This window comes from Rhagoletis zephyria, unplaced genomic scaffold, assembly GCF_001687245.7.
Source record: "Rhagoletis zephyria isolate East Lansing unplaced genomic scaffold, Rhagoletis_zephyria_1.1 Rzeph_scaffold_01945, whole genome shotgun sequence".
Classification (NCBI taxonomy): Eukaryota; Metazoa; Arthropoda; class Insecta; order Diptera; family Tephritidae; genus Rhagoletis; species Rhagoletis zephyria.
In genome coordinates this window covers 6,625-66,946 of record NW_016159029.1, presented here as the reverse complement: position 1 = coordinate 66,946, position 60,322 = coordinate 6,625, and the positions used below count along the sequence as shown (strand labels likewise).

The following is a 60,322-nucleotide window of genomic DNA, read 5'->3' as shown; positions in this document are numbered from 1 at the left end:
CTTTGCTAACATGAGTAGCACACACTGACGGAATTGGGTCGCACAGCAAGCAAAGTGCTTCTACACCATTCTCAACGATTTCGGTTACTCACGCGGCAGAGCTGTTGCGCAGCAGTTGCCCCCCAAACTTAAACAATAACTTCAGCTAGTGAACTAACTATTAGAAATCAACTTAACTCCTACAGCATTGCTGACAAGGAAAATTACCATTCCTTTTTTTGGTAGCATAATAATTTGACTTTATAGATTCTGATGACACAGAGGAAAGTACTAATTTCATGGCCTGAGAATAGCAAACTTTGTATAGGGGTATGATATAAATATACTGCTTGTAGGTAGTCTTGCAAAACAACGGTAAGCACTTATTATATGTATGTATGTATGTATTGTAAGTAAACAAATAGACATATTCACATGCCCCTGAACATAACATTTACAACATAAACCTACAGTGCTAACACAATAACAAACCTATGTATGTATATATGTGAACTGTAGTTTAACGCACTGCTAAATAACATTAAATGGAGCTTTTGTGGCTAGCGCCAAAAAGCGAAGAGCTTCTAGACAAAAGAGAAAGAGTTCTCTTATCCAAGCAAAGGAGCGAGTTTTCTCTTTTGTATTAAAATGACATCGCAATCTCATAAATAAAAATGTATATGTATATACATTAGGGTGGTCAAAAAAAAAACTACCCTTGTTTTTTATTTAAAAATATTTAGAGGTCGCTTAAAGCGTTCAAAAACAATTTTTCGTAGAAACGGTATAGAATCATTGAAAATATATATTCTTCAATAGGCAGGAGACTTTAAGGAATAATACCCAACACTTAATGCGCGCTACCACTGTGAAGGCCCTGGGTTCAAGCCCAGTTTCCGAACATCAAAAATAAAAAATATTTTTTTTTCTAATAGCGGTCGCCACTCAGCGGGCAATTACAAACCTCTGAGGGTATATCTGCCATGGGAATAGCTGCTCACAAAAATACAATCGCCGTTCGGAGTCGGCGTAAAACTGTAGGTCCCTCCGCTTTGTGTGACAACATAAAGACGCACGCCACAAGTCAGAGGAAATCTCGGCCAAACGCTAACATATGTGTAAGCACCAATCTATTATTATTATTAATATTAAATATTTTTTTCAATATTAATCTTTTTTATGGGTCCCACAAAAACCCCAAAAATTAAATGGGAATTATTCTAGAAGTCTTCGGAAGAGACATAGAGTTTGCCGATTGAAACATATTTAGGGGATTTACAAGACGTGTTAACCATCGTAAAATCTTAAGCTTAAAATTTCTTTATGTAAAATAATGAGTAAACTTTCAGACCACCCTAATATAATATGCCAGCTTTGGTAATTTATTTTATTGGACAGTTTAATGGAAATTGCTTTCGAAGCTTTACTTATTGCCACTGTTAAGCTTTTATTTATGACATACATACATACAATATATACATATATGGATGTGTATAAAGCCTACATGTAATTTTGTATATTTGTACATATATAAGTATTTACGTATGAACGCATATACTTCATAGTTGTATAGGCGCCTGGCATTAAACGGATGAAAACTAAAATTCTATTAACACAACAAAAAATACAAAAGAGCAGAAAGAAGTGCGATGGAAGGCCGCTGTTTCTACAAACATCATACAAATATTTTTGCCAATTATAGTATTTTGTTTACCGCTGCTTTCCACTTTTTGCTTATACAATTGCGCAATGGAGTTGGAATAAGAAATTTAAATTAAAAAAAAAACAGACACCCTTCGCTTGCATATTTGTTTATGAACTCAACAGTGAAACAGCAGTTGCCAGAATTTGCCAATAAATTAAACTGAAGTGCTGTTTTTGTATTTAATTAGTTACGTCATTCTTTAAAAATAAAAATACATATATTCCCAGCGCAATAACAAGCGCGCAGCTATAAAGGGGGCAAGTGCATATCGTCGTTTAAAGTACAAAACCGCGTATCAAGATAATGCAAAACCTCGTTGTAAAGTTGCTACATAAACTATTTTGTAGAGAGTAAAAACACTTCGGTGAGTAAATCCAATTTTTAGCAAGCTAATGTCAGTTACGCGGTTTTGCAGAACGACGTACGCGGTTTTGTACTTTAAACGATGACATGTAATATATTGTTGATAGCATAATTTAAGACAATTTAAGTTCTTACTATACTTTTTTCCTTTATCTTAAACAAATTTGCACCTTTTTGCATTTTACACCACAAATTACAAAATATATCCCCTTTATTCAATGCGCACACAATCACCACCCGTTCTGGCAACGGACTCTTTTGAGGCCAAACCGATGGCGCAGCGCAGTGTAAACAATTGATATTGATGAGTCGTTGTATTCTTTGAACTGATAAAAATGTTGATTACTCACTCGAGGAAGTTAAACAGTTGAAGTTACAGATATTAGATGGACTCATATCTGAGTGTTTACAGTTATCTATTACACCAAAGTCAATTCAAGTGTTAGTTAAATCAATTAACTAAAAATATTAGTTTCTGTTCAGTTTTTGTTGTCGTTAATTTGTTCAAAACAGTTAAAACTACAAGACATATTTACATAAGTATATAAGAAGTACAGGTGTGTGCCCTTTACCCTATCATAGCTTTTTGAGTTAGTTTAGTTCTTTAGTATTTTGGTACATACATATATGTAAGTTCTAATAGTATGCAGATAAGTAATGAGCTAATTTACTAGTTGTACATTTGACAATACACATGGAAAATGAAACAAGCACTACAGATTAAACTAAACGAGTAAAGTAATAATCTAACTAGAAAACAAAACTACATACGAACATAAAAATCAAACGCGTGAAATAATCAGTTTTCAAAATATTTAACATCTTTATTGGTAGAAAATAAAAGATAGTATGATATAAAGTTTGATAAATTCGTAATATGCTTGTCAAATGCATAACAGTTAAAACTCATATTTGTAAATCATATTGGCTCGCCTCTCTAACAAATCTATGTATTTTTACTTATGCAATACTGCAAAAACAATACCGATTATAGCAACTTACATAATATGTATATATGAAGAATGTATACATGCGTGGGAATGTAAAAATAATACATTTGTTTAGTTTTAAAAACCATAAGGTCACAAAGTATTCACAATTCTAAAGATGTAATAGAGGTGCGCTGCTGGCGGGCGATGTTTTTTGTTATTTAAAAAAATCTTTTGAAAAATGGCACGCTACAGTTGGCTAATGAGTACAAGACTCTTTAGCGTGCTTACAAGAAAGCGATAAAGCGTAAAGTACATCAGCATATTACTAACGTCCGATAAAAAGTCTATTGTCCGCGCTATGAATCGTGTAATGGGCGCACACTTGCAATCGAGGTGAATACAAATAGCCAACTCACCTTTAGTCTGGCCGGCACACTGTGCAGAGAGCACCGTGCCAGGCGGACCACGGAGTACGGCCTCCAGACAACGTATATTGTCACGGCAAGTGCTGATGATCTCCGTCTGGAATTGAAAGTAAACGATTACACATTCATGGATACATTGCCTGTGATGGCTGTGAGCTAATAGGCACAAATCGGATAATCAACTTACGTAGTCCTCAGGGCGCAAAAGGTGGCAGCGTATTTTCAATGCGCCAGTGTCTTCCAAACGATTGCGGCTTTGTTGCAGTAAATTGCGCATTTCCTTTTCATCGTCAGAGTCATCACAACTGGATGAGGAAGTGGCCGGGATCACTTTGATGCATTTATCCACGTTGCGGGAAGAGCGACGACGGTCATCCACTTTACGACGACGAGTTGATGTGTCACTTTCCGATGTGCGACGCAAGGACTGTGCTGAATGACTCATGCCAAATTCCAATTTGCGACTGGCCGAGTCGCATTTCTGTTGCTGATTCAATTTCTCAATGCCACCTTTGGGAGTAACAACATTGGCCGAAGAAGCTGACAAGGACAGGGAGGAACCGCGTGCGTTCTGTACCTCAGATGAGTCTTTAATGTGAATAATAATGATTAGCAATATATAATTAATGAACGAATTCTATGGGCAGAAGCTTTGTGCTTACCTTGGCATGATTTGCGACGAACCTCTAATGTTTTGCGTCTTCTTTCGTATTCCAAGTCAAGTGCACGGCGACGTCTGGCATGGTCTACACTGTTGGCGATTGTGTCTTGTGTGATAGTTTTCGTGTCCGTTTGTTGCAACGAGTCCATACGTGGCGGCGATAGTGAATCTACGTTGTTGGCAGCTGACAGCGAAGAACAGCAGTCTGACTGCGAATCGATGAAATTTCTAGCAGAGCAAAATTTATTTTTAGTTTATTTTCATATTTGTGGCCAATTGTAGGGACATAATATATGCAGACAGTTGTTGCTCGAAATTTTTGCCACCTAAAGTTCTTCACGATCATAATTGCACCATGCCAAGAAGGCTTTGAAGAGATCTACATCTATTTCGCGAGCGATATTTTGCTTTGCATTTGAAGATCCGAAGCTGCAAGCTTTCACGATGAGCCCTCATACTTTAAATACTTACCGATAATCATCACCAAATTCCATAAGCCTTCTGGCTGCATCCGAATCAAATCCCTCAGAGTAGTTCTCCGAGTTATATTTCTCTTGATAGTTGTCCCAGGCCGTTTCCGAGAAACTGCTGTGGTGATCGTCAGTGCCGGTGGTGTAATCTGTATTGGAATATGAAATTCAAATTAATTGGGCTCTTTTTAAGTTTTGTTTTTGTTAGAAACAAACATATAGAACTCATATGTATATTAAAATAAATTTAAGCATACATATATATGTGTGTATACATATTACCCATAGCCACTTGCATGTGGAAATCTATATTCTTAAATAAATATGTATAGGATATACATTAGGGCGGTAATTTTTATCTTATTTTATTTTATTTTTTTGTTTTGTTTGGTTTTACTATGCGCGAATAGCAAGGGAGAATTCTACGTGTAATTCTAAGCAAATTTGCCGAAGAGATAATGGGCCAAAAATCAGTTTGGAGTCTGCCAAATTGCGAAAATAGGTTTGGAAGAAAACTTTCACTGTTGCAACACTCTGGTGGAAATTTGAAGAAAAAGATAAATGCAGTAACCCCTTATAGCATGTTTTTATACAAAATGTAAGCACTTTTTAACGACACTACAGCACAGTGTTACCGTTGTGCGACTAAAGTGTCAAATTGACACTTTTTAGAGATCGATGCCCCTTGACACCGACCTTTTAAAAATAGGCTTATTTTGACACTTTTCCAAAAAATCATGCGCGTTTTGCCCTTTTCTTTGATTTAAAATTCTATCTGCATATTTTGACAATTCCTTCGTAAATTATATTTTTCTTACGTTTTTAAAATGCTTTTAGTATTTACTTTTCAAAGGCATTTAAAAATTACACCTCTGGCCAGATTTGGACTGATTTCAATCTCTTTATTATGTCAAATATTTTTCGAATATATGTCCAGAAATAGCATGAATTAATGCACCGTTTTTGTAGCTTAGCATTTCCCTTACTTTATTTGTGTTAAATTTATTATTTATTTAAGATGTAAGTAATTTTTAACTGCAATTTTGTTTTTTAAATGCAAAATATGCATATTGCGTCTTTTTAATATATCCTTCATCAATATGTTATTATTTTAAGAGAAAAAACTATTTTTGACAATTTATTAAAAATTTTGGGCGAATAGTCATAGATGAAATAAAGTTTACTCTAAGCAGTTTTTTGGCAGATTTTCCGTTGAAAAAAGCTAATACTAATGTTAGAGTCGATTTTATTTCGACTATGAATATACCCTACTGAGTTTCGAAAGGTAAAATAATGATACGTCTTTACATACATGGTAAATATAAACGATTTGAATGACTTGAAGACACTTTTTTTCGGCTGACACTTTTTTGCGACTTTCGAAAAATTTTCAGCGGTAACACTGCTACAGCAAAATGCTAAGAAACCTATTTACGCAATTTGACAAACTCAAAATTGATTTTAGACCCATGGTTTCTTCGGCAAATTTGTTTAGAATTACACGTAGAATTCTTCTATGATATACGCGCATCGTCTGAAAATTCTCTGATACAAACTGACCCGCCCTAATATACATACATATGTGCATATATATAGATACAACTTATGCCTGTGGCCATACGCATATACATACGTACACATACAAATTTTTTTAGTCGATTACTCGCACAAAGGCAAAAATTCTAATTTCTACAAAGGGTGTAGATACCTCGGTGCTTCTGGGGCACTGGTGTGGCAGCTTAGAACACAAAAGACATTGCAGTGTTAGAAATAATTGCATTCGATAAGTGAGAAAAATGATATCAAAGCTATTCGTAAAATAATTTTAGTGCAACAAAACCAACTTTAGAACATTGACACTGCGTAGCGAATATGTATGTAGGCAAGTAAAGCCAACCAACGCAGCCGTACTAACCTCCTTGCTGTTCTTCTTCTTCGTCATTCATGTATGTGGCCAAAGCCGCTAACGAGCCCAACCGTTTCTCGTTGCGCATGTACGCCGTGGTATAGGAGCCCACGCGGAAGTTGGGCTTCATTAATTGAGCCTCCCCGCCACTATCGTTCTGCTGCTGATGCTGAATTTCGTACTGCTGCTGCTGTGGCTGTCCCAATGAGTGTTGCGTGGCACCGCTGCTGCCGCCCATGGCGCCCTCGTTTGACATTGTGCCACTACCGCGTTGCAGGCTCAATAGCGCGTTCGTTATCTCGCGAATTTGTTGAGCCGACATGGATTCACACGACTTCATGAGTAGCGTTTGGGCGAGGCGTGGCACCTCGGCGGTGTGCTCCGACCCGGAGTCAGGCGTTTTGTGCCCAGCAGAATGTGCGTTTGGTGTAACTAGTCCAATATTCGCACCAATGGACATTTTCTTTTTGCGCGTTTTGCGCCGTTTCAATGAACCCTTACTATTGCACGCTTTTACTTGGGTAACATTGGTGGTGGACGAGGAGGAGGCGCGTTGGCGGCCAGGCGATAGAGAGTCCAGCGCCGACTCACTAATCGAGTGAGTGGCGAGGCCGGTCTGTACGTTGCTTACTGTCGCCACAGCTGTCGCCGTTTGCACTGTGTCGGTGGTCAGTTGCGACAAACACGACACCGACCACGGTCGTTCCGATTTGCGGCGTGTCTGTGCCCGCTTAACAATCTTTACGTTCAAGCTCTGATTACTGCTTCCGTAGCCCAGTACAGTCGTTGGACTGAGTATAGGTTCTGTAGAACCTCCGAAGCATTCAGTGGAATTGCCACCAAAAGAGTTTGTGCTCGTCTGCATGCAGGTAGCTATGGAATCAGTGAGCCCCTCGGATGTATCCGAGCCAGGTTGCGGAACGGAGTCTGTCTCCGATGCTTCTCCCGAAGCTTCACAGTCATCGCCTGCTTTTGCATTTGTGCTGCTATGCAACTCATCTGTGGGATTTCTGTGCAATTGGGTAGGCGTTGATGGTTGGTGCTCCAGCCATTCCTTGTGAAAAGAAAATCGCGTGATTAAATAGAGAAATTGGGAAATGTTTGCGGCACCACTTACTTGGACACGTTGTTTGATCGGGCCTGGCATGATCACCTCTCGTTTTTTCACCGTTGACGATAATTTGATGACGGAATGCTTCTGTTTCTGCTTGCTCGGCGTCTTCAACGCTTCGGCGTCACGTACTAAATGCTCTGCCTCAAGTACCAGCTGTTTGATTGATTCATGCGAGAGTTTACCCTGAAAGCAAAATTACACACAAAGAATCAGTCGATCAGTCGAAAAATCAACAACAAAAAAGAGAGTTGCGATAAAATCGCAGTCTGACTATCAAGTGAGCGGGAGAGCGTATCGCCCTATCAGCGAATCGGCATGGGAAATTGAGGAGTTGCGAGTGACCATTGTGTGTGTGCGAAAATCAAGTGTATAACTTAGATATTTATTTAAAAGTGGTGGACCGAAAGGGCGAGCAGGTTAAGCGGCATTTCTTATCGCCTGCTGCCGGTTCTCAGCTAGGAATAATGAGCGATAACAAATTGAGCATCAATTAGAAATAACTAAAAAACACTTGCAGTCTAAACTTTGTTTGATTCTATGTTTAACACACACACAGACGCGTAGCACTTATGTATGTATGTATAATATCAGTGATGGGTAACATTTTGTGAAATACTAAGTAGGTACTTAATTACACAAATATTTGAGAGTTTGATCTTTGAAAATACTAAATGCAAAAGTATAATAATAATTTATCTTTTAGATAATACCAAAATATTTTCAATTCAATTTCAAGTATTTTATGTAGATGGTAGATACTTACGACTTACTAAGTAATAAAACTTGGAAGTATTTTGCGAAGAAAACAACCGAATGGAAAGTTAATCCATATTTGAAATAAAGAAGTCTTTACGTTTGAAAAATCCATATGGACTAGTAGTTACTTTTGAAGCAAAAATTCATAATCATAAGCAATTTTGATTTAAATATTTTCATTTAAACTTACGCTAGGACTTAGTCACCTTTGAATATATATATCGTTAATATTAAATGTCTTTTTATTAATATTATCGACATCAATTAGTAACATTGCTTTAATTGTCTAAGTGAGATCCGGTTACACGGGGCTGCCACCTTACCGAACTAACCTACTACATTGCTTTACTTTAAACTATTTACTAGGCCGGTCAGTGTGTATGAATTGCAACAAAAAACTGGAAAAATTTCGTCTGTGAACTTAGGCCATTTTGTATATATATGTACCGACTCATGTATCGTACGAAATTGTACCGCAACGGGCCAGTGTGAGGCGGCCTTAAATCGTGTAATAATTAGTCCTCTACTAAATATTTACATAATTAAAAATCGTTTTTACTTTAGTGCTTAGGCATATCTATGTAAATACTAAGTATTTAGTTATTTAGTATCGAAACAAGTACTTTAAATACTACCTACCTGTTGGTGTTTTCGAAAGAGTAGGAGTATGATGCATGTGGAAGGATTTTCCGTCATCCCACAGAAGTATTTAAGTTAACCCACCGCTGATATACATAAATGAATTTAAATACAAATGAACCTTAAAACTATGCTAAGAAAATATGTATGTCCGCTGCATAATATGGAACTATGTATGTATGTACTCCTATGCAGTCGTAGACTACATATTTGGGTAGAAATTGGGACCGAATGCTTGAGACCCATACATACATACATATATCTAGCTGCCCAAATTAATGTATTTGCTATACGTCGCGACAAAAACTCAGCTTTTTATCTCGTAAATAAATTTATTACCGCTATTATCTACGTCAGCTATAGAGGAAGGTAATTATACAATTGTGCATTTTAATGAGCTGCGCGGGTAGAAAGGCCCATACTGTACGTTTTAAGGTTTTCCTCTGTATAGATATAAATATGTATGTAATGAAACTTCAAATAAAGTGTTTGTTATGTACATATATATGTATGTAGATATGTATTTAATTTAATCTTTTTTTTTTGCTTTTCTGTGAAAATTATGTTTGTATTTATTTATGTAAATATGGTATGTACATATGTATGCACATATGCATCAATGTAAATTAACCGAAGTAGGACTGTTATGCAGAAAAGAAATAGAGCGCAAAGTTAGCCATTTAATTTTATAAACGAATGTACATGGAGAAGGTCGGCCACAATAGAAATTAAAATAACAATAGCCCCCTGTGCTACATAGCGCGCTAATGCCAAATCTGACACACTTCAGTGAATTTTGTTTGGTACCTCAGATCTAGCGTTATGTGCTGAAACAATTAAATAATAAATTTTGAAATTTAAAATTTACGATTGCATATACATACATATGTACATTAGGGTGTCCATCGAAAAAGTTTTTTTTGGAAATTTCAAGACCCTACCCCCTAATTTTATTCGTTTTATGAGAAATATTATTGCCTATTATTATAGATTTTTTAAAGGTCGCGACCTTTCAATTTATGTCAGAAAATAGAATTTTGTAGATTTACGTGTTTTTGAATGACTATTTTTGATTCGATTTCGAAGATCGAATATTATCTGCGAAGAGGATATGTTGGCCTTTAAAGTGGTAAATAATCTATCGACGGGCTAGGCTTGTTGGGATTTTTTATTTTGACCATCGATATGGGGGTGGCATCGCCCACATATACCATATATGCGTATCTCAAAAACTACTCGACCGATCTCAGCCAAATTTGAAAATTTTTGAAATCGGACAAAAACCACGGGTCCACCAACGTAACGGTAATTTCAAAAAGCTCAAAGCTAGCAATATTTTAGGAGGAGTAGGTTTTGTCCAATTTCAAAAATATTCAATACGGTACTTAAGGAGGCTAAGCAAAATGTGTATATCAAATTTGGTCGAGATCGGTTAAGTAGTTTTTGAGATACGCATGTATATGTATCATATATGTATGTAAGTGGGCGGTGCCATCCCTATTTTCCTAAACTTTCTGCAAAACCCCCTTTTTTGCTAAAGAGCGATTGTATATATCAATTTTGAACAAATATTGATGAACTCAAAAAATCTGAAAGTACGGTACATACACACAATATAAATTCAAGGCCGTATTTAAGAAAAGTCGCCTAACTTCGACACAATTTTTATGCGATTGCAATAAATGAGCTATGAGTTTATTTAAAAATAGATTCAATTTTTGATAGTACTACATATTTTGAAATTGTGGAATTTATCGATGATCAAAATTTAAAAAAATTACCCGATAAAAAATCCCAACAAGCCTAGTCCGACAATAAATTTTTATAAACCATTTTAATATACTCTTCATAGATCTTATTCGATCTTTGAAATCGCGTCAAAAATAGTCACTCAAAAAATCATAAATCTACAAAATTCTATTTTCTAAGCCTAAGAAAAAAATTTCTTGTGATTTTTCTTGAGAGCTGAAAATAGCCCTTAAATGTTTATTCCTGAAGTAAATTCACCTATAACAGCCGGCGGTATGTAGAAATTTTTATAAAAGTGGATTTGAAAAAAAGTACCTATTTCCGCACGCAGATTAAAAAAAGAGGTTTCTAACATGACGAAACCTGGCAAAACGAGTCGAAAAATCTGCTCTAGACCAAAAGCAGGACCCGCCGCACAAACAGAACTACCATCTTACCATTATCACCCACATGAACAGTTCTAAGCTGAAAAGTAGCTCACCGAAGAGGTGGCGTCTCTTCGTAGCTTTTTGGTTTACGGGGCCTGATTGAAAGGTATACACGTCCATATGTACATATGCATGTACATACATACATCGGCGTAGCCAGAATGAAATTTAGGGGGGGAGGGGGCTCGACCCCATTAAGCTGGCATTTCAGGGCACTATTTTATAGATATATAAGGAAAATTTGAAAGTTAGGGGGGGCTCGAGCACCCCTCTGCCCCTACCTGTCTACGCCCATGCATACATACACCTATGTTTGCAACTAATTTTCGTTGCTTGTTCGCACTTCAAATCAAACATCACACAGTAAGCTGTCCTTTAGTTTATTGCAGAGCAATTACGCTATTTAATTGCACTTGGAATTGTAAATAAATGCAACTAATGTATGCACATACATCCATACATTCATACGAGAGTGCATACATATGTACATATATAGTATCTGGTGTCCATTTAATGTTGTGCTAATAAAACCATTTGCAACAATAACAAAAACACCATAAAAGTGGCTAAACCTGCGTTACTTGAATGTTTTGCAGGCGACGACAATGAACGGAAGCAATTTTTCAAAAGCGAACGAAAATTCGAAAATGACCAAGACAATAATTGCTAACGTTGGCAATGGTGAACGCCTAAGCGTGCAATTGATAAATCAGTGGCCAAAGAGAAAATAGGCAACAAGAGGACGTACAAGACGGAAACAAAGGAAAGGAAACAAGTCATCGATATAACTGCGAGCAACAACCACCAACAACCAACAACCAACAACCAACAACCTCTAACCAACATCACCAGCAGCAGCAGCAGCAGCAGCAGCAGACAAATGTGCGATTGGGCGGCTGTGATAATTAATTACAATTATTAGTTAAACCATTGGACATACTTGGACTTGGTCGCTCGACACAATCGCCAATTAAGCCACTGAGCACCGAAGTTCGCCACAAAACAAAACTCCAATGCATATCTATACATTACGTAGACACGTATGTATGTACGTATGTATGTATGTAGGCACTCGTAGGCCCCACACTGGCGACTGCACGCAAAGCGATTTGGCAGTTGCAATTTTGCGATTTGCACTGCCACCGAAAATTGCCTTATTCTAGCAAATTGAAAAGCGTGTGTATGTGTGTATGTATGTGTATGCAAAATAGTGTGGCCGCAATCACAAGGAAATCCAATTGTAAATGGATCCAGACGTTGTGTGGAGTACGAAGATCGCCTGACATCCAGTGGCGGTGACAGCTGAAATTTCTCATTTCAGTTTTTAAAATAACCAATCAACCAATGCAGCAGGGCCCCTGGCATTGTGTTCCTATTAACAAATACATATGTATGTACAGTGTACACCCATACATATGTATGCCTTCTAAAATATGAAAACTCTGATCCCGTGATTGGTTGTCTAACTTAATTGCTCAGGCGCACGCAAATTAAACTGAAACAGAAACCGTAACCGAAACAAAACCGAAATCGGAATCGAGTATCTCGAGTTGCGGGCAACTAAGAAAATTGAATATGCGATTCATCGCTCGAACAGTTTTTTTAAAATAATTGGCTCACCAATATTTTATTTTTAGCCCAGTGTTAGTCTTATACGAATTATATATTTTTTGGTTGTTTTTTTGTATTTATTATTGCTATCTTTTATTTTATTTTATTTTATTTTAGTTTTTTTCAAATACTGTGGAATACTGCTGACGCGGTTGGTTTTCCTTTCTGCAAAATTTTTGCACAACTTTCACAATGAAATGGAGCAGACTAAACGACAGCTGTATGACTTGGCAGCGAGACACCGAAGAGTTGGCGATTCGAATGGCAATCGAGTTGCAAATGTGTTGGTTTTCCTTCATAATCAATTTTGACTTCGTTAAAAGCAAACCAGCAGCAAAGGGGTGCGAAAAACACACGCAAATATTAATAATTATGAGCGTTATTTATGCCGCTGAATTCAGGGCGTTTGCTTGATAAGATAAGCTAACAAAAGTCGATTCACAATCACAATTAAACACTGGGACCTGAGTTCTAATTCAAAGTGTTTCACGTTTTGCTTGCATTTGCTTATTTATCTTCAATTATAATTTTTGTGTGTTTGCTGCAGCACTGCCTTGGCCACTAATCGGCTAAGTATGGATGCATATCAGATTGGGAATATTTATTCGCCGCTCAGAATGGCTACAAGCGAAAATCTCATGCCCGAACTGTTATTAATCGGAGCTACTAATTGCTAATGTTATCGCATTTGTGTTACAGAAACATTTTGAAATATATATAGATGCGAATTCGAGTTTTTGTTCATTTGCTACTAAATGTGTCTTAATATCTACGAAATGCTAAGAAATTCTGCAAGACAGATATGGTTTAACAGTGAAAATTTGCGGTCTCCACCTGACATTTCCGTCTTAACACAGCTTTTTTAACAGAATCTGTAGAAGGTGGGGACGTGGGGTAAGGCTCTCTGCACATCACACGCCTAATCATGAGTAACAAAGTAATTAATCGTTTTTGCCTGGCCTACTGAAGTATGAAGCTTATGTATATATTTCTATAGATTTCTGCCCACTAAGCTTCATAAACAGGCTTTCGCTTAATCTTACATCTTCTTTTGTGTGTAGCGAAATACAAATTTTATGAAATTATTTGCCATTCAAGATGATAATTGAAAATGAACGACCAATTGGTAAGTGTTTGTGAAAAATGTCTGTGATCGTAGCTTCGAAAAAACTCTATCTTGATTCCACTAAAGCGTTAATTAATTTGAAGCACAGAATTTAATTTTATTAACTGAAGTTAAGTCGTTACGTAGTCTTTTAGGCTTTTAGAAGTGAGTATCGAGATGGCACGTGTTTTTTTTTATCAATAAGAGAGGATGGAAAAGTCCTATATGTACATATGTATGTATGTACTATGTATATATACATTAGGGTGGTCCTTAAAAAATCAAACGAACGATTATTTTCAGTCTCACCCCCCAAAATCGATATTACCATAGTCGAAAATACTACATATAAATTTTGGTCCTGATTGGAGTCGGTTAAGGCGTGTCTCTAAGGGGTCGAAAGCCAGATGCCTCTATGGAGACTCAAAAAATTAAAAATACTTTTTTTCATTTAATACCCAAAACCGATACTACTAAAGTCGAAGATATCACATATAAATTTTGACCGAATTTTAATTGTTTGAGTCTCCATAGAGGAATCTGAACTTTGCCCCTGTGCGACACGCCTTAACCGTCTCCAACCGGGTCCAAAATTTTGTATGTGACATCTTCGACGATAGTAGCATCGACGTAGGGGTTGAGGCATAGAAAATCTGATGTAAAAATTTGCTTCCTACATGTAAGGACCACCATAATATACATACATTGAGTTAAAATCGCACAGGACTACATACATAATACACACTTTCAATATAAACTCAAGTACTTGGTAAAAAGTTTTGCACGCATATAATTTATACGGTCATAATAAAAATGAAACGAGTTCCAGAACTACATAAGCCAAATTTATATGGGACGAAATATAATATTACACCTTTCCAATAAAAAAGCATCATTGCAATCGGTTCACGTAGTCAAAAGTTATCAGGGAACATATCGATGGCTGAGTGGAACATCGACCTATCTCGGCAGCCAGTTCGAAAACGCTCTATCTCAAAAAACTTTTCAAGAACGCCCTATTTCAGAATTCGTTTCAAAAACGCCCTATCTCAGCTGCCAATTCAAAAACGCCCTATATCAGCATATTTTCAATACATTTTGAAGTGATATAAGGCGATTTGGAACGGAATTTTGAGATAGGGTGTTTTTCAATTAAATTCTGAAATAGGGCGTTCTTGAGAAGTTTTTTGAGATAGAGCGTTTTCGAACTGACTTCAAAGACTTTTATTTTAAGACTTATATTATAAAAGTCTTTTCATAGAAAGTTATGAGCGCGAAAAAAATGTTTAAGTCTTAAAAGACGGGACTTGTTCAGGAGCATTTCAGGTTTAGTTGGGGGCCAGTTCGGGGCTAGTTTGGGACCCCTTTCGGACTATATACAAAATTTTTTCGCACTCATAATTATTAGCAAAAGACTTTTATTATAAACATAAGTCTCAAAATAAAAGTCTTTGAAGACTTAACCCGCATCCATCATTTGTATCAAATTGATGCAAATTTCGAAAAAATATTAAAATATTAAGAAAAATAGTTAATGTTTTGAATTGGTTTTTTGTGACACATCTTAGATCTTTCAAGCATTTTTACTCTTATTATCAGAAAATGAATAAACGTTGGTCCATAAAAAAAAATGAAACAAAAAATTTCAAAAAATTACCCCATCCTCTAAGAATTTATTATAGAGACAATCTTAAAATTTTTATGAGCCATATTTTGAATATACATAAATATAAACTAGCAAATGTTCTGACGGCTGATGAGTACTTTTATTTTAGGGTATTACAACCATACGTACGTATGTAAAAACACATCACTACTGTAGATATTATACCGGGAAAAATAATCGTTTCAACATTTCCTTATCTCGTCATCTGATTAGAATTTGATACATCCCAGTCGGAAAAGCTTATTGTGTGCCAATTAAGAAAAATTTCTTTTTCAAAAGCTATGGTCAATGGCTTTTTTCAGATGTGGTAATATTTCGCAGTATTTTGTCCATTTTCATTGCGTTTTCGATACTTTTGCAATGCGTTGTTGTATTGCTATGCAATAATGCGATAAACCTTAGGTTATAAAGGTAATTGATTACACATTTTCCTACTGGGATCGCTTGGCGTGAGTGGCATTAGTGAATCAAGCTCTATCGTTTTTTAAAGAAATTCAAAGACAACCCAATGAGACAAGTTCAACTGAAGGTTGAACAGAGATAAGAAAACTTAGCCCACGCTGACACTCATATCCAAGGACCATGTGCATTAGGGTGGTAAAAAAAAAAAAATTCCAGCCACCTTCCACAGCTGAAGAATATCAAAAATAAGGAGACCCATATCTTTTTTTGTTATATTGAAATCGATTAACATTTTGTCGTGCCGTGCCGCCGGAGCTTTCAAGTTTTCCATATATTTCATATGGGAAAAAACAAATTTTTTCGTAGAAATACTATAAAATCGTTAAAGATCAAATCAAAATATTACCCTTCAGAAATCTTCACCAATAAAATTATAATGCATATTTAAATTTCAAAATTTACTATCTACTACGGGGAAATTTCAAAAAATTTATTTTCCTGTGTATTTTTGAAAGAACTCAATGTACGCATACGAATTACAAGTATACGCACGTAGTCCATTCCATTCGCCGACAACTGCTTTGGTCACGCCGACACATATTTTTTTGGTCAGTTCGTAGTGGAGCCAATTCAAATGCAAATTAAGTTCAACAAATTCGCGTCGTGTTAAGGATGGTGCAAATTGGTAGATAGTTGAAAAGCTGATGCCAATAAATCAGCTGCAAGGCACCTGACGTATGCACATACATACATACATACAGTATCGGTCATATCTATAGCACGCCATTTCAAAGTGATATTGTGTGCCACTTATGTTTATTTATTAGTTTTTAAGAATTTTCAATTAAAATGTAGTTCATTCTCAGACAAACCCGATACAAACCCAAGCTTAATAATTTGTAGAAAGCTACAAAAAAGTGCAACAAATTTTCACATAAATTTCAAACTTTTTTCTCGGAAGTGCTAGAATTTTTTTGAGTACACAGTTTTTTAGCCCCTTCAATTTTAGTCTGATAATGTGCAAATTTCAAGTGCCTACGAATTACCGTTAATTTTTTAGAATTTTTTTTTTAGCATTGGCTTCCATATAATGAATAAACAAAATTTATTTGTATATGGAAGAAATCCGCAACACCTTTGGCGAAAAAATCACTTTGAAATGGCGTGCTATAGATATGACCGATACTGTATGTAGTATGTAAAATACATTGTATGGAAAAGCGACTAGTTTTTTATCTTAGGTAAACGCACGTACATATGAATGAGCGTATGCACGCTGGTACATAAAACGAGTGAGTTTACATACGCAATTCGCTGGTGGGCTTAGTATTGTGCGCGATTGTGGGCTTGGCCCCCTTGAACACGCTTCCAAGGCCGTTCAGGTGCAGCAGCTACGCATACTCACTGTGCCTGCCACTGTCTACACGCATGCGTGCCACAAGTATATACAACATATGTTTATTACATAGATACATACTAGCATACGAACTTGTATATGCATATAGCCGCATAAAGACAAATGTACGCCAGCTAGCTTGCCAATTACGCGCTTTTTGCCACAGGACAGGCAACGATGGATGCCAATACACCATTTACCAAACAATTTGTTGCATTGATTGTTTTTGATTCGAAATTTGCTAAATATTAGACTCTGGCTTCATAAACGCACCGAAGACATGCAATTTGTTGCTCTGCTTGGAAAATGTGTGAAAGCGCCAATCGTCGACCACTTTTGTTGTACATATTTCAAGTGCTCGCATGTTGCTTTTGTTGGCAGTTGAGCAAATGTGTTAGATCAGTTGTCAAGACCGCAAGCCAAGCCCACCGTTGGCGCCTCTAGCTAGCTGCCCAAACCGCACGCATGAAAGCTAATTTGTTTTGCGAAAGAAAAACCTAAAAAAAAAAACAGAAACAACATAGCTCAGGACCACCAGCTGTGGACCACATACCACACGCTTGATGACAGCGAGAAAGATTACAACACGTCGCGATTTTATTGCACAGCCCAATCATTAAAGGTGACACGCTGCTTATCTAACAGAGACCACGGCATGAAAGCGTAGCCCCAGAGAGCTTTATGAGACTCGCTTAAACTTTACGAGTTTGTGACACAGCTGGGGTTTTTTACGTCCCCCTAAAACTAGTTGGTACCCAGTAAAAATTATGAGGTGTCCCTAATCTGCACCAATTTCAGATCATCTGAGACAGGGATGTTCATGAAAGCTTTTCGCGGTAGCTGGGGATGTAAAACAGTAAACAAATTAAAAATCGAAGAAATTAGCTAGGAAAACTCAAAAATTCAAAGCCCACTCATACAAAAGCTGCAAATTTTCTAACCAACTCGTACAGCAGAAACCTTTTTGAATCTGTCTTAAAGAATTGACCGGAACGGGCCTCGCTGATCTACATAGGTCTATGAAAAAGTGACTGCCAATAATTATTTTCTACGTCTCGCTCAGCTAGAAAGCTTGCTTTAATAAACCATCTAAAAGGTTAATCAGTGTTCTTGGGTGTTTGCCAGTGTCCAGTACGACAATTCCACCGGCACGGCCTACTCCCTTTCCGCCACGGCTTTCTTTTTCGTAAAGTAAGCTGTCAACAACGATATTCCATAGTATTGGTGGCAGAACTCTTACTGCAAAACTCTCAGCTAAGAGTTTTATTTCCTCTTTTGGTGAAAATAATTACAAGTTCCCAAATTACTGGAGAAATGAGGCAACTGCTTCTGACAAATGTTGTTGAAGGACCGTATCTACGTGTCCAATATGTGCTCTAGTAACTCCAATAAGAAGGACGAGACGTTTATTATTCTAAAATGGTCTTTTGTGCGAGTTCATTAGTTATCGGAACATCAAGCGAAGCCAGCTTGCATGGGCAGATAGCCGAGACCAACGCGACTTTCGAGACGATCTTGAGTAGACGGCTCATCTCCGATGTACAAGCGGATGTGATAAAAAAATCAACAAATTCCCCATGGTTTCATAAGCTCCTGGCATCAAAAGTATCCCTTTCGTGTTCATTCTACAATCTTAATTTCATTAATGGCTAGGACAAGCCTACAGTGCACATTGTAAGTTATATTAAAGCCACCCTTCCCACTTTAGCTGGCATTGAGAAATATAAATATTTAAGCCGAAAAATCCCATTTATGAAAATATATGTATGTATACTACGATTGCCAATATGTACTCTTAATTATACCAGAAAATGGTCTACGAGAAAGAACTCAGCCTCAATTGTAGCCTCAGTTACAAAAAAAAAAAAGATAACGCTTAATTCTTTAGTAAATATGTTTCATTTCGTTTACCTTTGTGACGTTAATTGCACTGGCGTCGTCACTTTCACGCGCTTTCGACTGTGGCGCCTTCGTCGACTTATTTGGCGAGCGGGGAGGCAATAGACCTCTTCTGGCCTCCGACTGCTGCGTTTGTTTATGTTTCTTTTGAGTTTTATTTGTTGAAGGAACACCGTGTTTAGCGCGGCAACGAACCGAATACGGCAGTTCAATCTGAAAGAGAGAAAACAAATTGAAAACTTTAAATCTTCCAGTTCATACATACACATACATACATATGTAAGTAAACACATACAACTGTATACGGGTAGGTACTACTCAATGCAATTTAAAGATGTATGATTTTAGTTAGAAGGTCTGTATGTTTGGAGGTACATAAAGGCAGTATGGATCATGTACCTTGAAGGGATTGCCTTTGGCGTTCTGCCATCTGCACTGTCATTTTTACACCCTATACCAAAATGAGCGGGGCGACGAGCTGAGTCGATTTATCCATACCCATCATTCTTTTTGAATTCAAACTATTTAGTTCCACAGATTTAGAGATATCCGAATGAAACCAGGTACACGGACATCTTTTTAACCATTTGTCAAAATCGACTAGATCGGGCTATTATTAAGCCCTAGTAGTGCGCATGGTAATGCAGAATCGAACCAGTCGGAAAAGGGGCGTGCATAAATCACGCAAGTAACTCCTGGTAATGCAGAGAGAGTCGATGGCGACTACCGCCTGGGACGTTGCCTTGTAAACGTAATCGCTGAAATACACGGCAAGTATTTCATCAGTCCTGTAGTCGCTCCCCCGCACTGCAGGGATATGCTCAGAGAGCGCCTAGTGAGCTATGGCCTGCCGACCACTGGTTTACATAGATCGTTATTTTCTAACTTGAACAATTACGTATTTTTTTGATGCATAAGAAGCCCATAACCAATTGATGAGTATTAATTCTGTGACCTGCGCCTAATTCGTCGGCTAGCGAATTAGTTAAAGATTTCTCTATTTGTTAAGTAGACTCAAACGATTTGATCACTATCAGTCCATTTTCTTGAAATTCCAATTAGAAAAGAATCCGATATGTCCGTAATGTAAAAAAAAAAACAAAAAATACCTATGCCATGTACATATGTATGTTTAGACTATAAAATGTTTACGAGGTCAGTCACCTTTTGTCCATTTCCATTGGAAATATCGAATTGCTCGCAATGCTGTGGTTGCAGCAATGGCCATTGTTGTTGCCTTTGGTGCATCATAACAGCAGCATACTGCTGATTATTATTGGCGTTAGAGTTGGCACTGTTGTCCTTGTTTCTGTTGTTGTTGTTGTTAACATCATTATTATTGTTATTATTATGATTTGTGTTGTTATTATGGGAATTGTTGGTGGTTACACCACCACCACCACCGCTGGTTGCACGCGCCTCCGTCATTTGTTCGGATTTGTTACAGTTGCCATCGATTTGCAATTCCATCTCCGTGCGATGCAAGCGTTGGAAATGCATTTGTGTGATTTGCGTAGTGTTGGTGGCCGACGTTGTCTCGGTGAGCAAATCGTTGGAGGAGCAGCTGCTACTTCTGGTGCTGTAGCTGCTGCTGCTGCCACTGCCGCAACTGATGACGCCGCTTTTGGCCACAAACTGCTGTGCTGCAGACGACGCTGTTGCTAGTTTTGTTGTTGTTGGTTGTGCAGCAGCAGTCAACTGAATTTCGGCGTGTGCGATTTGTGTGCCACCTTGCGACGATGACGATGAGTTGATATCTGAAACTTGAGGGACGATGAGTGCGGCCGCAGCTAGTGTTGCGGCGCGGGCTTCCTTGTTCTCCTTGTCTGAGTCGTCACTGGCGATGGCAATGGTCCTCGCGATGGTTGTCGTTACTGCTGTGCTGGATGACACGGCCGACGACTGGACTCCATCGATGACTATGCAGGTGATGCTGTTGCTGTTGCTGCTGTTGTTTTTGTCGCCGTTTGCTTCAGTGGCCCATTCGCCAGTCACCTCGTCGTTCCTTTGCGGCGGCGGTAAGACGGACGAATACAACCAGCCGCCGTCGTCATCAGATGATGCGTCAGCGGATTTCAGCAAGTGATGCTAAATGAGTTGAAAGAGCGAGATGAGCAAAGCAAAATAAATATACGTAAATACATACATATGTAGTATATATGTATGTATGTATGTTTATAAGCAAACGATGCGCCATAACCACTAAGCACACCGAAAAGATTGTGCATTCGAAAGAAAAAAGGCGATAAACAGAAAATGCAAAAGTCATAAATAAATAAAGGCGCAAACATATTTACATACCTACATACCTACATCCATAGGTACATTTGTAGTAGTATGTACAACGTGTTTGAATGTTTATAAGAGTGCAATAAATGGCATGCAAGTAACCAGCAGTTGGACCAAGTTGGACCACGAAAAGAGCAATGAAATACATGCAGAAATGCATACTCCAAACATACATACATACATACATATATACACATAATTAGCATTTCTTAGCAAATTGCACTCGGACAAAGACGTTCGTCAATCGTTAGTAGGTATTCTGGCGCGGATACTTGTCTGCGGCGAAATCTCACATTTTCATCTCAAAATGTCAGCGCTCATTTCGCATGCATGCCGTCCGTCCGTCATGATCTCCATGACAAATACTCCATTTATGAGTTATGTACGTACATATGTATGTATGTATGTATAAACAAACATTCCCTGCTACTGTGCCATTGCTTTCAAGGCATCAACGCTGGCTGCTCAAGTCCAAGTAAAACCAAGTAATTAGTCAGAAGTGATTGCAATGTTGAAATCTACAAACTCCGTTTTCGAACGTGAAAATATTCAATCGGACAGACATGATTATAATGGCTTTCACTTTCATATTTCAATGAGATATGTACATACATATGTGCATTTTTCTGCGGTCATGCTCAACAATGAAGGGGGGTTAGCGAGGAAATATGGAGTGAAATTTGATATCTTCATATGTACATAAGTAGTGCACTTACCCTGCAGTAAAACATATGTATGTATAAGTAGCTTGCATTCACACAAACATACATATGTAGTACATACATATTTATTTATGTGAAATTACTAGTTGCTTGTTCAGGGGAGGGATAATTTTGATTCGAAATCGATAAAAATTTACATAGGGCGCCGCAGTTTTTTTTTTTGCGAAATTCGATATACTTCTTCTTTTTATTCTAAATAACATACACAGCGAGCTATAGCTCTTTATATTACAAGCACCATATATGCACGTAAATCAAATTTTGCACTACATAAAATTAAAAAATCAAAACCAAGTTCTCAAACTTTTTAAAATTTAATTTAAACTTTTTAAAATAATTTTTGGTACGCAATTTTATAACGCATTTAATTTTAGTACAACAACAAGCAAGTTTAAACTTGCTAAAAGATCCCGTTGATTTTTGATAATGTTTTTTTGCTAACTCTGTTATGCATTTCTTCCATGCAAAGTATGTTTGACAACTTTTTATATGGAAGAAAATGTTCTCCTATGGCAGAAAACGCCCACAACGAAGTCATACAGCATTTGCCACCGATTTTGACATGATCATCAAAGCCAACACATTTCTGTAAATTTTCAAGTACATATGGATAACACATAACACAATCTACAAGAATAGTTTGAAGAGAAAACAGCGAAGGTAACAAAATATACAGTATCGGTCATATCTATAGCACGCCATTTCAAAGTGATATTGTGTGCCACTTATGCTTATTTATTTATTTTTAAGAATTTTCAATTAAAATACAGTTCTTTCTCTAACAAACCCCATATAAACCCAAGTTTAACAATTTGTAGAAAACTTCAAAAGAGTGCAACAAATTTTCACCTAAGTTTCAAACTTTTTTCTCGGAAGTGTTGGAATTTTTTTGAGTACACAGTTTTTTAGCCACTGCAATTTTAGTCTGATAATGTGCAAATTTCAAGTGGCTACGAATTACCGTTAATTTTTTAGAATTTTTTTTGTCGCATTGGCGTTCATATAATGAATCAACTCAACCGCAACACCTTCGGCGAAAAAAATTCTAAAAAATCAACGGTAACTTTCAGTCACTTGAAACTTGCACATTATCAGACTAAAATTGATGGGCTATAAAACTGTGTATTCAGAAAAATTTTAATACTTCCGAGAAAAAAGTTTGAAACTTAGGTGAAAATTTGTTGCACTCTTTTGAAGTTTTCTACAAATTGTTAAACTTGGGTTTATATGGGGTTTGTTAGAGAAAGAACTGTATTTTCATTGAAAATTCTTAAAAATAAATAAATAAGCATAAGTGGCACACAATATCACTTTGAAATGGCGTGCTATAGATATGACCGATACTGTATTATAAAAACAAACTGCAGGTTCGATTAACTTTGCGGACGTTACTCTCTTTGCCGGTGAGAAAATACATTTTTTGGACTGATATTGTTGTATTTTATTAAAAGGTATTATGCAAAGGCTATTCAGAGCTTTGTTTCAAGAAGTAAATAATGCCCCTTGCAAATCACATTTTTTTAAATAACTGTGGAAACAAATATGAAATTAATTGGAGCTAGGTCCTATGAATTGATTTACGTCCTCATTTTTTTTTTGTTTTAGTTGATCGCACTTTAAATCTTGGTGTGCGATACGTATATTGTACTATGCTGTTGTCGACACATGCGAGAATTTTAATTGCATGCATTTTTCCGTTTTTGGGTTTACTGTTTCTCAGATTTTCCCATATCCGTTTAATATCCATTCATTTTGTTATCCGGATATCCGGTTAATAGCCGGATATTCACATTTATAAATCAGATATTCGAATATCCGGATTATCCAGATACTAAAAAAATTCTGATAGAACTCCCAGCGCTAGTTGCAACCCACCAACATTAATATCATGGTACGCCAAAGGATAGTTCCTCTAACAAACCTGGAATAAATCGGGAGGCCTGCAGCGCAGAAACCGAGCGACCTATACCGCCCCCCCTGGTCACCTTACCGATCAGGCATGAGCACGAAGACTTCGTGGGGCTGTGTGTCCTCTTGCACCACGGTCGAAATTAATAGTTTTGGATTTCGAAATCGAGTCCCACACGACTATTAACATTTTTGACACATGCAATGTTAAATATTTTAACTTTTCACACTCACCATTGCTAAAAAAAAAAAAAAATGCCGGCTAGTCAACATGCATGCATGCTTGTGAATTGTATATTAAACCGCGAACTCGACAGATATAAAAGCCCTCATTGTTTATGGCTATCATACGAGTAAATAATGCAATCACTTCAAGAATTATTTTGTAATGAATTCATCCTCAATTAATCTACATGAGAGTTTAAGGCCAATAGCTTGGTGACATGCGCTTAATTGTAATAAAATAACAAATGCATCGCACTCCAAATATACAGATGCAACAATACACACATACATACATACACACATATATACAATATAAAAATAATAAATGCAAAATACTTAGACACACTAATTTATATGTACATAAGTACCTATAAAGTCAAGTCTGAAGAAGTTCAACAAATACTATATATGTATGTATGTATATCTTAACGGTGACATATGTACATTACTTGAAAATTAGCACAGCATTTATGGTGCATAAATATGTAGTAAGTACAGTGGCACAGAATGAAAGCGTTAGTATACCCTTCAGCACCGAACACCAACTCTCCACCACACCACTTCAACACACTTTGTGCACATTGCCGCCCGGAATCAGTATGACTCAATACCATTACCATTACCATAACTACATACTCGTTGTTCCTGATGGTACTTACTTCGCTTGTCTGTGAAGTCGAAGACGACAAGTCCCGACTGTCGGGCTGGCCCCCACTTGCATCGGCATCGGCGGCGTCGCCAAAGCTGCTACAGTTCGTCTCGTTGTCGGTGTCCAGGTGTTTGAAGTAGAAAACGGCACAATTTTTCGACTTACGATTAGATCGATTAAACTTGGAGATGTCGGTGTGGTGTTGCTGCTGCCGTTTGCGCAACACGGTCGGCGATTTATTGTTGTGACTGTTGTTGGGTGAAATGACGGCGATGCTCTTTTGCTTGATCGGTGCGCCGCCAACCTGTTTGTTATTGTGCAAGGTTTGCAGTTTCTGCTGGGTCTGCGTTGCCGTCGAGATGGTGTTGATGCTAGCGTTGGAAATTGTTGTGACATTGGCGGCTACAGTGGACGACGCGCTCATCGGGACTAGCATTTGTTGCTCGTCGCCATCTGTGTGCGAGTTATTCATTTTCGTTTTCATCGACATCGATGATGCAGTGGCGGACGCGATCTCCCGCTGGTCATACACGTCTAACACGCCGTCGACGGCATCTTGAGCCTGGTGGCAACGGCTGACTGGGGCAGTCGCAGAGGTGTTAATGTCTGACTGTGTTAGGGTAATGTCGTTGTTGGCACTCTCCTCGCCCATCAGCGGTGTGACGAATGACTTTGAATTCATTGAAATCGCTTCATTTTCTGTTCGCTTCTTAGAGCATACTGTGGCGTTGTATGGCTTGCGTTGAGTGGACACCTGGTGTTGCGTTGTTTCCCAGTCACTGTTTTCCGAATCGGCCTCGAAGTCGGTGAGAGTGGTTGCGCGTGCTGCGTCGCCAAAGCTTCCTCTTTTGTCGAACGTTACCAAGACGGTGCTGAAGTTACCTCGTACTGGCCAGCTAAGCCTGGAACGACCGAACTGAATATCGTCTTCGTCCTCCTCTCCTTCGTCGTCGCCGTCTGCGCAGTCGCCCTATATAGTAATTTCGATTGTTTTAAGATCAATATCTACGAACTATTTTGGAAAAGAATTGAAATTCGTAGGATGGTTCTAAAATCAAATCAAATTTCTGTCGGTTCCAAGAAAATTGGTGTCGGTTGCGTTCAGGATAGAACATACAACGGCGAAATTAAAAGTAAAAATAAGAACAAATTTAACAGACAGCAAAACAGAGATGCAACACTCAGTACCGGGTACATGCGTCTCTTTCGGTTGCTTGCATTAATTAGAGAAGCCGGCTGCAGGAAAATGCAGTGAAACAAAAGCCAATTTTTATCTACATATAGATGCCTGAGTGGAAGATCGACCTACATATCTCACAAAACTTTCCAAGGACGCCCTACTTCAGAATTTGATTGAAGAACGCCCTATCTCAGAATTTGGTTGAAGAACGCCCTATCTTAGCTGCCTATTCCAAAGCGCCCTTTCACAGCACACTTTCAATGTATTTTCAGCTGAGATAGGGCGTTTTTGAACCGAATTCTGAGACAGGGTGTTCTTCAACCGAATTCTGAAGTAGGGTGTTCTTGAAAAGTTTTCTGAGGTATGGCGTTTTTGAACTGCCTGCCGAGATAGGTCGATCTTCCACTCAGGTGTCGATATGTAAATAGATTTTTAATTTAAAATCGCGAGAAATTACCAAAGTATCAAGTAAGCAGATAGGCGTATGCCCTTAAATGCAAAAAAAAATTATCTTCTTATGATCGTATCGCATTACAACCAGTTACTGTACTTTCAATGTTCAGCGTAGCGTAGAGGTTAATCGAATGTGCAGACGAACGGCTGGAACGCACAAGAAGTTCTGAATTACGAGCTTCGTGAGTGAACAATAACCAAAGCATAAACATAAACAGATTTGAAAACACTTCATGCACATAATGCTTAGAAAACGTGGCAATAAAAAAGTTAAACACCAAATGTTATATATGTACGACAGTTCAATTAGTTTATACAAGTAGTTGTATTATTTATTACCTTGGTGGCGTCACAATCGCGACCTTCTTCCAAATCGGGGCAATTTTGTAGTTCACAAACTGATGAAGAGTTATGTGTAATATCGCTCTCGATTCCGGAACCAAGAATATTCAAATCGTCTTCTGTTGCAGCGGCTTCTTCCTCATCATCTGAAGAGTTGCATTCTGCTATGTCATCACCACCATCATCATAATCGGCAGCATCAGCAATGCTCTGGAATCGGAAAGACAAAAGAAAATTGTATTTAAATTGATTAAATAAAAATTACAAACAGTTTTATTACTTTTCTTTATTGATAGAAAGACTATGCGTTATCAATGTTGGTACACTGTGGAAAAAAAGTTCACATATTTATGTAGGAAGAAAAACTGGGGTAAGTTCAAAGACAACCAGCCCATGGTCGAAAGATCATGGGTAAGATAGAACTTCAATCTACACACACACACATATTTTATTCTTGCCCGGTGGAATGAACCGATTAGAATAACACAGTATAGTAATATTATGGGGCGCAAAAGGATAACCTATAACCGTGAAAGCATAGAATATACAACAGAGGCCTTAAAGCTCCATAAGGTAGTGGCGAAAGCCAACAGCAAGGAGCGATGGAAGCTACTGAATTAGCAAAAAATCAAACTTCTTTTAGACACTCACGTCCTAAGATTTAGGATAGATCTTCTGTAATTATTACACATCGGCTAAGCTGTACAAAACCAAATGTAAACTTCCATCACTCGCTCTGCAAGTCATACTGTTTCAAACCGATCCAGTCCCCGTTAAAGTAATGCCGTTATAGAACAGAGTGATAACCCCGTTCTTGTGCAGCTATTATCGTTCCATAAGTTTAGTTGGGGCAGGGACGTAAGATTGCATTTGGTTTTAAATTTTAAGATGCTTAATTTGGTTTTCATGGCTATTCAGGTGCAGCTTAGTTGGTGTGCTATACGTTGTCATAAAACGCACTATATATTCGGTGACAAAACAAATTAGAAAAATATTTAGAGTAAATTGGATATTGGCTAAGGAACCTCGACTGAGTTGATTGGCGGTGATAGCATTGGAGCAGGACATAGAGATCGCCATTGGACCGTTATTAAAAACTGTCTGAAGCAGCATGAAATGGGGAAGATAAAGATTGTTTTCAACCCTTAAGGTCGGGCCACTGAAACTCCTCTTTATAATCTGACATGAGTAGTGATTAATAGGGGACCAAGCGAAACCCGCACGGCTTTAGTAATTCTTTTAGCTTTGGGATATACAGTATCGGTCATATCTATAGCACGCCATTTCAAAGTGATATTGTGTGCCACTTACGTTTATTTATTTCTTTTTAAGAATTTTCAATTAAAATACAGTTCATTCTCAGACAAACCCCATATAAACCCAAGTGTAACAATTTGTAGAAAACTACAAAAAAGTGCAACAAATTTTCACCTAAATTTCAAACTTTTTTCTCGGAAGTGTTACAATTTTTTTGAGTACACAGTTTTTTAGCCCCTTCAATTTTAGTCTGATAATGTGCAAGTTTCAAGTTGCTAAAAGTTACCGTTGATTTTTTAGAATTTTTTTCGCCAAAGGTGTTGCGGATTTCTTCCATATACAAATAAATTGAGTTTATTCATTATATGGAAGCCAATGCGACAAAAAAAACTAAAAATTCTAAAAAATAAACGGTAATTCGTAGCCGCTTCAAGTTTGCACATTATCAGACTAAAATTGAAGGGGCTAAAAAACTGTGTACTCAAAAAAATTCTAACACTTCCGAGAAAAAAGTTTGAAATTTATGTGAAAATTTGTTGCACTTTTTTGTAGCTTTCTACAAATTATTAAGCTTGGGTTTGTATCGGGTTTGTCTGAGAATGAACTATATTTTAATTGAAAATTCTTAAAAATTAATAAATAAACATAAGTGACACACAATATCACTTTGAAATGGCGTGCTATAGATATAACCGATACTGTATAATATAAATGATATAAAAATTACAAGATGATCCCCACTTCCAACAGGGGGGTCCGGATAGGGTGGGACATATCGAGCGACAGTTTTTTTTTTCAAAATTTTATTTTTTATGCAGAAATGCATCTAGATGCTATAGGAGTATTTCTGCATCAAGATGGCCACAAACACCAACCGGGACAAATTCATACCAACAAATAAACCCAGCGGACGCATATGTAGGTCATATAAAAAAGCAGTACCCCTATCAGAAGAGAACTTAACGTCTTGAGTGTAAGTTTTCTGCACAAACTTACTTCAACTTATTTGAACCTCAAATACTAGACGGGATATATTTTAGCTAATTCCAATACGTTGTTTCTATTTTAGTGAATTTTTGCCGGGACGTATATATCCGAAAGGGCTAAGGTCGCAGACTTTAGTTAAATAAGTTCGAAAGTAGTCTAAACAGGCGTCTCGCCGTGGGCTGTCTCGAGTATTTGCACGGATTGTTGTACATTTTCATACATACATATGTATGTATGTGAACATTAGATAGTAATACAAAAAAGCTCACATTGCTAAAAACGACACCCTGTAATCAAAAGCAAATATTGTTAAAATAAACTCAAAAACTTTTGTTTGCGATAGAGAACATCCTGGCCATATGGTATGTATGTATGTATGTCGATCTTTACAATGGTATCTATGTATGTATGTATGTAATTTGTACAGAACGGATTCGAGTATCAATCAATCTGGCATTACGTGACGCTCGTATGACAAAACTGTAAAAAAAAAATGAGAAAGTCAAAATTTTAAAAAGGTTTATCTAGATTTGCATAGCAATTAAATCGCCCTCACTTCAGTAAAAAAAAAATTACAATTAAAGATTTGACAGAAATGGACTTTGACTTCGATTACAAAATTGCAATACTCTGCGAATTAGGCAAGATTATTTGTATAAAAGTTTTTGTAGTAACATTCGAAATGCTTAAGGTTCATTTTTCAAGTTTTTAAATGTAGAAATCTTTTCTGCTTACATGACTTTACGTTACTAAAATTACCACTGAAAAAAGTTTTGTTAATATTGTTATTGAACGAATTTTTAATGGGAAGAAAACATGCATTTTATGTCGAATATATAAGAAAATTTAAAATCCAGCTTTTTTTTAGAAGATTTCAATATCTAATCTGTAATATTTTACATTCGTGAAATTCTCAAATAGTACGAGCAAGTATTACATACATGTTGATTGGAATGTTTGGTTTTTACTTTTGCTCTTTACAGCGTGATGCTGTCTAATGTTCATCATACATATTTGCATAGCATTGATTTTTTATTTGAAAAATCCTAAGAGTTTCGTAATCATTTGGAAAAGAATTTTTCGTTTTTGTTCATTGCCAACTAGAAATATTTGTGTATAATTAGGCGGTGATATTTACAACAGATTCTCCTACAACAAATGCGTGAGTATTTTTTTGGATCTGATGGAATATACTATCTACATACAAATATATACTCTACATACATGCATACAAACGTATTTACGCTAGTCGTATTCCATGATTTATGAGCAGCGCTCGCCAATAGTAGGTACTTTTGCCGCTTTTTTCGGAACCTCTCAAGGAAATATGTACATACATATGTACATATGTATGTATTTTAGAATGGCAAATGTACGTAAGTATGTATGCTTTATAAACTACGTAGGTATATAGTTTCTAGTTAATTACGTGCGAAAGAATAAATGTATGCTGCCACAAATCGTTTTTTTATTTTTTATATTTTTTTTTGATCTGAAAACTTTGTAAGAGGAGAACATAAAAATCGCCAAAGCAAAAACATTTGTAGCTTCCAGATGAGATAATGACTCAGCTTTGTTATGTTTTTAGGAGTCAATGGAAAAAGAAAGAACCATTTAGAAAAATTCAAACTTTTCTATCTAAATAATTGGTAGTTTCAGGGCAATATCCATCAAATTTAATTTGACTTACTTATTCAAATACTACGCCCATACACCCGCGTTCAACTAATTAGCAACGAAATTCAAAATGATATTGTTAGCAAATTATGTTTATTTTTTTTTATTTTTAATCGTTTTCATTTAAAATATAATTCAATCTGTAACAGAAACAGCAATAATAAAAGTTTCAAAACTTGCAGAAATTGCAAAGAAAAATTTATCAAACTTCAAAAAATTGTCGATGCAAATTTCCAATTTTTTAATCAAAATATTTAGAAAATTTTCGTTCTGTTCTGTAGCCCATTCAATTGTAGTCCAAGAAAGTGCAAGACTCAAGTCGTTAAAAATTACGGTTGCGCATTTTCTTCCATATAAACACATGGTCAAATTTTTTTTTTATATGAAAACTAAATCCGCGACACCCTCCACAAAAAAAATCTTAAAAAATCAACGGTAATCTTTAACGACTTGAGACTTTCTTAGACTAGAATTGAATGGGCTACAGAACTGCATACCCGAAAATTTTCTAAATATTCTGATTAAAAAATTGGAAATTTGTATGACAATTTTTTAAAGTTTGATTAACTTTTTTTTTGCAATTTTTGCAGGCTTTGAAACTTTTATTATTGTGGTTTCTGTTATAAATTGAATTATATTTTAAATAAAAACTATTAAAAATAAAAAATAAACAAAATTTGCAAACAATATAATTTTGAAATTCGTTGTCAATTAGAAGAACGCCGATAAATTACCATTTAAAAGTTTCAATTATTGATAAAGTCTTTGCTGATTTTAAATTTGAGTGGATATAAAGTAGAAATGAAACAAACACTGGATACGCATTTGATTTGAAACCACCACCACGGTTGAAGTGGCAAAAGGTTTCGAAAGCTCGTAACACTAATCGTTGTGTTTGTAGCCTGTGACCCCGAACAATTGAGTAAACATTGAAATAAATGTTTTTCTGGTTTCACTTCATGAGTGATGTCCATAAATACTATTCATTAATTCAGCTAATATGGGCTTAATGATTGGATGTAAGCCGAAGAAGAGCCGTAAAATTAACGCTACAAGCATGAAGGTAAATTATCTACGATGGTAAATCCCAACGCGAATCATGATTAATAGAAGTCCGCGCGCCGCTTTGTTGAGAAAGCCAAAATCGCTTGGGATGTTGCAAGTTGTGTAACAGAGAAGTGATTAACCAATTCGTTTGCAAAAAAAAATAAAAATAAATAAGTAACAAAACATGCATATGTACGTACATGAATAGGTATGTATGTGCTTGTTTAAACTAAAAAAAAAAAACCATGAGTTAAATAAAAAAAATCTTAAAAATAAACAAAATGAAATTAAATAATTATTTCAATCAAATTTGAAAAGGCAAAATTGTTCAGTGCGGGTATTCCGCAAAATACAAATTCATATGTTTGTACATACATAAATATGTATGCATATTAGACAACGTCAAAAAAAAAAATCCTGCAATGCGAGCAGAATAAGACTAAATTTTAGAATTTGACAATTTAGAATTTATGACAATTGTAAGAGCTGCCGCGCCGAGCCCTTAGTTTTCCCATAGTACGTAAGCAAATCAGTTCTTTCCTGTTGAGGTTAACATAATTTTCTAGGATCAATGAAAACGCGCGAAACTGTAATAATACATTGATTGCATGCCACTTAAGTATTGTGCACTTTATTTCACTTTTTCTATTATAAATCTTTATTTAAGGTGTCGAATTTAGAACAAGTTCGGAGCTATCGAAAAAGGGATGCAGCGGGGGGCTTGTTTACTTTACATAGATGTATGTTTGGCGGCTTTTTATGCACTTCCCGGATGCTTTTTCATAGCTTAGTAATACAAAATAAAAATTTGTGTCAACATTTTAACATCTTGGGATTTTGTGGAATCTAACAGCAAGCACCTCTGCAAACTCAGCTACAGACAAAGTTATGTAAACGTATATTTCTTAAAATCATTCAAACAAATTTAATTTCAAATTGAAAACACATTTCTTTGCAAATAATTTCAATCGCACACATGGAAGAACCAAAAAGGTTGAAAAATCAAGATACTTTTTTCTTTCGTCTGCAGATTTTAGAACTGGTTGGGAACTATCGAAAAAGGGATGCAGCGGGGACATCGCAAGAAGCGCACCAGTTCAAAACTAAAGATTTTCCCCACAGGGATTGATCTCAAAAGGAAAGAACTCATTTTCTTACGTGTGATTCCTATGGGTAAACTAAATGCTCGACCCGGCACCTCTTACAAGAGAGAGAGAGGAGAGATTCATGGAGGATCTTTACTAAATATAGCAAATGCTAAAATTTGAGTATTATTCTGGTCGAATTGCAGATTTTTTTTTGTTGTTTTTTTTTACGTGGTCTAATTAATATATCCCAAACTGGAAATGGTTCCAGACCAATACAGAAATTCCGCATTTATGTTGCTCGGGGGGGTTTGGAATCGCCGCTTGAAAAAAAGTGCGATAAGCGTTTTTTAGCACCGTTAAGGGCGTCAATGCAACTGTAAACAAACGTTAGTTTCACCGAGAATCATCAGCTTTAAATCTTTAGCGGTGAATCTAAGTCGTTTACTTTTTTGCCGAAAAATGTTGCCTACTCAGTGCCCTCTACGCACAAATACTAAGGAGAGGGCAATGAGAACAGGCAACACTTTTGCGGACATACGCACAAAGAAAGAAAGATCTGCATCGCAGTGATTCTTTAATAGCCGATGTAAACATTAAAGAGATATTCACTTCCTTCGGTGCACCGCCTTTCAACTTCTTTTATAGAGCTATTTCTTCACTAGATTGATATCCACTATGTTTTTCACTATTCCGCAAAGTTTAACTACGCTAGAGGATTTTGGTTGAGAGTCCTTCCAATCTAGTCGAGTTTTTATGAGCCAGCGTCAAGTCTTCCACAAAGGACAATACAAAGTTTAGGACAAAAAGTTCAGAAAACTTGGGAATTTATTACCCGGAAGAGTATAAGCTTCAGCTAAGATATTTAATACCCCCCTCCCCCCAAGATTAGAAAAACGAATCCTAATTTTTTTTTCTGTACACAAATATTAACTTTATTTTGTTTATTTGTTTATTTTGTTTCTAAAGATTGGTTAACATCGCACTGCTTTTTTGGAAATGGCTCCTTCGCCAATAAATTCCAAAGGCTGTAAAATCGAACTTCCAAATGTTTAGTGTTGATAATATATTTAAGAAAGTTAAATAAATATACGATCCAAAAGACCCACAATGGAAGGAGTTAACGGGGTTAAAAAAGGTGCATGCAAATAAACTACTTAGTAGAAAGCTTTTTATGAATATACCCCTTCAATGCCTCTCATTGCCTCGTGAAGACAACATTGTATTCTTAATTACTAAACCATTAAGTTATAAAAACTTTATTTCAAACAAAAATTAACTGGGTAGCTGCTTACATAATTAATTAATAATTATTATTAATAATTAAGAATACAATGTTGTCTTCACGAGGCATTGAGAGGCGTTGAAGGGGAATCTTCATCAAAAGCTTTCTACTAAGTAGTCAATTATAATTGATTGGCGCTTACACATATGTTAGTGTTTGGCCGAGCTTCTCCTCCGACTTGTGGCGTGCGCCTTGATGCTGTCACACAAAGCGGAGGGACCTACGGTTTTACGCCGACTCCGAACGGCGATTGTGTTTTTATGAGAAGCTGTTTTTCTTGGCAGAAATACACTCGGAGGTTTGCCATTACCTGCCGAGGGACGACCGCTGTTAAGAAAAAACCTTTTTTCTATATTTGGGGTTTGAACCCTGGTGCTGCGGAGTGGAAGCGCGCACTGCTTACCACTACACCACAGCGGCCATAGCTGCTTACATATGCATACATATTTTTCGCTCCCACAACTAACCTGAATGTATGTAAATGAGATGCTAACCACATCCTTTCGTTCACAGCTTCCGTGTCTAGTAGTGGGAAAAATGTAAACATTGGGGCAAAAAAAGCTCTTTGCTGGCGATTAGAGATGGGAAATCAAATAACATTGTGAAAATATTTATTTTTTGTCAGAAACTGATTTATGGGTTCACAACAAAAAACTCAGCTTCTCCAACAACAACAAAGTAGGTATTGTCTAATGCCGCAACATGAACATCAGCAGAAATGTTGCAGCTTATTGATGTATGTATGTATGTATGTATGTACATAAGCCGCATAGCATGTCATTGTTGTTAACTTTCCTTTTTTCCGCGTTTTGTTTGCTCGCAATCTGTTTTTTTTTTGTTTTGATGTCGGAAGGTAATGGCTTCACAAAAAAGTCAAAAGATGTAATCAATGCCGTGGCGCTTTTTTCTAACTTAGTAAGTTGTAATTTTATGTATATTTTCCACAGAGTCCATGCCACTTAGCTATGTAACTGCGCTCTAATCGATAACTGGTCCTGCGCATGTGCGCCCCGCTGCACTTAGTTGAATAGTATCTACAATTTTATTTTTTGTATGCTTACTTCTTCCATTATTTCAAAGAGTTTTCTCTTTCCGTGAAGTCTTTCTGCTAAATGGCTAATGGTTGCACTGCTTTGGTCGGTTACGGCGGTGCACTATGGGATTCAAAACATGGCAAAAACACAGATGGCAGATCGTCTGCTGCGTGCAATGCCTCTAGTGATTTAAGACCTTGTGCACATCAAAAATTACGACATCCAGAGCATCGCATCTAGCGTGTCCAGCACGCAACTGTAGCGACGAGGTCATCGATACCCTCATTTGCCAGTGTAATTGCCAGCTGTTGACTGCCGAACAATACGCGCCGCAACAGGGCTTAATTAATGGCTAGATATACATACATAACAGCCGCCAACTGCCAATCTAAAGTCTGACACCTAACATGAATTAATGTCAGCGCAAGAGCGCTTTTACTAGTCGACCGGCATAGCAGCGGCGTTTAGTGGAGCGAGGCAAAGCGTGACAAGGGAGATTGTCACTGCTGCTGCCGCCCGGTGATCGCGCTTGAGAGCCGCTTACAAGCGAACTGTGATTTAAGGTCGATGCTCGCCATTTGGCTGTGATGATTGATTTTTATTCGATTTGATCTTTTCCATGCAGTGACATCCAACCTGACTACACACGACTCTTCCTCGGCTAGTGTGGGCTTTGCGGTTTACCGTAAAACTCGGCCACACACACACATGCATACTTATGTACATTACAGTATCAGTAAACTTTTACTCTTCGTATCGTTCGGCCAAGTATAAAGCCTTATAAAACTGTGAAAGTTTTGGTCAAACTGAATTGCTATGGCTTGAAAGTTGCGAACTCGGTGCGAAGTGCGATTTGATTGATTACAAATCTCTCGTCGGCGTGTGTGAGTACGGCGAGTAGAACACCACCTACCTATCAAATGGCGAATGAAATGCGAAGCGTCAATTCTAAAAAAAAAATCACTACATTTATCATAGTGAAAATAACACCTTTTCGAAGCGCTATTTGGTCCCATCGGCAGCGAAATAATTCAAGATAAATATGCTTTACAAAACCTGTTGAGGCACCAGCATCAATAATGGAAAATTATATGGAGCAAATGTAGAGCAATGGAAATTTGTGCACATATATCGTTACATACATGTACATTAGGCGGGGTCGATTTTGTATGGGGGAAAATAAAAAGGCATTTGACCGTATTATAATAGTAATATTATGATGTTTTAAGTCTAAGCCAATTGTTATTGGCCACGAAAGATTAATTTAAAACTTATCTTTAGCCCGCGCAATTGAATCAAAGTGTATGAATTTTGAAAATTGAATTTCCTATATTTGCAATTTTTATATTTTATGCATAAACATAAGTAAAATAATGAGTGCTTCTAGAAGTTATGCCTGCTCGGTGTTTCCATACTCATTTGTATAAACAAAATTTTTCCACGATGATGGAAAATAATGGCTTTTCTATTAGAGCTACCGAAATTGTTCTAAAATTCGGAAAAATTCGCAAACTAAAAGCTAAAAAAGTATAGAATATTTGGAAACAGTAACATAAATGCAGGTCAGCAATATTAATGCTATTCTTTACACCTTTTTTACTATAGGCCAGTGCAATTATCAAGAGAACAATTAAAATTTTATTGAAAACAGATAAGTTTGAGATTAACCACAAACTATAGGGCTGCGAGAAATGATATTTGACTTTAGCTTTTACGTTAACTAATAATATGCACCAAACCTTTTTGATGAACCCAGAATTTTTAACAGGAACACTTAGCGGTCGATGCGCGGGCTCTTACAATCAAAATAAAAGACTAGTAATTTGCAGGCTTGTTGTTGACTTCCATGATACAATATATTTTGCACTATTACCAAGGGATTTGACAAAAATTAGTTTTTCGACCCGCCCTAATGTACATCTGCACGCACATACATAAGTGATTGAGAGTGCACAAATTACTTTAGGCTTACTATTTAGTATGTATATATGTATGTTTGTAATAGTTGTATGACTCGAACAGAGCACAAATTCTAAGAGCACGTTTTGAGAAGCAAGGAGCGTTTACAATGTGCCAGCTTGCAGTGAAGTTTTAGTTGGATTCGAAGCTCGAAAACGTTTCGTTAAGAAGGCGAAAGTTCACTTCAAGCTGTTATTGTGAACGCTCCCATACTGCAGCACCTTTTAAGCGCTATTTACAATCTCGACAAAACAAAGAAAAGATTGGTTTCGCCTTAAAAAAAGAGTGTCATTATTTAACAAAATTACACCAAATGCAGGGTATTTCTGGAATCGTTCTTTATCCAACACTACATATAACCAAGCGAGTGGCCCACGTGTATCACCACTGGGTAGGACCCAGTGAGCTCAATCGGTGGTGCATAAAGGTGGTGGAGTTTCAGTTTCGGCTATCTTATATGTGCATACATACATATGTTATTATATATGTATAAACGAGTATATACATACATATAGTATCCATTTATATGTATATGCAACTTACCGCAGTCGAGCTTTTCTTGCGCAGTAAACCGTCGAGCCAAAGTTGCACCTCGAATGCCTTCAAATATAACAAGTGATAACGGTTCTGCAAGCGATCCAAGCTATCCTCAACAATCTTGGAAGAACTTTCCGCTAGCTCAGGAGAGCCAGTGGCTGACCTAGCAGATGATTTCCTCGGCGACAGGGATGACTTTTCCGCAGTTTCAATTCCGCTGCTGCTGCTGTCGCTGCTCAATTCGTCGCTGGCTTGTTCCCCTTCACCTGTTGCTGCCTTTGTCGCTGGTGGTTCCTCTTCGTTGGATGTGAGTGATGAATTGCTTTGTTCCGCTATTGTTGTGCCGCAACTGTCGAACGATTGCAGCTGTTGCTCTTCTTCTTGCTGTTGTTGCAGATACACCTGCCCCTGATGCTTTTCTGATGCAGCTCGGATGCAGGCGCTTACAACTCGCGCATGTGATACAATTTCATGGTACAACACCTGCAAAGGAAACAAAAGTTACAAAAAAATTTAGTTAAAATTCACCAAGGACTATAAAACGCATAGCGGACAATGGTTAGAAAGTGGCATCAAATAAGTACATACATGCATACAGTGGTCGAAATAATTATTGCCGCACCACATTTTGGCAACGTATTAATTTTTTTTGTTCTTTAATTTTTATTATTTTTGTTTTAAAAATATATGTAGGTAGGTAGTTCATTCTTTAATAAAACCCGTGGAAATCCAAGTCTGAAATTTTTTGCAATATGTATTAAAAAAAAATTCAACAAACTCTCGAAAAAATTCGAGGGGCAAATGTGGAAGTTTCAAATGGCTAAAAATTAAAGTTGATTTTTTTGAATTTTTTATCGAAGATATTACGGGTTTTTTATATAAAAATAAGTTGAGTTATATGGAAGCGAACGGGACAAAGAAATTCTAAAAAAAACTGCATACTCAGAATCTTTCAAGGAAATCTCAATTAAAAAAGCTAGAAATGTTTATGAAATTTTTGGATTTTTTTAATATTGCACAAACTTTGAAACTTAGATTTACATGCATTTTGTTAAAGAATGAAATATTATTTTATAACAAAATAACCAAAATTAAATAACAGAAAAAATAATACGTTAAAACTTGTCAAAATAATTACTTCGACCGCGGTATGTAAGTATGCGGGTGTGTATGACAGAATTCTTTTTATCAAAAGATAGAAGAAAAAACAAGATGACTTTACAATAAGATATCCAAGTTAATACCCACATCTACGCAAGTGTATGTGCCAACACATTTATATGTTATTACCTATGTGCACACATGCATCGTATCTAGATACATATCTACAAGTTTATGTTACTATGTTGTAAGTATGTTCATACATACATACATTTATGATACTTCAACAGCTTTTGTTTGACCATTAATCAGCTAATCTGATCTGATCGCAACAACAGACGACCGACACACAGCCCACCTCCCACCGCTATTTGTAATTCTCCTCCTTCTTTCAGGCGCCTACCTAGGCTCGCCATACATACACACATACAAACAAACACAGGCACACATGTGCATATTCAAAGATTGATTGCTTTGTTTGTTGCAGCCTCTCTTATCTCGGCATTGTGCAAGCGCAAACTGACCTCTTCAACTCTTGCATAATGATCACAGATTGTAACCCCTGCCAACCGAGGACAAACATAACAATTCATTTATATGGATACATTGTCAATGGTTGTCGGAAATAAAAATCTCAGCAAGACGATACGCGATATGCTCACATACGGCGGCGATCGGAATTGATGACTTTATGACGGCTGTGACGGTGACTATGAGACGCGACGCGGCAAGGTGTGGTGTGGAGTGTTGGCTTTTGGATAAGTGGCGGTTGAAATGCATACAGTTATGATATTGCAAAGACAAATCGAAAAAAATCTCACTATACATATATATATATATTCATCCATAAAGAAACATGTCTGGCATATTTGCAAATGTAATGTGCCCAGTTGAAGACGGGCCCTAACTAAACGCTTTTCGATTGCAACTACCGCGACCATTCGATCTGTTCTCACCCGAACGATTTTACTTTTGAAAGAGTTATTATAAGTTAAGTACATAATGTTGGAAAATTTTCACTTTATCCTCTAATTTAAAAACAAATACTACGAATGCAAAATTTCCATAGTTATTCGATACAACTAAATTAAATACAATTCAATTTTTTTTGCATAAAACGATGTGGGGAGTTGCAATGCGATGAAATGCATCATATCAATCAAAAATTGAATTTTTGATATTTGCTTGGCTAGGCTTTTTGTATTTCAGGTGAAACTATATCTTAAAAGATTCTCCTATTCTTTCGAGTCCACGACATTTACCCAAATCTTTTCGCTTACTTGACAAAGTTACATATGCATACATATGTATGTATGTATGTATGTATATTAGGGCTGTGCGATTATTCGATTACTCGAGCAAGTTGGTTAATCAATTATTCGGTTAATCAATTACTCGAATAATCAAGATTTTGATTACTCAAAACGATGATTAATCGAGTTACTTGAAATATGATTACTCAAAAAAATTAATTTTGCTCGTTAAAAGAGTTTGCTTTGGAAAATGCTTATTTCCTTTTTTACATTCTGTATATGAAAAAAATTGTTTGCTTTAATTTTTGAAAACAGAAACGTTGTTTTCAAAGTATCAAGGAACTTTAACTACTTTATACATATGTAAAGAGTTGAAATGTTGATTACTTATTTTACTCGAAATGTTGATTAATCATAAAGCAAATTACTCAAATATTTTTGTTTTTGGTTAATCAAAAATCTTGATTACTCGAGTAACTGAACTTTTGAGTAATCATAATTTCCAATTAATCGAATAATTGAGTTATTTACTTTATGATTAATTAAAATTTTGAGTAATCAATTAATCGCACAGCCCTAATGTATATACCAATGTACCATTAAAAAATATAAATAAAAATGAAGCCATCAAACAATGAACGAGAACAAGAAATCATAGCCCGAAATAGACGAGATATGCGTCATGTTTGCCAATGGCCAAAGTATGTGGAACGCCACACACAGCATCGCATCGCATCGTAACGCACGCAGCGCATCTTGTCATGGCATCGTCATCGCGCGCGCGTAGGTTTCGTTGCCAATTTTCAGCGATGAAGCACTCACTCAATGCTGCTTGCCGCATATCTAGACTACGCATACATACATACATATGTATGTACATACGTACGAATTCGCTTTCTATCCCAGCAACCAAAGAATACATATCGAGCCCTAACCGCCAAAATAACGTAAGCAACATTTTTTTCGAAATTTTATTTTTGATGCAGAAATGCATATAGCTGCTCTAGAAATATTTCTGCATCAAAAATAAAATTTTGAAAAAATTTCGCCTACGTTATTTTGGCGGTTAGGGCTCGATATGTATATCGGGTGCGCCAATAATGAGGCAGAGAATAAGCTTCTTTCAAATCAAAGTATGTATTAAAATTAAAATAAGTATACCACGTACATACATACATACATACATATATTTTACTTAATCACAAAAACTGTGCAGCGCACATTTTATACAATCTCCCATTCACAAAATTCAAGTCGTAGTTCGAACGCCATCAGCCCTATTATATGCAGCGTTGCCGCTTTGGTAATTTTTAACCAAAATTGGTAATTTTTTTACTTCTTTATCAACATTGGTAATTTGCTTTTCAATTTGGTAACTTTTTCGATTCGTTCCATCTTGTTGGAACTACAAATTAGGATGCTGTTTTGGCGTTGGCCGTTGTAAGAAGCCCCAGAAATCGTTTCTGGCGTTTCATTCTCATTCTCTTTTTCGGCCATAACACTGCACCAAACAGTGTATCTGGATGAGTGAAAGCCTCACAATCTACATTTTTGCTTGTTGACATAACCACTTAAATGGACATCAAAACATTACCTAAATAATCAATTTGTTTGGCTAATTGTGTAAAACGAATAGCGTATTGTAGTCGTTGTTGTTGGTGGTCTTGCTGTACGTATCCATTATAAGATTATATAAGAGATTAACTATAACATAAGGTGCATTCTTTTGCAATCGAGCTACAAAAGAACACTCGCTTAAATGACGAAAAAGCAAGAACGCAAACAAAACAAACTCGGCTATTTATCCGAGCTCAGCCAGGTCGGTTAAAAAATACGCGACCTGAAGGGTAGTGTTGGTAAGTGAAAAAACTGCTCTATTGTAAATTGGTAATGGGAAAGTGGATAGGGAAATTTTTGTTTCCATATATACGTGACTTATATTTGAAATAAGTACATATATTACGCGAATACCTCGCATAATTAGTAATTTAAATTGGTTTTAGTATCTAAATCCTGTTAAACTAATCACATGTTTCTTGCCGGCTAAGTAGCTAAGGAAATTTTACCCGAGTTGAGCGTTCTTTTGTCGCTCGCTTACAAAAAAATGCACCTATAAATAAAGAATTACACGTGTTTAATAACATTGGTAGGTCTTATTTGGCCCACCCTGTAGAAAGACCAGGTGACCAGGTAATCCTATTGATATATGTATGTACATATATGTACCTTTCCTTGTCAATTCGTTAATATCCCGGTGTACCCCGGCAACTAAGTATACATATTTACATATAAGTAGAGATCTATGTACATACATGTGTTCTCGTTCAAAAGCCTACGGCATTCAGTAAGGGCCTTCACATTGTCTTAAGCTTTCAGAACTGCCTTCAAGCGTTGTTGTTTTTTTTTTTTGAGGTATTTTCGACCAATTGTTGATATTGTTGTATATTAGGCGATATCTTGGCCATAACTGGACAAATGTTAATTTTCAAAAGCTCCGAAGTTTGAGGTTTATTCGCATAAATACGGTCATCTGAGTAGCCTCATATAAAAAGTCTAACGGTGCATAGTCGGTCTACCGGAAATCATGCGTCTGAAAATCCTCTGTTGTAATCGGCCTTATAGGGATGAACTATCAAACTATCGAATGTTCGAAAATGGTTTTTCAATTACGATACCTTGCTCATGCAAATCGTGAAATTTCGAGTTTTCTCATTCAATAGTTTGACATGGTAGCGACGATATATACAAATGCAAAATATTTGTTTATGTGCCATAAGTCAGTACCAATTTTTTAAAACGACGCGCAATCGACAAATTTGTTTCCTCGGTCACACTTAAGTTTGAAAACCTCACCAAGCGCCAGACATAAAAGTTATAGGTGAATGGAGCGCTGGAAGCACGAAAAGCGCTAATTGATTGAAAAACTTGGTGTGGAATTTTAACTTTATGTTATCTGATACCGACCCATTGTATTCTGATATATGCACATACACACATACATCTGTACAGTTCTGCACATAAAATAAATTTGGTAATTTTTTTTTTTTTGAATTTCGTAACTTTTTCTGGTGAGTTTGGTGGAAAAATAGGAAAAAAAATGTTGTGGCAACGCTGATTATATATAATTTAGTATGTATTTATAAGCAGCAGTAAACAAGGTGTGGCACCTATTTTTCCCATGCCAGTTTAGAGCGAAAGGCGCTTGGCAAAAAATAATACATTCTTACATACATTTGTATCTAGATTCTAGAATAATTGAGTAATATTTAGTAGCTACTAGCTAGAATAGCTAAGGTTGTTTTTTTATGTATATAGGAAGCAGTGGCCAACAAAGAGTGGAACGTAAACAAAAGGTGAAGGTGATTTCTGTTTGGACCACTCGGATTGAATGAGTAATAGAAATAGAATCCGCGGAGCGCAGTGAATGCAAACATTTTAGTTAGAACAACGCAAGCGCACATTTTCAGCGGTGGAGGAAGGTCGTCGCGTCGCATTGTTGTTGCTACGGAATATTTAATTTCAGTTAGAGCTAGTATTGTATGGCTAATGTTAATATTGTGTTTTATCCATTTTTTTTTTAGCCTAGCTGGAGTTTCGGCCACAATTATGCAAACTAGTAAGCTACAACTGCGCAATTTGCTTATTGATGCCAAAATGAAAACTAAACGAAAAACGACTAAGTATGGAATGTAATCCAACCTAATGTTTTGCAAACGCAAAGTTAATGCCAAAAATAAAGAAAGCAGATTAATAACAGCTGAGCCACTATCGATTAATTTTTATTTGTTTCATACTCCACAAAATCTTAAAAACCTTTATTTTACACCCCTATTGCGAATGTCGACTGGCAGTAGATAAACGACTATTAAGCGATTATCGATTATCGATGCTATTGCGAGTGTCGCTTAGTCGCTCAATTAGCGACTGTGAATACTTTTTAATCGCTCATCCTTCTATTGCTGTTTTTTAGTCGTTGGAGTTTGCGTTTATAAAATTTACATAAGAAAGTGGTACTATAATGGATAAAAAGTAAGTCAATTGAATTGGAAGTTGTAAAAAATTGTGAAATATACATATGCATGTATGTGTCTGAATTACAGATCAAAAATTATAAGCAACAAAAGGCAACTTGCGCGGTTGGTCGTACTGATGCAGGAGAGTGAAGACATAGGCAAAGGAATTTCCGGAAAGAGTAGGGTAGGAAGCTCCGCTTCTATTGGAAAAGATACATATACAATATTTCTTGTGCATATAACTCCGGCTACGCCATCCACAGTGTTTTTGCGCAGAACCAACATCAAAAGTTTATACAAAAAAACTGCATAATTTATTAATTGACTAGTGCTCGGAAATTTGAAATCTTTATTTTAAATTAAAGTTGAATTCTTTCAATACACTTGTTATGTTGTTATGTTAAAGTTTTTAAACTCGGGTCACGCGTTTGGACACAAAAACCCAACATCATTGTACAAAAAACTTAACCGTACCGTATTTCTTAAACTTCCATAAAGTTTATTAATGAGGAAAACAGCTTTTCCTGCAAATCATGTAAAGCCTAAAAACCGTGAAGCATCGGGAACGCAACTTCTATTCATAAAACTCACACGTGTACATACACCTTCCAAGTCCAAGGGATCCGACGAATCTCGCAATTCCCTCCTTGCTTTAGCCAACTCTACTAATCTATTAGCTTCCGCATCATCTTCCTCATCACTAAACCATATTTCAACAGTGACCATTTTTTTAATTTTATAATAAAAGCAATTATTTTAAAAATGATGTAAATAAAACACTCAAGAAACAAATGTAAACAAACAAACAGCTGTTTACAATTCTGTCAACCATTCACAATAGTACAAATTTTTATCGATCAAGTTACACAATAGCAAAATAAAAGATGATCGACTCGATCGACAAATTTCTATTCTACTGCCAGTCGACACTCGCAATAGGGGCCTTAATCTTAAGCAGTTCGACAACACATTTTAATAATTTTTCCGTTCTATTAAGAGTAAATTAAAAAAATATCTATAAACCACAGGTAATTGGTGTTGCAAACTACGGGCAATCCTTTTACTATTTGCGCACTCAGAGACAAATGAAGATTGTGGGCGGTATTATCACTTGCGGAGCGAATGAATTTGGCTAAGCGAATGGATTGGCGAACGCAACTTAAAATGCATTAAAAGTGTTCGCTTTTAGCAGCTTATTGCAAGTTCTTTGCATCGCGAATACTTTTACTCCCTTCTCTGCCTTTTAATTCGCTTCGCCAAAATCATTCGCTTCGTAAGTGATAATACCACCCTATATATCTGTGTTCATATGGAAAAGTAGCTTATGTCGAAAGGCTGGCTTTAGTATAATGCGGCATTCCCTTTACTCTTTAAACGGCAAGGAATTTTTTGATGAGACTTAATAAGAATATTGACTTGCTAGTATCGGAACTACTTCTTGCACGTTTATTTGCCAAAAGTTCTACAACAGCTCAGCGCCAGTGAGTCATTCGCAATCGTATGCTGCGAATGCCGATTTATACTAAAGCCAGCCTTTCGACATAAGCTACCATACGAACACAGATATATAGATACGTATGGTACATAACCTACGCATGTACATATATACATACATACATCATACTAAATATATAACGTCACAATAAAATTACAATATACATAATAGTCTCATTATCACTGTCCTTATAAAAACATAAATATGTATGTATGATCTGCCGTAATTCATCCAAATCAAATGATAAATGTTCCCTTATAGCATAGCAAGGTGTCGGATGCGCCAGATTATAAACACTTTGTTTAACATGAGTGAAAAATTTTAGGCTTTCCATGCACGTGGGTGTTACTTGAAAACTGAGATTTAACGCCATCACCATTGGAGCAACTACGAGCACAAATTCGACTCTGTTGCCGACAGGGTTGCCGTTTTGGGCTTTTCCTACCAAAATTGGTAGGTTTTTTTTCTCGTAGGTAGGATGGTAGGACGCTTCAAATTTTGGTAGGTTTCTTTGCTCATAAAACAGAAAACATCTCTGGCTTGCTATAATGTGTCACTTTGTCAGCACTGTGAGTAGGCTAGCCAAATTTTGACAATGTCAATTTTACCCTCATTCTGTTTCTTGGATCGGTCCAACTGTTTGCCATTATATCAAATACCTTTTAAAAAGCTCGTTTTTTACTGGTATATGCAGAATTTTACCGTATACGCTATAAAAAGTTTTATCCACTGCGTATCTAAATGTATATCAATCAAGTGATTGAATTGATGGATATATATATAAAGGCAGGTTTATAAGTCAGATAAGTTTCTTTGAAATGCAGTTCCGAATCTATAATAGTTTCAACAATGACAAGGTTGTTAAAGTATTTTAAATGGCACTAGAAGAGCGATTCAAAAAGGAAAACCACTTATTGGTAGTCATATTTCCAGCAAATCGGAGAATCTTGAAGTTTTTAACCGCAACTCGAAGATTTTGTCCCAAGCCCGGAGGCTCATAGACCGGGACATTTGGCAAGCCTAACCGTGAGGTTTATTTTTACCTTACTAATGTGTATATCGTTACCTAAACGTGAAAAAGTGCCAAGTCAATTTTTTGCTTAGGAGCGACGAAAAGTCGATATAGTTTCGCATTATCTGTAATTCTGCTACGATTTTTCACGTCATTTACTTTGGAAGGCTTTATTAAAACTATAAACTATGTGAATTTTTTGCCATTTTTTTCGGTTTTTCGCAATTTACTCGAAATTTCGAGGATTTAGAAGTGAAACGGACCGCAGACTCGGGTTCAGCGGGTCGAAATACATGTCGGTAGTTGGGTCTGGTTAAAAACACACACCAATTTTTTTTTTTTTGTGTGCTATATATATATATAATAGCTATAATTCTGATCTTTTTGTTTACTGGAAATCATATTTTAAGTATAAAAACCAGCAGAAATAAATGCATCTGATGCTGTCAAACGCCGTTTTCTTGAGCCTTGGTAGGAAGGAAAGTTTTTCAGTGGTAACCCTGATGCATACATACATAAATATGTATTACATACACACATACATGTAAATATATATATTTGTACTGCGTACACAAAAAATGCATTTATCTTTCGCCTCAGCAAATTCTATTGTTTGCTTTCGGAGAGACCAGAGGCACCAAAGCCTAAATGCAAGACATCGATTTGCGATTAGAGTTGCGAGATTTACTTTTAAATCAGAGTTTTAGCGGTTAACTTGAGAAACTTACACATATTTGACGCCAAGCGGCGGTATAATGGTAATATACCGTTTGAACGTTTTGAGCCGCTTTTCTAATGTGTGTAGTGATGCGGCAGAAAATGAACCACATGTAACAGCATACAAACATACATACATACATACATACATATGTACTATACACTTCAAAGTGGAGTAGTTAGTACATGCCTTTGCTGTATGTCACTCGAAACCCTCCGGTCGACATCGACATCGTTTTTAACAGTAATAACACATGAGCAACAAAAAACCCAGACGAAATATAACAATAGCTGACATAATCTCATCAAAATGTCACGTTCGTGTTCCACCAGCGATGGAACAGCTAGACGACGATAATGTACAGCGGTCGTGAGTTGTCGTCAACTTTCTTTTTATTCTAACACAAGCACGGCTAGGCGACCACTTAGTCGCGATTATGCCCCCGTCTCTTTGGTCTTGCCGTTCAATTCTCAAATACCCACATACATACTCGTGCTTATGTATGTATATATATATATATGTATGTATGTATGAGTCGACTACAGAAGAAACCAGTGTCTCTTTGTATGTAGCCGGCTCGACGAGAAGCGGTTACATGCTGGGCGATTATTTCATAGAAATTACAGCACTCCAGCGTAACTGCAAAAGACGGACGACGATGGATGCCACGATAACAAAGATTCAAAAGCATACTTTTGTTTAATAGGGTAGCTCTTCATTTTTGTTGAAAGTAGATTTAAAAAGGAAACACATATGTATTTAAGATCAAAAAAGCTTTAAGTTTCTGGAACATTTCTCACTGTAGAAAAATACAGCAACTTCACTTTTTTAATAATTCGATGATCGATTGCAACCACTAACCCTAAGTCTATGGATCAAATTCCTAGGTGGCTCAAAATAAAAGCAACCAGGAATGCGGCATTGGAAAACGCAAATAGTAGCCCTCGTGAAAGCAGCTTACATCATAATGCGTTTTATTAACCCTCTGCTTCCCACTGAACATTAACGGAACCTGTTAAGAAATAACGCGGATTAGCAGACGACCAACGAGTGAATGTCAACGTTCGAGGAAATGGCCAGAACGTGAGACTTTTATGTCTTTAGATTAGATTTGTCTACTTCATCGCAGATGGAAGTGTCACTTCTCAACCACATCAACTAAATGCTATTTGCTACTAGGAGCGCGACTCGAAACTAAAAGAATGTGCAACACAGAAGCAGATGCCGCACTTCGAGACAAAATCCGACACTGCACCATTGCAGGTACAGCAGCCCACAACAATGTTTATCTTTTAATTCTCGTTTTTTTTCGTTTCGTTTGTTTTTTTACAACAAAAGTGCAAAAAAGTGAACCGTCTTTAAACATACAATGGAGCTCTGAGTGGTACCGTTAGGCGGCAAGGTCATAAGTATCACTTAAAATACATACATATGTACTCTAGGGATGTTTCGAATGTCGTATGCGAATGTTAGGAATAACATACATAGCTAAAATCAACTCAAGTCATCGTTTTATAATTTATTAGAGCATTCACAGTTCGATTGCTGCCTTTTCTCCCATGAGGCGATTTCTTAGAGGCTCGTATATAAGGCCGGCTGCACTGAACAATTGCTCACTTTCGCCGAATATAGTACAAAAATTAACTAAGATATGTAACTATTAATACAACTACGTAAAATATGAAAAGCACTGAAATATTTTACAGGCCCTCACAAAAAGTGGATAAAATGCAAATGTTAACAAAAAATGCGAACACGTTTGAGGGCGCCCAATTAGATCTACATATGTAGTATGTACATACTGTACAATACTAAAAGTTAAAGCGTTACGCTGCGATTGTGTACACATTCGCATTCGCAAAATATTCGCTGTATCATTCGATGCGAATGTGTAAAATGATGCGAATCATTCGCATAACGAATGCGAATGCAAATATTCGCAACATTCCCGATACATACATACATATTTATCTATTTATATTGTATGTACCTACGCATACAACAAAAAACAACAACAAACAGCTCACACACTTGTCGCCGCAGGTGAATAAATGTCAGCGCTCCTTGGCTGCATTTACGATCGCTATGCCTCGACAAAGATGTAACCACATAAAACATGTTGGTTTTGTTGTTGCTGGTGGCATTGCTTACTTCTCGGCGAGCAGTTAGTTTCTCAATGTTCAGTGCTTGGTACTACTGTTGGCTGTCTGACTGGCTGACTGGCTGGCTGGCTGGATTAGCAACCTGACACCGCCGAAAGTCTCAAACACTCGCACGCACCAAAAGCAACTCCCGACCAAAGAGCGAATTAATGTAATTGTGGCAGCAGCTTTAGCGACAATGAAACTTTTGGAATTCGAAAGGGTATTTGCGCCGCAAGGCAACAAAAGACCATCATAATACAGTTGTGCTAAGAAAAGCTGCACATATCTTCCTAAAGTTCTGACATAACCGAACGCTGTGAGGTAAGCCATGTTTTCTTTCAGTTTTTAGTACCAAAATTGTCATCATGGCCAATGTCATCTACTAGTAAAGCACAAAATGAACACCTCCAACGACGCATTACGTTGTCAGTTGCAAAGTAACGTGCAGCCGAAGTTATCTCCAAGCGCCGAACTACTCCGAGCGACTTCTCTGCATTACACGTAACTTACTTTGTAAAGCGGCTCAGAAGTATGTCTGATACCAAATGTACATTCTAAATTCCTACTTACATAAGGCGGCCATGCCTTTNTCCTAATTCCCAGTAAGGTAAGTGAATGTATTTCATATACATATGTAATATTGAAATACATTTTTTATTTAAATTTGTTTGTATTGTTTGAACAATGCGAATTCACATAGGACTACTAGAACAGCTGATTTGATACTTTTGTCTCTACACTAGTACGGTAGAATGTCAGCCAAGACGAAATGGCGTGTATAGGATGTCACCAAACGAAATGACGAAAATTATCTCATATCTTCTTTCGTTTTGGCATCCTAAAGTACCAAAACGTAACAACAACTTGTATTAATTCGCCTTGTTGTTGTTTGACACTATATTTAGTCATCTACAAAGACAGTTAAATGTAGTTGTCACTTCTACCTCGTTGAACATATCTTGTTTTTTTATCGCATCTACAAACTTGCAAAGAAACAAAACAAAGATTTCAGTATTTCTTCACGCCAAGATTACATCAGAAAGCGTGTACAACGCATAGCACTTATATGCTGATATTTTTTTAGACTCGACTGTATTTACATTGTTTTATCGTTTAATTGCCCGTAAATTGCAAACAGATATCTGTGTGTGGAATCATAAAAATACGTTTACGGTGTATATGACTCAATCTCATTGTACATTCTAGCGATTATTATTGCCGCTTCACTGAACTGGGGGAATATGCAAAACATTACGGATAAGCTAGCTGCCATGCAAAAATGAAACAGCTTGCAACCAAGAAATAACCATAACCGAAATTATTTCAAAATTTTCTTTTTGATTCGGAAATGCTCCTAGAGCATCAAGATGCTTTTCTCCATCAAAAAGAAAATTTTGAAAATAAATTCGCTTAGTGTGTGTAACCGGGTTGTGTACAAATAACTACCTAACTGGCCATTGAGAATATTCGCTCGCGATCAGCTGAATTTTATGGGCGAAAAAACCATTTAAAATTTATTATTGGGCTTGAATAATTCGCTTACTTATGCAAATGTATGTATGTATGAGTTAAAATAGAAACTTCTAATTTGGATCAACAATCGCTAGTCGCTTTGAGCCGCGACAGTAGTTGTTTATCTCCTGTGCAGACAGGTTCTCTCGTAAGGCGCTCTTCCGTCTCTTACGTTTCCTTTTTCTTTGTTTTGTTTTGGGGCGGCAAAAAATCAATGCAAAACTCAAAAACACTTTCACAAGCAATTTTGTGCGATTATGCATATGTATGAACATACAAATGTACATATGCACGTATGAGCATGTTTGTAAGTATGCATTTACTAAATAAGTGCCTTTAATGTTCACGAAATTGAGCTTTTACATCACCCACTGTTTCAAATTTTCCACTGCGGGTGCCCAGAAGCCAAATCCGTTAAATTCACGTAAACTGATTGACTAGCAGTTGACCCCAGAGCCGATAATTCACTCATTTTGGCACACACTAAGCTCGCCTCAAATCATTTTGGGAGATTTGCCAGCCAGCAGCGAGCAGCGAGCAGAGGAGGAAGCAGCGATCTTTGCACTTAGTCCGGCATATTTGTGTATCCAACCAACTTAAATGCACACTGCTCATTGGGAATGCCTGACTAAACGCTTTTAGGGCGTTGCAAAACTCAGCCATTCGATATGCAGCATACAAATCGTGTAATTTTACCCAAGAAAGTAAAAAGTCAGCGACAAGCTCAGTGCAACATAGAAATTAGGAAGGTCTTATGACAAAAACAAATTGGTTCCGGGAGATAAAAATTTTCCGTCGAAAGCCCTCGAAGACGCCATAGCCATTTCTAAAAGGTTTTTAGTGTCTATACGTTCCTTTTGCTTGCAGTTGCATTGCCAATTGAAATTTTGCTAGTGGATGGGATGGACTAACTCTCCACCAGATCCGATCGATGGGAGTTCAATGCTTTGCAGACCTTTGCTCATGCTTTTGCCCCTTCCAGCCCGCCATCCGGACGCGTCCGTGGTATATGGATGTACGTCGTATCAGGCGCGCTACCTGGAAGCATTAGCCAGTCGGCGCTAGTCATAATATTTGCTGACGATAATCAAGACTCAAAGCTAAAACGGAAAAGTTATTGACGCCGGGGTTAGAGGGCAGCCAACAGCAAACAGCAAGCTACATGGTTATACCAGCTGATTTGAAGCGAGAAGAAGTTGATGAGCAAACTCGCAACGCTTTTGCAAATCCGTAATTTCGGCGCGCATGCGCATTGCAACACGTCAAAGTCGCGGGTGCATCTTGATGGCAATTTGTCATGACAATTGAAAGTTGTATTCTCCTGTCGCTTGCGCTTGTCGGCTGCTGTTGGCAAATATTTGCACACAAACTTTCGAGTGGGAACACAGTCGTAGGTGTTGCAGCATTACACCTCACAAGCAAAATGAATATTGCAATCGCATTTGCCCAGCCCCCGCAGCGACTTTGGCGGCACAAACACGTGCTTCGATCACTCCTTCTGGCAAATTGAGGGAAACTTAAGAGTTGGTAGCAACATACGTTACATATTGCCAAGCCTGCTAAATACCTGTATGTACATATGTATGTATGTATGTATGTAACAGCGAGTGGTGCCCGCCAGCAGCAAGTGCGCCGCTGTGCACGAACGCTGGTGCCATTGCCGCAGCTGTGGTTGTTGTTGTTGTTGTTGTGGCTGCAAGTGCATACACTTCTGGGCGTCACGCCATGTATCGGCCCAAGGCTGCTGCCGTTTCTGTGGCTGCTGCTGCTGCTGCAGCTGCTCCCAGCAACACACCCACACATATGCTATTAAAATCGGCACAAATTGGCCGCCACAGAGAGCAACGAAACAGATGATTTGCCATATTCCGGTGGAGCAAAGTGCTTGTCAATCGAACAATCGTTGCGAATGAGCCGATTTTTGCAATATTTATGTCGAAATTATTTGCACAATGCAATTTCTAGGGGCAATAAGTTTCGAATTAAATTCAGAAATCCATTCGAAATACCTAATTAGGTAAAGCTGTGACTCGCGGGCCTGATTTATTGACTATGCTAATTGGAAACATTTCATTGGTTAAAATTCTTTTTATTTGATGATACCATCCTACAAATTTGATAGGTGACAAGTGAAAGTTAAGTACATAGGTAAATCTAATTTATTTAAGTACTTGTAGAATACGACATGAATCACATTAGGGGTATTCTCTGAGTCTTGCAAAACCCTTGCAAGGTGCACGGATTGCACGGTTTGCAAAGCTGTCCCATACGAAAACCGGTTTTTACCGTGCAATCCGTGCAATCTGTGCACCGTGCAAGGGCTTTGCAAGACTCAGAGAATACCCCTATTTATTTTCTTGAGGGCCGGTTGTTCAATTAGCACTAATCAGAGTTAGAAGCTCTGGTTAAGTACAACGACTGCTTCACCGATCACATGTTATATGCATCATGTCGCCAATGTCGATAATGATGTTTAACCGGCAAGTAGTGATAACCAGACATTGAACAACCGACTAGAGAGGTGCACTCCCGGCTCATTCATCCCAAACGGGCTTAGAACTTTACTAGAATCGTTACTACGCTACCCCGCTTTAGCGATGATCTATGCGCCTCGATTTTCTTCCACAATAAAGTTGCCTACTGCGAAAAAAATCAAGAAGTCCCGTTTTACGACTTACAGACGCATACTTTTAATGAAATCATGGGAAACTTTGTAATCACGTTATAAATAAGTTATTTGAAAAACAGTGAACTAAATTAACGGATTATTTAGCGATGTGTAAAAATATCTACCGAGGAATTTGGTTTTCTACTACGATTTTTCTTCTTCTTCATTCTTGCATCTTTGCCTGCATAGGTTATAGGGACTATCCATTACTTTATGCATTCCCAAACATTACCTTTGCCCACTGGGGGCGCTGCTCTAACCGTTTGCGTGGTTGTGTGGGCCTGTGAAATGACACAAACACCAACACAAGCACCGCAACTGCAGCTAACAACAATCGCTCAAATATGGCAGTGATTCGTGTCTTACTCATTGCGCAAACTCTTATGCCTGAATTGGCGCCGCAAATCATGGCTTAGCATGCAACACTGCCTGCCTGCCGCAACACCAATTCCAATCGCCAATTGGCGCAATTGCAACTAGCGACTGTGCACTGTGCACTTTTAAGCCCAATTGAAGGGGCGCCGCCGCGTATGTTGGATGTGTGAGTGAGTGAGTGATGGTGTGGTGTGGTGTGAGCGTGGTCTGTCATATTTTCACGAACGTGTATTGAGGAACAAAAGGCAATGAAAACTGAATTTTAACCGTTATGCACAAGAGGCCCATTGGACACGCAATTGAACACCTACCACACACACACACACACATACACCCGGGGAAACTGCTGCAAATTGGCCAGGCATGCTAGGGAAGATTGCCAGCAAGTGATACCCGGCCGGTCATCGCGCTTTGGCATGCAACAATGACTACATAACACTTGCCTCACGCCAGTAGGCTTGCCACAAACGGTCACTGTGCACTACCGAAAAGCGCTTTAATTTAATATTTTCAACACCTCTACGCTAAGTGCAGGAAAAAGTTAGACACGGCTAACTGTTTCAAGGAGTCGGAGACGACGTCATTCGCACACTTGACTCGCAGGCAGTTATGACTGTATTATTAATTTTGGTTGCACGCTAGCTAGCGTCGTTAGGAGGCCGCTTTGGCGGAGACGGAGGCGGAGTGTTGATGCCCTATCCAATGTGTGTGTATGTATGTGCATGTACACTATTGGCATAGCCTTTTCGCATAAGCTTACTTGTTAATTGCACGACCGGTATACATAGATAACGAGGTATGGCGTCTGGAAAATGTCTCACCTTTTTTAAGGATGCGCACAAAAACGATTTTTAGTCTAAAAAAGTGGCACTTGAAATTTTTCTGATTTGATTCTCATTCGCCTTAATACAGCACGCATATTCTGCATAAATACATACATATGTAAATAATTCTAACTTCAGATGAAAAAAACCGCAGTACGAACGAACGAAAAGCTGGGCCTCCGAAGCGCTCCATTAAAAGCTGAAATCCGTTTACTTTTTTAAATAATCCTCTAGTTTGCCCTCAGATACACACATTTTCCGAAATTCATTCCGAGATTTATTGGCATCTGTAGAGCAGCCCTGCAACCATTTTATCTGCATTTACTTATGTACATACATTAGAGTGGTCCAATTTTTATATGGGGAAAAAAATTTCATCCTAGCAAACGAGACACCCCCTTAGTTTTTTCCCTTTTGGTATTTGTAATATCTATTCCCACTTTTAATTTTCTACTGTAAACAATACAGGTTGCTCCGTGACTTTGAAATGCTCTACTGGATCGCTGTGAAACTTGCAAAAATATTGCTGATTTTTATAAAAAGCTACTGTTGCCATGACAACTGAATCTTGTGATATTTTTTTAGCTAATTTAAATTTGAAATAGTTGGGCAATTCACAAGGTGTTGTGAAGTTATATTTTCCTAACAAAAGTTGTGTTAAAACACGACGGTTGTGAACACCTGTTACGATTATTTATTATATCTCAGCACTTAACCTCACATAACACCGAATAAACATAGGTTGCAGAGTTGTATCGTCATGTGTTATTTTTCTTCACAAAACAATAACAACATTTTTACAACTGTCATGAAATATCATGACTTCACGACAAACACGACAAATACGACACCTTGTGAATTGCCCAATTATAAGGTTGCTTAACCCATTGTTTGATTAATATATGTACACACTATTTCTAGAGTAAAATTTGAGCTTAATGAGCACCCTCTAACTGTTTACTTAGAAACGTAAAGTTTGGTATCAGCACCTCTTTCGACAAGCGGGAAAAATTTTGGAAGGTGCCCCAAACCCTATCTCGGAAAAAAAAATGTTGGACCACTCTAATGTAGGTAGATATGTATGTATGTACTTCCGTAAATTAAAAAAGTTGTTTTGCTTCTCCAGCGCAACACTTCACAATTGTCAGCGATCTTTAATTTTGTGTTAAGTCACAGGAAATGTTACCGACTCAAGTGAACCCAGTTAGAGGCAACACTTGCCCCAAACGCCACTTGCGGGTACATGTGTATGTATGTATGTATGTAAATAGCAGCCACGTTGCTTGAAGCGAAAATCCAGCAGCTGGTAATTTGCCAACAGATACGACTGTGACTTGAGTAAACAACAACGCAATAAAACAACAACAACAACAACACGCCAAGCGTTGCAAAATATTGGAAAATATGAAAAATTGCCACAATGTAACTGGGAAATTCAATTCTTGAACTTGGGTGGCTTGTTGCCCGTGACCACCATTCCACCATTTCGCGGCGACTGCCAGCCGCCGACACCGACAGCACGCACCCACCTCCAGTAGATACGTGCGCGCAAAAGATGCACACACATTGTGGAAGCCCGGCCCCAGCCGCCACCCGCCGCGAGACTAAGCTGTATAAATCCCACAATTACAAAAACTCTAAATATATTTGTTGCACTTCCCCATATGTATTTGTTGTAATTTTAGTATTGCATTTCAATGTTTTCTTTATGAAATAAAATATTCAGCAGCACAGAGCAACGCACGAAAGGCGAAAAATGGGGAAAGAAAAAAGAAATGGCGGCGGCACACCGACGGACGATATTGACACGAGTCATATGGCTTTGTTGCATGTGGCATGCATTAATATACCAAAATATGAATGGATGACTCGCAGAATGCCGAGATGAATGGATGCATAGAGACCTTTGGCTTCATTTGTTTGTTTTGTTAGTTTTTGCGCCATGCAAATTCACTGAAGAAAATCAAATTGACGGGCAGAGAGGCAGAGAGGCAGCCAGGCACCGAAGCACCGAGCCACCACCAGGCAACATCCAAGCTTGTTGCCAGTTGCAACAAATTATGCAAGACAAAATGCAAATTGCTTATGATCACACCGAGTAGGAAGGTTGGTATTTTTATCAGCATCGAGGACGGCCCGTAAGCGCGGGTGACTTGCTATGGAGCTATGGTGCTTTGGCCTAGCGAGTGGGAGCTCCATTTTTATACCCGAGCGCACTTCTGCACGAGGGTATTATAACTTTGTTCGCATAACGGTTGTTTGTAACAGCCACAACGACTCGAGATGGATATAGACAAATGTATACATAAATGCTAAGAATGAAAAGAGAAATCGAGTAAGCCCTAGTCTGTCCGTCCGTCCGTCCGTCTGTGCGTCTCTCTGTCCGTGTACACGATAACTCGGGGAAAAAACTGAGATATGTCCACGAAATTTGGTAAGTAAATTTCCCTTTACCCAAGGTAGGTTGGTATTGACGACATCGGACAATAACCACGCCCACCTGCCATATAACGGTATTTTCGAAATATGCAAAAACTACGATATTTCCGTAAATACTGGATCCAAATCGTTGAAAGTTGGTACCCGAAGTAGAATTTTGGCATAAAATAAGACAGTTATGAAATTTTTGAAAATGGCGGTGGCACCGCCCACTTACGATGAAATGCCGTATCTTTGTAGTCCCTTCACCAATCCCCAACAAACTCGGTACAAGCATGGCTTGGTGCCTCACTAAGAAAGCATTTGAAATTTTTTTTAAATCAGACAAGAACCACGCCCACCTCCCTTATAACGGTAATTTACAGAAATACGAAAACTACGAAAAATTAGTAACTATTTAAGCTAATTTACTCAAAATTGATAAATACAATAACCTCTCAGCAGAGAATGCTACTTAGGTAAGTTTTTGGGAAAATAGGCGTGGCGCCACCCACTTATGACTACATACATAAATAAGTGTATATTGATAGCCCCTTATCGATTTCCACCCAACTTGCTCCAATTATTTCAATATCTCATAGCACATTATCGAAACTGTTTAACATCGGGAAAAATACTCTTTGCTTATCGTGCAGTTTGCTGAAAGGTGAAAAAACGATATTTAATACGTGCGCCGGGTATATAAACTTCGGTTTCACCGGAACTTGTTTTTTTTCGGTTTTCATGGTGGATATTATTTTTTTATGTTGTTACTTCATACATATAATTACATACATATGTATATCATATGTACTTACGAAAATAAAAAGTATGCAACTACATCAGATTGTCAATGGTTTTTATGTAAAACTAGTAAAAAGATGCGTAACGTGATTTACACGACAAAAAAAAATCACTGACTAGTACTTTTTCCAATAGAATGTTATAATTTAAATCTCAGTTTGAATTTTTAAATCTCGACATTGATAAACTAGAAATCAAAAAAAAAAAACAATTATTAAAAATCAATGCGATTTTTCAGCCGCTCAAAACTTGCAAAATTTATGGAATTTTTCTAAATGTGATTTATGTATATGGTTTTTGTTAAAGCACGAACCATATTTTCATAAAAAAATATCAAAAAAAAAATATTGTAGAAATTAAAAACGAAACACCATTCATCCATTTTGGACCGCCACTGTACATTGCAGAAGAAGAATTAACACAAGGTAGCACACAAATAATGACTCTCTTGCTAAGGCAAGTCCCACAATCGAATTTCAATACAACAAATTGCAATCAACATTAGTCAATTAGCACGAAAATTCAATTTCGTACAAATTATTTGTGTGCCTCTGGCGACAGCTGCCGCAGCGCAGTAAAATTAACGGAGAGCTTACGGCCATCGTAAAAATGGCTTTACAGTACTGAACGCTTATACATTTGTATTTTCGCATAGACACTATCCCATATACATATATGTACATACAAACATGCTGATAATTAATAAATTTTCAATACAAAGCGGGCGAATGGAAAACTGATGCCACAAGGTCATCAGCGCCACCGGCGTGGCTAATTGCATGGCAAGCCGCCGATGAAGTAACACGACAACGGTAAACGGTAACGTCTCAGAGCCATAAGGCAACTGCCAACAATTGTTGCAACAACAGCAACAACAAGTATGTATGTAAAAGTTTTGAAAAAAAAAACAATTTTCTGAGCTATTTTATTGCACATAATCGTTATTTGTTGCCTGAGCTCACTTTCAGAAATCGAACTATCTTAGAGTAAATAGAGGACTTACCACTCACAAAAGTAATAACAACGCTATCGTTTCTGGACAATGCGAGTACAGTTGTGTAAAGCCATTTATTGGTTTAGATAATTTTTAATATTTTAGCAATTATTACTTGTTTTTTTTTTGTTTCGGCGGCGAAATATCCGTATTTTCAACTCAAATAGTAAACTTAGCTGCTGTTTGCCACTCAATTGGTGATTATTGTCGAATGATGTAGTAAATTCTTTGTCCGAGCCAAAATGAAAAAAAAACGGTTCTTTCGAACTGATCAATAAAACTATGGTAGCTTTTTGGCTCTTTTTGGGTTAAAGTAATCTATCCGTTAAAGTAAATATAAGCGAAGTAGACTTGTCTCGCGAGCACGCATAAAATGTCTGACCGGGCTCGAAACGAAATATTTTTAATCCGTGAGAAGCCGTAATTGAATTTCTGTAAAAAAAAACTAAAACTATTCAGAAAGAAAACAAACAAAAAAAAATACTTACTACTACAGATAAACCCTCTCAGCTTTGATAATATCCAATTATAAATGAAAGCTTTTGTGCTTCAACAAAAGTTTCGCTGCTTTCAAAACACCTTATTAATAAAAATGCAATTTCTCATTTTCCTTTTTTCAACTGTTCTCCAGTTAATCCAAGCGACCAGTCGAATTTCCATTCACAAAGTGAGATATTACTTAAATAATGCCTTGCCACAAATACTCTAAAAAGGTGCCGCACAGAGCGACCGCTCCCTAAACAGCTACAACAAAGTCCAACATTAAATTCATAAATCAATTTTTTTCTCTTCCCATTTCTATTCTCATTCTTATGTGCACCACCATCTAAGAGAAATTGTTTTTACTTTTATTTGTGGCTAATATTTTTTTCGGTTAACCGCACCTACGCTGGAACTTTGCTGTTTAGCTGCGCTGGTTGAAGAAACGCTTTCTCCGTTAGTGCGCTTTGATGCGATGCATTGGCGGCTAATGAGGGCCGCACCTCAAAGCGTTTAAATGTGTAATTCAAGACCATCTCGATTAGCTAGCTGTGTTGCAATGCAATGCAGCGCTGCGCACGCGCCACATTTCGTGGCATCAGCAGCCTCCACTGACTGGGCGGCTGATGGCATCGCAACTTGTAAGATGTGTGTGTGTGTGTGTGTGTG

The 60,322-nt window shown here is 37.3% G+C and overlaps 1 protein-coding gene across 1 annotated transcript; it reads right to left on the bottom strand.

Moving 5' to 3' along the window:
- Positions 1–3,019: 3,019 nt before the first annotated feature.
- On the bottom strand, positions 3,020–38,325 carry LOC108365646 (uncharacterized; the record flags this gene model as incomplete). Its single annotated transcript, XM_017619738.1, has 12 exons — positions 3,020–3,501; positions 3,592–3,992; positions 4,067–4,293; positions 4,537–4,684; positions 6,244–6,273; positions 6,451–7,495; positions 7,559–7,738; positions 19,219–19,419; positions 20,371–21,294; positions 25,010–25,969; positions 26,972–27,184; positions 37,849–38,325. Coding segments are annotated over 12 exons (5,082 nt in total), but the record flags the coding sequence as incomplete, so codon positions are not given.
- Positions 38,326–60,322: the final 21,997 nt, after the last annotated feature.